The sequence below is a fragment of the Kogia breviceps genome, chromosome 15, assembly GCF_026419965.1.
Source record: "Kogia breviceps isolate mKogBre1 chromosome 15, mKogBre1 haplotype 1, whole genome shotgun sequence".
In the NCBI taxonomy this organism is placed as follows: Eukaryota; Metazoa; Chordata; class Mammalia; order Artiodactyla; family Physeteridae; genus Kogia; species Kogia breviceps.
Genome location: NC_081324.1, coordinates 11,884,679 through 11,956,767, shown reverse-complemented (window position 1 = coordinate 11,956,767; position 72,089 = coordinate 11,884,679). Strand labels below are relative to the sequence as shown.

General features: G+C 42.8%; 1 protein-coding gene across 1 annotated transcript; it reads left to right on the top strand.

Annotated features, from left to right (window-relative positions):
- Nucleotides 1-38,396: 38,396 nt before the first annotated feature.
- Nucleotides 38,397-64,211, top strand: SERPINB5 (serpin family B member 5). Its single transcript, XM_059041305.2, has 7 exons — nt 38,397-38,502; nt 44,580-44,754; nt 47,784-47,921; nt 50,451-50,568; nt 53,508-53,650; nt 58,187-58,354; nt 62,342-64,211. The coding sequence occupies exons 2-7, from the start codon at nt 44,587-44,589 to the stop codon at nt 62,732-62,734; spliced, it is 1,128 nt and encodes a 375-aa protein (XP_058897288.1). The 5' UTR covers nt 38,397-38,502; nt 44,580-44,586; the 3' UTR covers nt 62,735-64,211.
- Nucleotides 64,212-72,089: the final 7,878 nt, after the last annotated feature.

The following is a 72,089-nucleotide window of genomic DNA, read 5'->3' as shown; positions in this document are numbered from 1 at the left end:
TCAAAAATGTCAAAGTCATGAAAAAACAAGGAAAGACTGAGAAACTTGTCACAGACTGCAGGAGACTGACAACTAGATGCAATATGGGATTGTGGACTGGATCCTGGAACAGAACAAGACGGTGGAAAAACTGATAAAATCTGAATGAAGTCTGTATTTTAGCTAATAGTATTATACCAATGCTAATTTCTTAGTTTTGGTAAGTATACCCTGGTTATTTAAGTTGTTACCAGTAGGGGATGTTGGGTGAAGCATACATGGGAATGCTTTGTATCTTTGCAACTCTTTTGTAAATATTATTTTAAAATAAAATGCCTCCTTAAAAAGTCCTGTTCTTTGGGAGCTTAGCTTCTAATGGAATAGAAACTTTTTACCTTTTACATGTGTGAGATAAATAGAAAATATATATTGGTCTCTGCCCCTGGTTCCTGGCACAGAGCTCCTGAACCGTTGGCATTTCCTGGGTTATCGAAATGTCTTTTGTTCTAATGAGGTGACCTTGGGTGGGCTCCTGGCTGAGGACTGATCACCACAAAGTCCAAAAGCCATGATTAGAAACTTGGAATTTTCAGCGCCCCCATCCTCTTGAGAAGGCAGAAGGGCTGAAAATGGAGTTAATGATTGATCATGCCTATGTGATGTGATGAATCCTCCATAAAAATCCCCTAAATATGAGGTTCAGGGAGCTTCCGGGTTGGTGAACGTAGAGGTGCTGGGAGAGTGATGCGCTCCGAGAGGGTATATAGCTCCTCACCACTTCCCAAATATCTTGCCCTATGCATCTCTTCTATCTGGATGTTCAACTGTATCCTTTATACCTTTTATAATAAACCGGTAAGAGCAAGTAAAATGTTTTTCTGAGTTCTGTGAGCTGCTCTAGCAAATCAGTTGAACCTGAGGAGGGGGTCATCGTAACCTCCGATCTATAGCCAGTCGGTCAGAAGCACAGGTAGCATCCAGGTCTTGTGACTGGCATCCGAGGAGAGAGAGAGAGAGAGAGAGAGAGAGAGAGAGAGAGAGAGAGAGAGAGAGAGAGAGAGGGAGGGAGGGAGGGAGGGAGGGAGGGAGAGAGAGAGAGAGAGAGAGAGAGAGAGAGAGAGAGAGAGAGAGAGAGTGTCTTGTGGGACTGAGCCCTTAACTTGTGGGATCTGACACTCTCTCCAGGTAGATAGTGTCAGAATTGAATCAAATTGCAAAACACCCAGCTGGTGTCACAGAGAATTGCTTGGTGTGAGGAAAAGCCTTCAAGTTTTTGGTGACCAGAAGTATCAGAAGTGAAGTACAGCATGTGTAGGTAAAAAAGACAGGCAGGGAAGAAAGACCTAGCAGGGAAGAACTGAGTTTTTCCAGTGCAACATGTTTAAATATGTAAATGTGAAAATGTTATATTCTCTATGGTTTACAAAGTATTTTCACATTTCCTAATTCTGTAAAGTAGATCTTAAGTATCTCATTTTTACAGATGTGGAACCCAAGCCTGAGAGATAGAATTTCCCCAATCCATGCAGCTCTTAAGTGGCAGAGCTGGAGTCTGAACCCAGGGAGCCTGACTTCGGTCCAGTATCAGAAGACGGACGGTGACAAGTGCTAGAACCGAGGCAGGACACACCGTGGTGCCACAGAAGGGAGAACGCTGAATTTGGAAGGAGTGGTTAGGAATTTCTTAGGGAAGGTGTCAGTTAAACTGAATCTTCAAATCTTAAAACTGATTTTGACAGAGGCTAGGCCATTTCAGGCAGAGGAAAAGCATGAATAAAGGCACGGAAGGGTGAAGTATAGGACGTGTTTGAGGGATGGCTGGAAAGTAGAGAGCCAGGGGAGCTGCGGGGAAGGAGGGACCGGAGAGAAAGCTGAAAAGGCACCCGTGGGCACTGCCAGGTGTTCAAGGCTTTGGAGATAAGGAGTCTGGACTTTGTTCTGTAGGGAGTAAGGATTCATTGTAAAGTTCCCCGCCCCCCCCCCCTTTGTCCCTCCTTCCCTCCCTGCCTAACTGTGTTCCTTTTAGAAGAAAGTAGGTAGTAGAGTCCTGACTTGGTCAGATAACAAGTTTCCCCTGCTCTCCAAAAGCAGGGTATTCCTATGAAAGCTTCATAAGCCGACACGGCGTAAAGCAAAGAAACCATCACCTTAGGGCACATCTTACTAACAGACACACAGAATAAATGGAGATAAAGCACAGGGGCTCACAGACACAGTTCAAAGAGATGGCAGCGGCTCGATGCTGAGATGCTGAGTGTAGTTCCGGGGAAGGAGCTTGGCGGTGTTACTCTCCGTGGTGGTAACTCTGTAACTCACTGCGAAACAAACACTGAGCTATATTTTTTCCTGATTTTTCCGTAAAAGCAAAAATCCTCTTCGGATTTCTTTCAGTTAGCAAAAACAGGTACTAACTCAGGTCTTTCGTAAAAGCGAAGTGACGCAAAACAAATTTTCCAAAAGCGGGGGAGACCAGTATTGGTTTTAGGAAGATGAATGTCGCAGTTGTTTTTGTAGGAGGGGCCAGGGGGAGAGAGGAGGCAGGAAGGTCAAGCAGGAGGCTACTGCGACAGTCTTAGCTTTTAGAAAACAGAGTCTGCAGAGCCAAACAGCATATTCCCCATTCCTGCAGCACAGCTGCAATTTGGACTTTAATTAATACATCCTCCTTCCCTCAATTGCTTTCACCAATTCAACCTGTTAAAATCATACCTGGGCTTCCCTGGTGGCGCAGTGGTTGAGAATCCGCCTGCCGATGCAGGGGACGCGGGTTCGTGCCCCGGTCCGGGAGGATCCCACGTGCCGCGGAGCGGCTGCGCCCGTGAGCCATGGCCGCTGCGCCTGCGCGTCCGGAGCCTGTGCTCCGCAAAGGGCGGGGCCACAACAGTGAGAGGCCCGCGTGCCGCAAAAAAAAAAAAAAAAAAAAAAAATCATACCTATTCTTCTAGTGCCTGTTCCAATGTCTCTTGCTCAAGACACCTTCAAAACCTCTCTGAACTCCTAGCACTTTGGGACCTTGATGAATTGTCCTGAGATAATGCAGGCTAAGTGCCTAAGACGGTGCCTGGAGCATAACAGATAATCAGAAATTGTTAGCCTAGCCTGCGTAGTGTTCCTTCTTTCTAGACTGTAAGGTCACCAAGGCCTAAGACTTCATCTTATTCATTTTTATAGCCCCGTCCCCCCACCCCATGCCCTCTCTCCCCACATATACACACAGAGTATGCGCTTAAGGAGCCAAGGTCTGTTAAACAAAATGAAGTCTCCTTGTGAATGATCTTTGGCTGGTAGGTGGCATCTGTGGATTCACCTTTCCACAGGGTCTCGCATCCAGCCCATCCAGGACCAAATCCATCTCAGACCATCTTAAAGGAGATGCATAATCCTGAAGGCCTCACAGCAGGAGTGGGCAACCTGCTTATGTCCACTCAGGAGTCAGGTGTCTGCTTGCTGTGTCACCAGCTCCCTCCCTGCCCTGGCACAGAGCAGTAAGGAAGGCAAAGCACTGACAGGGCTGATCTTGTGAAGGAAGTGATTCATTGGCGATCTCAGGCAGAAAGCCTGTTCTCCATATCAGGCAGCATACCTTTCTGCATGTGCTGGTCACGTGGAGGCCCGGCCCTTCCCCACTTATTGTTGCTCCTTTGATTCATATGACGCTACGGAGAGTCCCAGATTGATAGGTGGGTGTGGGAACGGACTCCGTCAACATCAGTCAGCCCCGTGAGGATGGGCGTGTCACGGATTGAGGCGCCCATTCTTCCTCGTGGATTCTCTTAGGTGAATATGCTCTAAGGCATCAGCTCAGAAGAAAAGGTCCTCGAGGTGCCTACCCCGTAGAAGGTTGCAAGCTACGTCATCATCCCCCAGACTGTGGGTCCTTAGACCACAGAAAATGTACAAATCTACCAAGAGCGGATTTCAAACACTGGCCCCACTCCTGCTCAACCCAAGTCTCTCCCTGAACATTTTCTCCAAGAATGTCTCCTTTGCTCTTGTGCTGGATTCAGTATTCAAGTGATTTTGGCTGATAGTGCGCTACTTGTTGAAGGAAGGTGGAAAATATTTGATCTCTTCTCAAAACTTCCTTTTCGGGGCTTCCCTGGTGGCGCAGTGGTTGGGAATCCGCCTGCCGATGCAGGGGACACGGGTTTGCGCCCCTGTCTGGGAAGATCCCACATGCCGCGGAGCAACTAAGCCCGTGAGCCATGGCCGCTAGGCCTGCGCGTCCAGAGCCTGTGCTCTGCAGCGGGAGAGGCCACAACAGTGAGAGGCCCGCGTACCGCAACAACAAAAAAAAACTTCCTTTTCCCTCTCAGAGTATGAGCTATATTTTTTTCAGCTTTCTCCCTCTCTCAAGTTCCAATTAATTCATCTTTACCAATAGAATAGGAAACAGCATTTTATAGCCTTAGATATACTCTCTGATATATTTACAGATAAAATGACTTGCTTCATAAAAATGCAGTGTAGCAGTGGGTAGGTTGGGGGGGGGAGGGGGAGTGTGTGTGTATGTGTGTGTGTGTGTGTGTGTGTGTGTGTGTGTGTGTGTTATGAGTGAAATAAGAGATGGTTTGTTGACGGTTGCAGCTGTGAATAAGTGCAGAGTGTGAGGGGGTGTTCATTGGACCAATTTCTCTGCTTTTCTGTGTATTTAAAATTCTCCACAAGAAGAGATTTTTTAAAAATTGCATTTCACATTTGTGTCGAACTCCTATTTAAATTCTTTGTCCAATTTTCTACTGTAGTGTGCCTCTTTTCATCTTTCTCTTACAGATTTATTAGTCTTTTGTATATTAAGGAATTTCATCTTTTGTGATATGTGTTGCAAATATTTTCCCATTTTATTCTTTCAGTTATTACCTGTTTTTGGTATGAGAATGTAAGTTTCAATATAGTCACATTTATCATTCTTTTCCTTTTTGCTATGTTTAGAAGAACCTTACTCATTACTAGGTTACCTGAGACCACAGTACACCTGTGTGTTCTTCACGTACTTTCAAGGTTTCATTGTTTCATTGAAATCTTTGACCTCTCTGGAATTTATTTTGGTGTAACAATTAAGCTCAGGGTCTAGTTCTGTTGTTTACTTTTATTTATTCCAAATGGGTGGTTAGTTCCCCCAATGTTATTTACTGAACATTCTTCTTTTCTCTACTCATTTGAATGGCTACCTTTATCATATACCAATTTCTCACAAGGATTTGTTCGTCTGAAATCTTGATTTTTAAAAATGTTCCTTTTCACCACCTATTCTTATGCCAGCAAAACTGTTTTTATGACAGTAGCTTTGTAATACAGTATCTTGTGGAGCTGCCAGCCTGATTCACTCTAAGCAGAGTGGAAAACTATCCAAGGGCTCAGGCTCTGATGCTAGAAGGCTTGGTTCAAATCTTGGCTCCAGCAAGTGTCAGGCAATGACTTAATCTCTCTAAGCTGCTATTTTTGCATCTATAAAATGTGGAAATAATACTACCTGTCTAATGGGGGAATTAAAGGAAACTCGCATATGGCAGAACTGGGCTTGGAACATGGTTGACACCCACTAAATGTTAGCTATCAATAATTTTCTAGAGAGTTACGATTTTCTCATATTTACTTTTCCATGTTAACGTTAGTATCATTTTGTCAAGGTCCACCTAAAAAGAGTATTGATTTTGTAACTGAATTGATAGATTAGTTTAAGGCAGATGGGGATCTTTAAAATATTGAATTTCCTTCAGGTTTCAAAAACAGGTGATGTCTTTTTTGTCTTCTTGTATGCTTCTTGGTAGAGTTTCATTTTTTTTCTTCAGATAGTTTGTGAACATTTCTTTTAGGCTTATTTCTAGGTATTTTATTGTGTTATTGTTGCCATCATAAGTAGTATATTTTCTTCTCATATTTTCTAGCTGGTTATGGTCTATAAGTAGGAAACCATGGGATTACATTTAGGTTAAATTGCCAGACATGTTGTTTCTAATAGATTATCAATATATTCTCTTGGAGTTTCTAGGTAAACAATGACAGCATCTGCAAATAGCCATATCTTTGCACACACGAGTCAAGGCTGCTTCAAGTCTCTGACTCCAGGGAAGGGTCAGACCCTCTTTTAAAGGGCTTTCCTGATTAAGTCAGAACCACCCAGGATAACCTTCCTTTTGATTAACTCCAAGTCAACTTTTTAGGACCTTCATTACATCTGCAAAATCCCTTCACCTTTGCCATATTCTGTTGGTTTGAAGGAAGTCACAGTTTCTGTCTGTATTGAAGGGGAGGGGATTATACAAGGGTATGACTCATTGGGTGTCCCTTAGAGTATGTCCACCACAGTAATATTTTACAAGACATCTCTATAAGGGAGATAGGAAAAATTAATATTTTTAACATAAGAGAAATATGTAAGATTTCATATTATAAATACTATATAAAATTTTTGTTCTGTATCTAATTTATGTTTTACAGGACTTTGATAAGTATTACATTCATTAAAATAGGTAATTAGAAAAATGGAGTGACTGACAGAGAAAGAAAAATACTGTATTTTATCACATATATGGAATCTAAAAAATAGAACAAATGAATGAATATAATAAAACAGAAGCAGACTCATAGATATAGAGAACAAACTAGTAGTTGAGGGGTGGGGGAGGGGCAAGGTGGGGAAGGAGATTAAGAGGTAGAAATTACTATGTATAAAATAAATAAAATACCAGGATACATTGTACAGAACAGGGAATATGGTCAATATTTTTAATAACTTTAAATAGAGTGTAAATCTATAAAATTTTTGAGTCACTGTGTTGTACATCTGAAACTAATATAATACTGTAAATCAACTATATCTCAACTAAAAAAAAGAAAAAATGTGGAGTGACTGAAGACAGAAGCATATAAATAAAGGCTTCATGAAATATCTCTGGCTTGGAAAATTGTATGCAGTAGAGCATTTGGTTTAGAAGAGGAATCACCTCTTTGTACCTTAGAGAGATGCTGACCAATACATATTCTAGCAGCAAAATTGGTTTAGTTATAGAACCTCTTATTGTCCACTGAGAGCTCCTTCTCCAGAATGACTTGTTCCTGTTGTCTTTTGAGCAGGCAAAATCTCCCAAGATTGCTACCACCAAATCAACAGAGATCTGGGGTGAGATTGTGGGGATGGAATCATTTTTAGTTCAAAAATCAACCTCCTTGTACTTCTCATGGACTAGTTTTAGGAGAAGGATTTGGGAGAGTTTAGGTTCCATTTCTAATAACACCCAGCATGGGATAGCGTGATTTCCCAAATAACAACATTAACAACATCAAGTAATGACTGTATAGATTAGCAAAGGAACTTTGCCTGTTGTTATCTAAGCCAAGATTTTCCCAAGAATTACAGTCTAATTTAGTTGTTCATTGTCCCATTTGATTGCTAAATTAAGTCAACTCTACAACAAGATTAAGCAGAAAGAAAGTGAATACACTATAAGAGTAGCAACTATGTGTTTTACAGGAGAGGGCTCAAATATGATGTCTGTTTACTAGTGTTTTTTTTCTTCTGAAAGTAGTGTAATGCTCTCTTCACTCCTTTATAAACTCATTATTATCAACTTTAAGCAAATCTGTTGAGACCTTAAGCTTTGTTTCCATCTTCCTTTTCAAAGTGTGTAGACTTACATCTGCAGACATTTTCAAAGAGATATCACTGTGTCAGTAAAAAAAATTGGTTGTGGTTTTGTGTACGTGTCATGATTTAATTACTAGCTAAACAGTAAGTGACACTGTGGTGAATTTCTGAGTAATGATGAGAGTAATGCTCTGGGTAGAGGGGGGTGTTGAGGCAAGACTGGGGACCCCTGAGTAAAAGGTCAACTGGCCACTGTAAGACAAAATAAGCTGGCACCTTTCTTCTTTGTGATTTATCTGTAATTAAAGACAGATTTGAAAGGGATACATTTCAATGGTGAAATGAAAAACCAAGAATCACCAAACCTAAAAAATGTTTTATTGGCAGCTGCTGTTTCAACGCACCTTGAGGTCAATATTTTAACTAGATAAGCCATTTAATACTCCTGTTTCTATTCTATTTGTAATCGTGTTGGTCTTTGGAATTAAAGCTTGTGGGATGGAATTCTTATTTATATGTGTAAATAAATGTAAACCCTGGGACTTTAAGAGGAAACAATAGAATTGGTGATGTACATACTATGCTTGAACCAATGGTACTTTTCAATCACTCGACCAACTGGTACTGACTGAGCTCCTATTAAGTAGTCAGACCTGAATCTGATGTTTCAATGAATCCAAATGAGAAGTCAAACATGACCCTTTCTCCGCAAAACTTCTAATATAGCTGGAAAATCAGAGCAGTTACAATCAGAAAGCCGTCTTCACGGGGCAAAATGAATACTAAATATAATGTAGACCTTATGAGTGAAAAAGAAGTGGTGAGAAATGTTGACTGCTGTGATCATAGAAAAGGTTGGATCTGAACTCTGCCTAGAGAGGGCACTTTAGAAGCAAGGAAGGAATTTACATTTGTTCATAAAAAAACACTGTGCTACTGAGGAGGCTTGTCCTTTCTCATTATTCAAATTATAATTACAAAATGGAAGTCTTGAAAGCTCAAGTGTTTATTCATAATCTTGGCCAAATTCCACCTTGGAAGAGTAAGCCTAGGTTAAAAACCACAGCCAATTCAATTATTTAATTTCACTGTATTAAAGCTCAAGTTTGTCCAATGATCTCATTACCAAATTATATCCTAAGGTCATGCTGGGAAAATAAGTTATTCTATGCCAGACAAACTACTCCCAAGGGCAACTCCTGGCCAATGATATTTTTGAAGTTGCAAAATGGCTGTGTTTTTCATTGCAAAATTCCATCCTCCACCCCTGGTACTCTTGGAGGGTTCCTAGGCTCACCCAGTCTAATGAAACAAAGCGCTGGGCCAAAGAGTTATTTAAAAGACACTCAGTAACACATGAATGACAACTAGTAGCAATCTGAAAAGCAATTTTGTAATAGACTTTACAATGGGACAACTTAGGTCTATAAAAATTATAGGAGAAAGCAGCAAGTCGTAGCATTAATGACAAGTACCTTCCACATATTGTTATGATCAGGTATTTACCGGTTGTTAAAACACTAATAGTAAGAGATGTCAAGCTAGGGGAAATTACAAATAAAGATGTGAAAAGACTGGAAAGTTCAGCTTTCATTCTTCTCATTTTAGGACCTATTTTTAAAATGGTGGGACTTTGTAGAAGCAAAAAGTTCAGGTTCCCTCTTAAAAGAGAAAGTATATACCCCTATCAAGGCAAGGAATACCCCCAAAGAAAGTGGTTTTATTGTGCCAGTGAGAAATTCCAGAAAAGGGATATTATAAGAGCCCCTAAGGAGTAGATTCAGGTCAGGGGAAATATATACCTTGGAGAGAGATGGAGACATTAACTTATTTAGAAGCTGGCTCTCTTCAAAGACCCCAGAGTGTAAAGTATCATGTAATTGATCCAAGTGGACAATATGTCAATCAACAAATCTAAATTGAGTTGACTATTATGTGAAAGGCATCTAACCCTCCAAGCTCCTTCTAAATTTTCCGAATGAAAAAGGCCAGCATTGTGCATTGATTGTCTAAGTAATGGGTATTATGACACAAATGTGTTTGAGAAATGCCCACAGAGATGTTGTAATTTTACTGTGTAGTGTCTGCACACTGTCGTGCGGTAGAAAGAGCTACCCCTGGGCTTGAAGTCTTGACGTCCTAGGTTCTAATCCTGACTCTCTCACTCAACAGCTTCATGGACTTTCTTAGAGAGTTAAGAGAAGAGTTTGGATGAAACTCGGTGTGATTTAATCAGAAAACCCCAGGTCTATACTCAGCTATGCAACTCCCTTGCTTTTTGACCTTAGGAAAGTCATTATTAGCTTCTGTTGTTTTTAGTTTGCTTGTTTGTGACGAGCATGAGCTAGATCATCTCTAAAATCTCTTATTGCTTTGCACCAACCCTTCAAAGTGTAGCATAATTATATTGCTCAAAATTAACGGTGGATGCTTAGAGATGTATCTTTGCTTTTATGCCAGATTGTTGAGGCACTGTGATATTACATTAAGTATTAGAGATTTTGAGGTGAGACCCAAGGACAGGCACTTAACTGCTCCGAAACCTAGTTTTCTTATCTTTAAAACTGGACTAATAATTCCTACTTTACAAGGTCTCTGCAAAGGTAAGAGATAATGAACTACAATGTCTGGCCCATTGTGGACATTCAATAAGTGGTGGTGTTTTTTATCTTCACCTCCGTGAACCACTTGCTGCCAAAGTGTAGCATTATTCCTGTGGGAAAATAAAATAGACTTCATAACAATCTACTGTTTCTAGGGGAGCTTTGTGGTAGACAGCATAATACTATCTTTTGTAATGGAGATGGTGATCAGATATGAAATTTTAGGAAAACTTACTAATGGACTCCAGTAAGAGTCCATTACTTTACAAAGGTATTGGATGTTACCTCTGTAATACCTTTTACTCAGATCTTACAGTTAATTCTGACACTTAATGCCCATGGTTTCCACCGGTAGTTAGCTCCAGCAGGCCCCAAACTAACTTAAAGGGCTACAACGTGGAGGGGATGAATCTTCTCACCATGGCATCTTTCTTGATCATTCTTTTCAGGCTCCTATTTTTTGCCACCATCGCTGACATGTTGCTTCACCACTGCTCTGTGCTTCTACATTTTAGCCACATCTGGATACTGCTGGATGCTTCCTCTTTCTCGCAGGCAAACACAGAACAGCAGGCAGCTTTCTGCCAACCTCGCCACTTCCCTACATCGTGTTTGGAGCAGTAGTGATCCTTGTAAGGTGCAACATGAGAAACGCTTCACACTTTACACGGTAACGCTCGATTCTGGAATCAACTTTGACTTAATTAACTTATTCCACTTTGGAGCATCTGTCATTCTCTGTTCTTGAACCTGGGACTTCTTGTTGGTTCTCCTAAGTAAGCACTGCACGGTCCCTGTTTCTCAGAGTTTATAATCCATCGCAGTCTGGGGAGATTAGGAGTAGACAGTCCCAAGAGACAAGTGTGAGCTGAGTGTTACAGGCAGCGGATGCTGCAGGCACCAGAAGAGATTGCTCTGGGCTGGGCCGGGCTGCCTGCTGAGATGCATGAACTCTTGAGCTGGCCCTTTGCAGCGGGAGAGGAGAGGCCTGGGCCAGGCGTGGGGGCAGGATGGTGCCCACCACATGGTTTGTGCACAGAAGATTCTTATTACGCAATCAGTTCATAAGCTCATCTCTGCTGTGGACATTCTTCTCAGCCTAACACAGGGAAGAAAAGTGGGTGTCATGTACTGGATACGTGAACTTGGCTGGATGATATGTCCATGTAAAGTCCGATTTCTTCAACGGTTACAGCCAACATCAAGGGTTAGTGGCACAATTCAGATGGAACACGTTACTGGGAGAGAGCAGCGCCTTGGTTTATGTGAGGTACCACCTCTCTCTCTGCTGCACATAAATATACATATGCGACGGGTGGGTTTGGGTCATATTTCTCTCTACAGTGTATTCACTTTATGTAAGAACTTATTCACTAATTAATTCTCCTACTTATGTGAAAAAATCCAAATGTAGTAAATCTGTTGATTTCCTGGCTCTTCGTTATTGCTGGATTATTTCTGTGATGGATTGGAAGGTGTTAAAAAATAATTTTAGGCTTCCCTGGTGGCACAGTGGTGGAGAGTCCGCCTGGCGATGCAGGGGACGCGGGTTCGTGCCCCGGTCCGGGAGGATCTCACGTGCCGCGGAGCGGCTGGGCCCGTGGGCCGTGGCCGCTGGGCCTGCGCGTCCGGAGCCTGTGCTCCGCAACGGGAGAGGCCACAGCAGTGAGAGGCCCACGTACCGCAAAAAAAAAATAATAATAATAATAATAATTTTAAAGAAACCTTGGCAGGTATCTAAGCACAGAAAGCAGGAGACTGTGTCTGGGGCTTCTGGCCATTCAGCTCCCAAGCTCCTCTTTCTCGTTAAGGGGCTCCCAGTGTTTTAGTGTCCTGGTGCTGCTGTAACAAAGTAGCCCAGACTTGGTGGCTTCAAGCAAAAAAAATTCATTCTCTCGCCATTTTGGAGGCTGGAAGTTCCCAGTCGAAGTGTTGGCAGAGGCAGGCTGCCTTTGCAGGCTCCAGGGGAGGATTTTTTCTTGCCTCTCTTAGTTTCTGGTGGTTGCCCGTAACCCTTGGCGTTCCTTGGTTGGTAGACGAATCACTCCAGTCTCTGCCTCTGCTGTCACATCGTGCTCTCTTTTTTAATTTTTATTTTATGTTTATTTATTTACTTATTTGGGGCTGCGTTGAGTCTTCACTGCCGCATGCGGGCTTTCTCTAGTTGTGGCGAGTGGGGGCTGCTCTTCGTTGCGGTGCGTGGGCTTCTCATTGCGGTGGCTTCTCTTGTCGCGGAGCATGGGCTCTAGGTGCGCGGGCTTCAGTAGCTGTGGCACGCGGGCTCAGTAGTTGTGGCGCACGGGCTTAGTTGCTCCGCAGCGTGTGGGATCTTCCCGGACCAGGGATCGAACCCACGTCCCTCGCGTTGGCAGGCGGATTCTTAACCACTGTGCCACCAGGGAAGTCCCACGTCGTGTTCTCTTCGTGTCTGAACCTCTGTGCCCAAATTTTCCTTTTCTTTTAAAGACCAGCCATCTTGGATTTAGGGGCCACCCTAATCCATTAAGCCTTCATCTTAATTTTTTTTTAAATTGAGATATATTGACATATAACATTATACTAGTTTCTGACACACAACATGATGATTTAATATGTGTGTAATATTGTGAAATGATCATCACAGTAAGTAGGAGTAACATTTATCACCACACATAGTTACAACTTTTTTTTTTTTTCTGTGTACCTCATCTTAATTTGATTACATGTGTAAAGCCCCTATTTCCAAACAAGGTCACCTTCATGGGTACTGAAGGTTAGGACTTGAACACACATCTGTTTTGGTAGGACAACATTTAACCAACAGCCTCCAGGTTATCCAGGCCGAAGAGGGGGGCAGGGCCGTGCTCCTCCACGTGCAGGTGGCTGGCAGGTAGGGGCACAGTCTCCCTAGTGGACGGAGCATGTGAACTTACAAACTCAGCTTGGGCTTTCTTGTTTGAGTTTGGCATCCTAAGCAGGTGGCCCAAAGCAGCGAGGTTGGACTCCATAAACAACCAGCTGTGGAGTGAATGGCCCTGTGTGTAGCTATGGCACCCGGGTGGGTGCGTGGGGGAGGTTTCTGGCCTCCTCTGGTTCCTGCTTAATTCCTGAGCTGAATTCTCTGGGCTTCCCTTCAGTTCTGTCATCGTCCTTACATCCTTTCACCTAATTCCCTCTCCTTTGTTTAAACTAGACAAAGTCAGTTTTTCTTGTTTGCAAGCGAGAACTATGAGTAATAGAAATATCAAATTAAAGTAATTTATTATCCAAACATTACCAGAAGGTTCCAAGGGGCAGCAGAATCCGGGGACAATTAGCTTCAGAAGAGTAACTGCCATTAAGAACATTAATTGTGGCGGGACATTAAATATTGACTACCGGGTCACCCTTTTGTTGTAAATATTTTATACAAATGACAAAGGACAAAGCTCCTTTATAAATAATGGAGTTACATCAGGAAATTTCAGAATTTTACTCTTCAGTATCCAGAGGTCTGAAAGGGAAACTCAAATCATTTAAAAAATTGTAATTCTAAGAGTTTATGGAATCAGTTCCCCAACGGCAGGTCCATCTGAAAATTTTAAAGAACTTCTTCCACTCAATATAAATTAATTAATTTTCTTAGTTCAACCAATCTATCTGTTAATCAATTAACAATCTGTTAAAATTTGAGTCTCCAAACTGACTTCCCAGTTTTTCAGTCCTAAGTGTGGTAAGAGGTCCCTCTACTGGCTACTCACAGAAACTACAGCTCTCTACCCATGCGGCCGTAACACAGGAATTCAAACGTGAGCAGTTTACCTTTTATTGTAACGCCCTCGACAATTGTCTGAAGTGGTAGCCTCAGGGCAGGAATAAGAAAAGGCACTGATTAGGAAGCCAGCTGTGAAGGAAATCTTGGCCTACAGCACTCTGAAAAATGAAAATGAAAATGAAAAATGCAAATACTGCAAAAGCCACAAGTGTGAGCCATGTATTTATTTTTAAATTGCTTAGTGGCCACATTAAAAAAAGAAGTAAAGCAAACCAAGTAAAATTCATTTTAATTATGTATTTTTATTTAACCCAATATACCCAGAATGTTATCGCTTCAGCTTGTAATCCATATAAAAAATTAATGAGCTAGCTTGCATTATTTCGTTGCACTTAATTCTTTGAAACCTGGGCTGCACTTTTCACCTGTAGCAAATCCCAGTTTGGACTAGCCACGTTTCAGGTGCTCCATAGCCCCATGGGGCTAATGGTTGTTAATTAGAGCGCACGGGACCAGGGAAACTCCAATAGCAAGGACAGGGACGCAAGAGATAAGATATTAGCTGTTTCATAACTTACAATTCATAGCTCAGGGTGACATCTCACAAGCTGTCCAAAACCTGTTTAGAAAAGGAACGTCAAAGATGAATAAACTGGCTGTCAAGAGCTTAAAGGTTCATGTTTTCTTTGTATCATTGTTGGTGCTACTTGGTACAAAGGGCTCTGCATAGTGGTTTGACATCACGTATCCAGAGCTTCCAAACATTCAGAACTTCTAGACCAGGGTTTACACCTGTGGGAATGGTAGCACGGGAATGTGAGCCCAAGCCGGCTCTGGGTATTAAGTTCCTGCTGGACAGTTGTTATGGCTCTTTGTCTTTCCATCTGGCACATCTCTGTGGGCTCTCAGGATGGCTGCAGCCCTCAGTGGTAGAGCTCTACCCATGACCCGCAGGAATAGCCTAGAGACTGCCCGGCATCACACGCTTGGAGGCTCTCCTTCCCCCTTCTTGCGGGGTCTGAGGCTGGGTGGGCTAGCGAAAAGTAAGATGCATACATAAAATTAAACTGATGAATTCATGTATATAATTTAACTAGTTAAAATAAGTATAGGGCTTCCCTGGTGGTGCAGTGGTTGAGAGTCCGCCTGCCGATGCAGGGGACGCGGGTTCGTGCCCCGGTCCGGGAAGATCCCACATGCGGCGGAGCAGCTGGGCCCGTGAGCCGTGGCCGCTGAGCCTGCGCGTCCGGAGCCTGTGCTGCGCAACGGGAGAGGCCACAGCAGTGAGAGGTCTGCGTACTGCAAAATAAAAAATAAAAAAATAAAATAAGTATATAATTAAACTAATTAAATTTACAATTGATTATGAAAGTCATTGTCCTCAAGGGCATTTTTGGTGGGTCCGGTTAGAAGGAGCCGTGGGTTAACAGTGGAAGAGCATGGCTGTTCCAGGGAAGGTAGTCAGAGATGCCCCGAGATTCCTGGAGGAAGCTGTTCAACACGCCTGATGTTATTAGGGAAAAATGGAAACAACTTATTCAACAAGAGGCAATTACTTAACAATATATCTCCATATAATGGATATTATGCAGCTTTCAAAGGAAGGTTTCAATGAATGCTTTTCCTCTTTATATTTATTTTTCGGTTTTGTCAGCGTTACCCAAGTTTTGTATGGTTTGTTGTGAAACTTCGGCCCCGCCCACCGTTTCCTTCCATTTTCCTCTTCCCACGAGGGAGAACAGGGGAAATTCACCTTCCACTAGAGAAGATTATAAGGGATGTGCTGTCAGTGGGAAAAAGGCAAATTCCAAGTAATTTAATGTATGGAGCTAGAACAGGCATACAAGGAAATGTTTGAAGATACAGGGTAAACTATACACGGAATGTGATGAATTTTCAAAAGTCAGACATTAAAATTGTAACTATTTTGACAACTGGACTTAGCTCTAAATATAGGGAAAAGAAAATACTCTGGCTTCTTATAAGTCAACTCAGCTACATTCAGTAATCTGGAGGGGACATGACGGATTTAAAACTTTCTCACGCTCAGAACAAACTCAGGCACATGCAGGCAGCATCCCGGGCACTCTTCCGTTCCCCAGGATCGATATTAGGCTGAGAAGGCTTTGTCTCCCAGCTGTGTAAGGTCCCCGGAAGAGGGTGACCGCGGCACTTCAGATGCCCTCCTGGGCCTACACACACTCTCGGACTGCTGTTTCCCCTGCAGGGCTGCCACAAGCTGCTAACCCCAGGGAGAACCTCTTTGTGGAGCTTGCTGTATCCCTGGGCCTCCTCCAGGGTTTGAGGTCCCGGCCCTGCCTGATCCTGGATTCTGAAACTTCGAGGGAGGCTTTATCTCCTTCTACCTCCAAACAACCTGCTGCGGGCTAGAGAGCTTGTGGGATTCCCAAGCTGAACGTGACCCGCTTGCTTCCTTTCCTGTCCTCCCTCCTTCTTCCTCCCAAATGAGAGGGTCTTCATTTTACTGGAGGAGGGGTAGGGCCTAAGGGAACTAGGTCTGCTCTATGATTTCTATTTTCGCATCCTTTCTGCCTTACTCCTTTCAACCTCTTTGTTCTCTAGTTCAGGCCATGCTGGGGCTGGTGGGAGGGCCAGAGAGTGTACATGACACATGCACATGAGCGTGGGAGCCACATGCAATGACATCTCACAAATCTCCCCCTCCCCTCCTCTGTGCACCAAAGCATAGGGATTCTGAAGTGGCCCTGCGTGGTAGGGTGGTGGGTCAGGTGGTGACATGGGTCTTAGGGAGCACTAGAGCTAGTCAGGACAGAGAGGCCAGCCTGGGAAGAAATAGGGGCAGAAGTCTGCACCCTCAGCGACGGCAGGTGTCGGAACTGAGTCTAGAGAAGCATCGTGGTAGGACAATTCAGAGTGGAAAGAACTTAACCTACGTTTATGGACCATTTGTCCCATGGTTCTAAAAGTTTATTTCTTCTTCTTCTTTTTCATTTATTTAACTTAGAAAGTGTTGTGGTTTGAAACAGATTGCTTATTATTCCTTGGGCATTAAAACTTACTTTCTTTTAACCCTGAGTAAATGCCTAGACACTTGAAAATGCAATAAATTAAAAGCATGTGGTGGCTTATAGAAATATTCTCTCTCTCTCTCTCTCTCTCACACACACACACACACACACACACACACACACACACACGTGCACACCCCCCCAGTACGTCTGAGCGGGTCAAGTTGAGGGGATGTCTCTCCAAAATGAGCTGTCTGACTGAGGTGGCGATGATGTCACTCATTGGCAGTGAACTCATGGGGGCCGTCAAGAGAAACGAGTCCCCAGGGAAACACGCTGCTCTGCTTCTAGTTCCTTGAGATGTAAATGTCTCCAAAAATGAATACGTCTATGCATTCTCTCTTATCACCACATAAAAATGTATCCCTGAGGTAGAGTGAATGTCCTGATGGATCTGTGTACTCAGCAATCCTTCCTCAAAGGTGCAGTTCAGGACCCTCATTCCTGGGGTGACTGGGGACCCGAAATGTGATATTGTTAACAAATGTATCCCCCAATTCCTTCCCCGCCTTTCTTCAAAGTGTGAGTTCATTGTGTTGAGCCAAGATTCAATAAAGAGAGGCTGGCCCCACACCCTGATGAAACGTTCTTTTTGAATGTGTAACAGAAATGCAATCATTTCTAGAAACTGGAAGCTGGGGATTCTCTTGTAGGGGCTTTGCTGGGGCGAACCTCCCTGGGAGCTGTGCCTAGTCCTTGGGCAGAAAAGCCACCCAATCGCACTCGCATCCCAAAGCCAAATATCCTGTCTTATCAGGAAATGAATGAAGCCGCCTAGACTTTTTATGGGAGCAAAAGAGGGGGTGGATTTGACCAAGGGGAGAGAGAGGAAGGAAGACTTGGAGAAAGAGAGGAGCAGATCCTCACTGGTTTAGAATTATCCAGAAAAAATTGAGTTTGGATAGGGAAAATTCTGAATTATGGAATACTTGAAACATACCTTAATGTTTTGAAACACTGTACATAACAAACTGAAATACCTTGTGGTTAGTCGTCAACTAAATGAACAATGGACTTTTGGGAGTCCTACATCATATATTAATACATGCTAAGTATAAAAAAGTTATTTTGAACTTTTAAGCATATATAATCACAGTACCATATCTACATGAGAATAAGTTTCAAATTAGTGAAGTCAAAATCAATGGAGCTATTTGGCTTATCACTAGTACTAAAGTGATTATTGCCTGATAATCAAAATGAGAACTGCTCTAAGGTCTTTGAAAAGACATTTGAGGGGTGTTCCCCTTTCCAATGGAACAATTTGAATTCAAAGGTCTGTAAGGATATACCCTATTAGTGACAGACTCAGATATCAGGAGTGCCGACTCATATGATAAGGGTAATTTTAGTGTTTGAAGAAATTACCAAACTGCTCTCCAGAGTGGCTGTACCGTTTTCCATTCCCGTTAGCCGTGTATGAGAGATCTACTTTTTTCCCCATCCTCATCAGCATTGGATGTTGTCACTATTTTTTTCTTTTAGTTGTTTCTAATATGTGTGCAGTTCCACTAAATCTTTTATCATGCAACAAAAACATTATCCCACTGAAAATAAAGTTTGTGGGATCTGTGGAGAATGGGGAAACTTGACAAGTTCAGGGAAAAAAATCCATAGGAATGTAACGTGATAAATGTCAGTCTGTAAGTGTGAAATGCAAGCATTTCAACAGAAGCCCATTGCTTCCAAGGGGAGCGCTTCCCTGAGATTTTCTTCTTCCTTCAGTGAATCTGGCACATCGTACATTTCGCTTTTGAATCTCTTTAGTCTCCCGGACTGTGTAAATGGTCCTCGGTCCTTCTTCATTTTCGTGACCTTGACACTTTTGAAGATGACAAGCCAGTTATTTGGTGGAATGTCTCTTAGCTTGGCAGATTGTATCTTTCTGGGAATTGGTCTCTTTCATCTAGGTTATCAAATTTGTGGCTAGAGAGTCTCTTGGCCTCAGTAAACCCATGTGCAAAATGGGGAGGCAAATTGCTGCCTGCTTGGTTCATGAAGAGGGAGGATTGTGGATTAAGAGCATGGCCTTCTCACAGCAAAAGTGTTACATACATACAGGTCTCATTATCATTAGTAGCAACACTACGTGTTTTCTTATCTTTCATTGACTTAACATGAAGATTAAAATTTGCTTCTCCCTTGTCTCAAGGAGTCCTGAGCTTAATAAGTCTTCACATGAAAGGTACGATGCATGTGGTGAATTGCAAATACTGGGATGCAAGACAGTCAGATCCAGGCATCCTTCCCCACTGTCGAGCTGCCTGCACTTGGACAGCTGCTTGATTTCTTTGGATCTCAATTTCCTCATCTGTAAAGTAAGGAAAAATAAGATTTTGTCTACTTGAAGGTGGTGGCTGGTCCAGTCTATCTGTTTTTTTTCCTCTTCTATTTATATTTAATTACTGAAATCTATTTAAAATCACATGTTATGCAAAACAACATATTAATTGAGAAATATCGCATTTTTCCAAACACATTTTGGAAAGGATTTTATTCCAATTCCTGCACAGATCTTTACACCGACATCCTCTTCATCACTAGAGCCACTTCCCGAGTCACACAGACTGTCTGAAATGCAGGGTCTGTCTGAATTATTTTGAAGCCGTAGCTGGACTCCAAGCCCAAGGTCCTGTTCACATGACTGAGAGCCTTTTTCATCTGCTTTATACATATGGTAGCTGTGACCTCCACAATGTGACCACCTATTTTATTGCTTACTTTCGAAATTTAATTTTCATTTTTATCAAAGTAACATACAGGCATAGTGTAAAAAGTCAAATTGTATTCACATACTCACTAAAGGAAGTTCTTCCTACCCAGAAGCAACTACTTTCAACTCTTTTTGCCTCCATTGTCACGTGGCTGACATCCTGGGATATCTTCGCACCATCTTCCCTCTGTACATGTTACATCTGCAAAGATGTGATTTCCCAATAAGTTCACATTTAATTACTGGGGGTTAGAACTTCAACATACCTTTTTTGTGGACACAATTCAACCTTCAAGACTGAATGCCTTCCTTTTATAATAGATGAGAATTTTATATCTCTTATGTCCTCACCTTATTTCCCTGTCCACATCTTCCCAATATATCACGATTCCTGGTTAAATCTACACTTGTTGCTTTCATTATTAAAACTATATGAATATTGTTCATAACTGAAGCAAGTATATACGCTATAATTATATTTCTTGTAACTCATTTTGTTTTTCTTAGAGTTTATTGACTCTTTTTAAATTTTCTTGGTTTTTTTTGAATGTCTGGTTGCTTTCCTACACCCCCCAATGGCCCTGGCCCTGCAAAATGCTTCCAATTAAAATTTTCACTGTAGTCAGAACTGTTCAATTATCAGTAAGTTCATGTACCAGTTGTTGAAATCTTTCTGGGCTTTTGCTCTGTGGTTCTAGTAATTCCCTAGGTCTACTCTCAGTATTTGGGGAGATGTATCAGACAATATTTTGTTAACTGAAAGCGTGCCTTGTAAATGCCTAGTTCACCCCCATGGGTAGCTTGTAAAAACTGAACCAGCATTTCCTGAAGGTAATACATAGACTGTTGACCACAGGAGAACAATTACTCCTTGTGTTTTCTTCTGCTGAACGCTGGCTGAGGGTGTTCGGAGGGTAATGACTTCTGCTTCTGGGGGGGGAGAGGGAAAGGAAGGAGCCTATTGGGCCAGGCACTGTAGAAAGAAGACTTCTCCGGTGAGCTAGACCTTAAAGATGAGTAGGTGTTCACTGGTGAGGAAGGAGAAATGAAATTTTCCTGGGGTACTGAAGGAAATGGCACAAAAGCAGGAAAATAAATGTTTTATTTGGGGAATGGGGCATTCCCCTTGACAAGAAGAGGGGCTCCAGGTCAACTTGCTGAAAACCAATTCACTGCAGGATTAGTTCACTAAAGGAATTAATAATTATTCTTGAATAAATTCAATGAATAGATAGATGTATGTATGATATATATGTATGTATATATGAATGTATATGTATGTACATGTATATGTGTGTGTGTATACATGTAGATGTAATTCTAATGGCTATGTTGGTGAATATATTCTTTTTGAATAAATATATTACTTTTGTGTCTTTTCCCTCCTTGAGCTGGAGAGGTGGAAGAAGTTCAAAAGAGATGGAAGGTGGGGAACCCCAACATATTATTAACTCACATTCCTTCCCAACTGAATAGGCAGCTCTGTCTCCCACCTAATCTTTCATGTTGAAATGTGATAGTTAAATTGGTTTAGGAAAGTCTTCATCTTGAATACAGATTTTGGATCAAGTATCATTCAGTTGGTCCTTTCTATCTGAATGATGGAAGTGGTGAAAATCTACATAAGTGATCCCCAAACCTCAGAACACTTGAAAAGATACAACAGAAAATCATCTTTTCTAGGGGTTAGGCTCAGAGAACTGCTTTTTCAACCAGATTTGGAAAACACTGGCTACACCCCAACCCTTCCGGTCTTGAATTTCAGTATACATTCTAGTTAACTGGGGAAGTTGTTAAAGGTGGAGATTTGGGGGCCCCTCCCACAAATTCTGACTCAGTAGGCACAGGGTGGAGCCACGCCCTGGAATCCTCATTTTACAATCAACCCTGGTGATTCTGTCAAAACTGACCCCTAGCGTACAATTTGAGAAGTGATTCTCAACCCTGGTTGCTATTTAGAATTGCCTGGGAACTTCTAATAAATACTGATGCCAGGGCCCCACTTCTGGATCAATTACATCAGATTTTCCGGGGGTAGAGCTAGGAAATTGTCTTTGTTAAGCGCTCCCAGTTAACTCTAACATGTAGCTTGAAAGAGGAGGATCCCAGCTAAACAAGGAATGTCTAGGGAGAGGTTCTCGGTTGACTGCATACACAGAGAGCTTGGTATTGATTTACAATTTAAGATGTTTATTTACATCTCACTGCTATTCTGAGTTCCCATTTAATAGACGAAAAACACCAAGGCTCAGAAAAGTTGTATAATGAGTCTGAGGACACATATCTTATGAGTGTTGGAACCAGCACTGGATTCTGCGGCCAAAGATCTCTCCTAATACACCTTGCTGCTTCCTTCCACTGAGAATGCTATGGAAAAATGAGAACGAGTTTGTTTAATTCGATTTTGGAATTAAAATTAACTGATGACCAAAATGTCTTTGTATAAGGCATATATAACGTCTTATAAGATTAAGTGGGTCACGTGCATGTAATGTGATGAATGCTTAACCAATAGGACACACCCCTAGTCAATTGCTGACTTATAGGCAACTTGACCATGTGAAGGAGAGTGAGGTCTGTTCCCCACCAGACATACCAGTGACTTTTGCTGGAGACCCCCTTCCATGAAAGCGAGTCACTTCCTCCCAGGCAGGGGCTGCCTGGAACAATGACCACTTGCTCTCTCCAGTCCGTAGTTGTTTTGAATCTCAGTGGAACATTAATTCATGCATGAAAATGGAGGGAGAATACTTAATCCCTTGTCCGGTCCTTTGCAGTGTTTCACATCTGCTCTGACACAACCTTTACGGAGGGGTGTGACCATAGCCGTAATCCTGTCCTCTGCCTCACCTGCGATGTCACTGTCTGCCAGACTAATGGGGCTTGGCCTTGTCTTGGGGCAGATTCATGCTTACTCTCCAAGAGCTCCCAGTAGCCTGGGGCTTTTTGGACACCGCCATGAACTGCCCCACCCATTGCTCCCTTAAGTCACCTATTAGGGGAAGGACTCTCTATGTATGGGGTACTCCTTTCTTTTTTGCGGTACGCAGGCCTCTCACTGCTGTGGCCTCTCCCGTTGCAGAGCACAGGCTCCGGACGCATAGGCTCGGCGGCCATGGCTCACGGGCCCAGCCCCTTCGTGGCACGTGGGATCCTCCCGGACCGGGGCACAAACCTGTGTCCCCTGCATCGGCAGGCGGACTCTCAACCACAGCGCCACCAGGGAAGCCCTAGGGTACTCCTTTCAATTAAATATAGGACTCGTATATCTTCTGCACTCACATAAGTTTTGATTAGGTGCATTTATTTTTCTTAGTGGATCACAACACAAAAACTTTGATTTTGAATGTAGACTTTGAGTTTGAAAGAGGGACTAGGGTTCTTCCAAGAGCTAGGGATATTCTAGGTTTTCGATTTTTGAATAGTGCTCCAAATAACTAGAACGTTACTAAGAAGTGCTATTTTTGTATGACGTGTAATTGCAACCCAGACCACCCCCAATGCCTGTATGTCCAGTGTAAAGTTCTCTGTCCTCATTCCCATGGTCTGAAGTGACAACTTCAACCTGAGGGCTGAACGGCTCATCCTGCTGCCCACAGGCTCCCCCATTCCATCTTCTAGTGATTGTGTCTCAGCATTACCTTGTCTCATTTCTTATCTTCTCTCCAGAGCCTCTGAAACAGCCCCCGATTCTATCAGGGAGTGTCCAGCAAAGCATGATTTCCTCTAGCCTTCAGTTGGCTTAATACTGTTATTCATGTGTCACTCGGACTTTCCCTATAGGATTCTTTTTAAAAAATAATAGCTTTATTGAGATATAATTCACATACTATAAAATTCACTCCTTTAGGGCTTCTCTGGTGGCGCAGTGGTTGAGAATCCGCCTGCCGATGCAGGGGACGCGGGTTCGTGCCCCGGTCCGGGAAGATCCCACGTGCCGCGGAGCGGCTGGGCCCGTGAGCCATGGCCGCTGAGCCTGCGCGTCCGGAGCCTGTGCTCCGCGGCGGGAGAGTCCACAACAGTGAGAGGCCCGCGTACCACAAAAAAAAAAAAAAAAAAATTCACTCCTTTAAATTGTACAATTCAGTGTGTGATTTTTTTCAGGATATTCACAGAGTTGTGCTACCATCACCGCTACCTAATTTTAGACATTGTCATCTCCCCTAAAAGAAACCCTGTACCCCTCCACAGTCACTCCCCATTTCACTCTAACCTCCCTTCTCCTCTTCCTAGGCAACTATTGATCGACTTTCTGTCTCTATAGATTCGCTTATTCTGGGCAGCTGGTATACAGAGAATCATACAATCTACAGTCCTTTGTGATCGACTTCTTTCATTTAGCTGGTTTTCAAGGGTCATCCACGCTGTGGCACGTGTCGGTCCTCTGCCTCGTGGCTTTCCTTTCACGGCTGAATAATACTCCATTGTATGAATGTAACACATCTTATCCCTCCTTTCATCAGGGGATACACATTTGGGTTGTTTTCACTTTTGGTGTTTATGATTAATGCTGCTTTGGAAGTTCATGGGTGAGTTTCTGTGCACATTTTGGAGGGGGTATATACCCAGGGCTTCATTGCTGGGTCATGCCTTTAACAATTTGAGTAACTGTCAGACTGTTTTCCAAAGCAGCTATGTCATTTAGCATTCCAACTAGAAATGTTTCTGCATCTTCAACACATTGATTTTTCTTCTTTTTGATTATTAGCCATCTTAGTGGGTGTGAAGTAGTATCTTGTGGCTTTTTGTTTGCATTTCCCTAGTCACTAATGAGGTTGAGCATCTTTTCATGTGTTTATTGGCCATTAGTATAACTTCTCTGGAGATATATATATTTTTAAAGTCTTAGCCCATTTTTTAAAATTGGGTAGTTTGTCTTTTTATTGTTGAGAGACAAATATTCTTTATACAGTAAGTCTCGTACATATGAACCTTCAAGATGCAAACTTTCAAAGATGCGAACGTGCATTTGCATGTACAGTCGTGTAAGTTAGTTCATGTGTCTGGTGTACATTGTCACGTGTGTGCATCCTCTCTAAGTGGTTGTGCTTTTGTGTACTTTACTGAACAGTACTGTAGAGAGTACAGTAGTACAGTATCTCTATTTCAAGCTAGATCTGCAAGAGGACGACTTCATTGAACTCCTTGCTGTGCAACACGAGGAGCTTACGAATGAGGACCTGATGGAACTGGAGGCCCAGAGAAAGGACGAAGAGAGGCAAGAGTAAGAAGAAGTAACTGAAGAACCGAAGAGATTCTCGATGCAGGAAATGCAAGGGGATTTTCTTTATATGAGGAGGCACTGTTAGTTTTTGAGGCAAAGGACCCAAACGTAGAATGGTACACAAAGGTTGCAGCAGTTGTTCAGAACACAATCCAGTGCTACCATGTCATCTATGACGAGAAAAAAAGAGCTACTACCCAGACATCACTGGATAGTTTTTTCAAGAGGGTAGATAGAATGGAATCCAGCAAGGAGCTGGAACATGTGCCGTCAATGTCAGGCATGAGTGAAATTGCAGCTTCCTCCGTCTCCTATTGCTGACGATCCTTCAGCTCTACCATCTGCCACCTCCTTTCCCTTCTCCTGTCAGTAACTCTTCCTGCCTGTTCACTCGATGCAGCCCCTGTGTGCCAGCTGTTGTGCTGTACTACTGTACTTTTCAAGGTACTCTACTGTAAGATTAAAAATGTTTTCTTTATTTTTTGTGTTTGTTTTTTAGGTATTATTTGTGTGAAAAGTATTATAATCCTATTACAGTACAGCACTATATAGCTGATTGTGTTAGTTGGGTACCTAGGCTAAATCTGTTGGACTTATGAGCAAATTGGATTTATGAATGCACTCTTGGAACGGAACTCATTTGTATGTAGGGGACTTACTGTATATTCTGGATACAAATCCCTTATCTGGTTTGCAAATATTTAGTCCCATTCTGTGGAGGAATTTTTTGTTCTGTCTTTTCCACTTTCTTGATGGTGTCCTTTCTAGCACAAAATTGTGACGAAGTCCAATTTATTTATTTTTCTTTTGTTGCTTGTACTTTTGATGTTACAGCTAAGAAACTGCTGCTTAATCCAAGGTCACAAAGATTTACTCTTATGTTTTCTACTAAGAGTTTTACAACATTTGCTCTAATATTTAGGTCAATGAACCTAATCTTGAGTTAATTTTTGTATGTGGTGTGCAGTAGGGAGTCCAACTTCATTCTTTTGCATGTGGAAGTATACCTCTCCCAGCACCATTTGTTTAAAAGACTATTCTTTACCCCACTGAATTGTCTTAGTACCTGTATTAGTCAGCTTAGACTACCCTATCAAAATAACATAGACTGGGTGATTTAAACAACAGAAATGTGTATTGCGCAGTTCTGGAGGCTGAGAAGTTCAAAATCAAGGTGCTGCTCCATTTGATGAATTTGTGAAACAAATTTTGGAATGTACTTCCAAAATGTAACGGTGGAACAGGCATAGGGTAGACATTCCCATTCCAAAAGGGAGAAATAGGAAAGAAGACAGGGCGATGGGTCCCAAGCTAGTCCAAAATCTAGCAAGGCAAATTCCATAAGATTTTAAGGCTTATAAACAATAGAAGTTTGTTCCTCACAGTTCCAGAGGCTGGAAGTCCAGGATCAAGGTGCCTACAGACGTGGTATCAGTGAGAGGAACTGCTTTCTGGTTCATAGGTGGCTGTCTTTTCACTGTGTCCTCACACGGTAGAAGGGGCTGGGGAGCTCTGTGGGACGTCTTTTGTATGAGCGCTAATCCCATTCATGAGGGCTCCACACTCATGACCTGAGCAACTCCCAAGGGCACCACCTCCCAATACGATCACATTGGGCGTTATGTTTCAACATATTATTGTTTGGAAAGGGAGGCATAAATATTCAGTCCATAGCAGCTAGTTAACTCAAGTGCTTCTCTGTGTGGCATGCAATTCCGACTATATATCTGTATATATACATAATATATATAATGTTTATATATCTATGCAATGTTTTTCTTCACCATTCTAAAATTTTCTTTCACACTTGAACATTTTCTAGTACTATGAATTACTAAACATTTTGGCTCTAGGTAAGATTACCCAAAGGCACTACACAACTTAGGTGAAAATCACAGCTTATACACATTGGATTTTAGTTATTGACAAATGTGTCATAGATTAGAAAAGATACTGAGAATCTATGGGTAATAACTGTGGCTGCCTACACCTTTCCTTACACACATTTATAATACAATGATTTATGACATCAATAGCTTTTTCATAGCTGTTAAACATTTTAAACTATAGCCTTTTAAAGATGAGACCTAGATTTTGTTTCCTCTACGTGTTCAACCTCATATATAATCACTTGTCTCAGAGAATGCTAGAAAAAACTTCTTTTCATATGCATAAAGGACTCCTGTAAGTTTGTGTTCTAGCTTTACATGATTTTTTCCATTGTTATAACACATCTAGGTATTATTTTGACTAAAATTGCAATTAATAACTATAACACATAAATTTTTATCTAGAATATCTTCTTGAAAGCTGAAAGTATTGGTTTCTCTTCTTGTCATTTCTGCTATGGGGTCTTAAAAAATTATAAAAACTGTATATGTTAATTGAAATACATTGGAAATATAAGACAATGAAGAGAAAAACAGAAATATCCTATAAAGAGTGGCTACTCTTGACCTTCCTAAAATTATATTGCTTTGTTTACTCTCATCCTTATCATCACAGCCTGGTTCCAGAGCTTCCTTTTAGCACTACAGTGGGGTAAGGAGAGCAGGGAGGGGGGATGGGAGGTTGGAAAAAGGAGCTTGATTCCTTCAGAGCTCGGCTTTGGGTGGGAACGACCGGCCCCTGATTTGCCACACCACGCTCTTGTTCATTGGAAGGGACAGTTCTTCAGACCCTGACCAGTGGACCATCCTGGTTTCTTCTTGCCCAGGTGGGACCTCCTAATTCTTTCTAGGCCAGTTCTGGGGCTCTGCTCATTTGAATATTCGATCTCAGCTTCACAATATCTGATTTGTTGTTCCCAATTTAATTGTTACTGTATAAGTGAAATAAAGTCACTACTAAAATTTTAAATTTCTACCTATTTAAAGTTGCGCAAATAGATTGTTTTTAACCTTTTCCGCCTATGGAATAATTGCAGTAATAATACAAAGACTTCCCTTGTATGTTTCACCAAGTTCTCCAAATGTTACCCTTTTACCATTCTTGCTTCATCATCTCTCTTTCCCACTTGAGAATAATCACAGACATCTTGCCCCATTACCTCTAAACATTTCAACGTGTATTTTCTCAAAGACGTTTTCTTACATATCCATAGTACGACTATCAATGTCAGGGAATTACCATTAATATAATACAGTTACCTAATCCATGGACCTCGTACAAAAATTTTGCATTGTCTCCAAGTCTCAATAATGTCCTATAGAGCTCAAGGAAGAAATATTTCCCACCTCCTCCCTCCCTCCCTTCCTTCCTTCTTTCCTCCCATTCGTCCTTCCACCCTTCCTTCCTTCCTTCCATCTTTCTTTCCTATCTTCCCTCCTTCCTTTCTTCTTTTTTTCCGGTTCAGGATCCAATACAGAATCACACATCCATTCAATGAGCTGGTTGGATTTTTATAAATTACCTTTATTGAGATATAATGTATATAATACAATGTACTCACTTTTAAAAATGTATAGTTCAATACGTTGTGATAAATGCATGCTACCGAGTATCCACGACTACAATAAAGATATGGAACATTTTCATCACCACAAAACGTGGCCTCTTCTCAACAATCTGCTGCTCCTGGTCCCAGGCAACTACTAACTCTGTCATTATAGATTAGATTTCTCTTTTCTATAGTTCTGTGCAAATGAAATTATACAGTATGTCCGTCTAGCTTCTTTGGCTCCGTTTGTTTTCAGATTCATCCATGTTCTTTCATGTCTTCACTGTTCATTTAAAAAATTGCTTAGTAGTATTCCTTTGTATGGCTATTCTAATATTTGTTTATTAATCAGCTGATGAATATTTGGGTTGTTTCCTTTCGGTTTTGTGGTGGCAAATAAAGCTGTTACAAATATTTTTGAACAAGTCTTCGTGTAGACATATGTTTTCATTTCTCTTGAGTGGAATTTCTGGGTCTATGCTAAGTGTATATATATTTTTTATAGGAAACAACCAAATTGCTTTCTAAAGTAATTTTACCTTCCAATCAGCAATGTATGAGAGTTTCATTTCCTCCACATCCTTGCCAACATTGATGTGTCCACTTGTTTTGAGTTTAGCAAGTCTAAGAGTGTATAGTGGTATCTCATGGTTTTAATTTATGTTTCCCTTATCATCAATAATACTGAGCATCAGCTGATTAGATTTTAAAATCTATAAATAATAACAATAACTTTTATCAGACATCAACAATATGCTAAACTATGAACACTTGTATTAATTCATTTCATCCTCACAATAAGTCTATGAGGTAGGTACTATTATCATTCCTATTTCACAGATGAAAACAATGAGACTCAGAGAGGTTAAGCTTTTGGCTCAACTGCTTCTCTTGAATTCTGGTTTTCTCCCCACCACCAAGCCCGTCTCCACCCCTGCCTAGTTCTGATCACTCTGATGCTACGCATCCCTGAAATCTTTCCTGAATTGGAAAAATGATCTGTCTTCAAAATTAACTCATTATAACTAGCAGCTTCCCCTGCTTCTTGTATCCAGAGGCTGTATACTTCTTTCCTTTTCAACTCTTAAATTCTTCCTCTCTCTTTCTTTTTAAACCTTACGTATGGAATATTTCAAATGTATTTAAGAGTAGAGAAAATACTATAATGAACCCTGAATTTATCTGTAAAAATTTGAGGCAGTATCTCTGATTGAGAAAGATTAAAAAAAATTGTAACCCTGATATAATAATCACACCTGAAAAAATTACATCTGTTTTTTAATATCATCAGTATCCAATTGGTCTTCAAATCTCCTCTCATTATCACTATCATTATTTACATTTTGTGTGAAGCACGATCCAAATAATTGTGATTACTTGACAATTTCTTCAAATTAATAGGTTCCGCCTTGAACTTTTTTGTCCTTGCAGTTTAATTGTTGAAGTAAATAAGTCATATGCTCGTAGAGTTTCTTGTAGTCTGGATTTTGCTGATGGAAACTCTGTGGTATAAAGTTCTCTTTTATTTCTTATATTTCCTGAAATTTGCAGTTAAATCTAGATGCTTGATCATATTCAAGTTCTACTGGTTTTGGTTAAACTACTTCACAGGTGATGCTGTGAACTTCCATCCAGAAATACACAATGTCTGATTAAGTCTTTTTTTGTGATGGTATCAACCACTGATCATCATAGCCTAGATGTGTTAGTTTATTGGGAGTTATAAAATGGTGTTCCAGTCTTATAATTTCTTCTTTATTCATTAGCTGGAATACGTCTATAAAGAGAAAACTCTTTACCAACTATTTGGTTATCTGAGATTTGCATAGGAAAGGCAAAATAAATGTTGGGTTCTTTCTCTTTTGCATCTGTGCTCAAAACAGTTGGTTAGGAGAGTGTATACTCTTTAAGAAGAATGCAACTACAGACTGTGTTTGCTCATTTGCCAAGAATTAACCATAACAACCCTTTTAGTACAGTTTCATCTTTGGTTTTCCTGAAGAACATGTCAATGCAAATGGAAAATTCACATCTTCTGCCAGACAATGAGCACAAAGAATAATGTGGTACTTTTCCTCTTCAAAGCATTTCAGGGCTAATTATTTCTCCCATTTCCCCAAGAAGTAGATGTTATTAACTTCATCTTGAAGATAAGACAATGCAGACTTGAAGAAGAGATGAGAGTAACTTGCCCCAAGCTAAGCGGGCGTCACCATGAACGATGAGAATATAATTTGTGTATGGCTTAATTTAAAGTTTCATGCCGAGGAAGAGAGACACCAGGAGAGTCAGAGAAAAGGGGAGCTAGAGACCACTGACTCAATTCTAGCACCATAAGTTGTGCAGTGTGCAGAGATTCGAGGACCGTCTGGGCCATGGGGATTATCAATGAAACATTTGATGATGTAATGTCTGACAGATGGTAAGTGATGAGCAAATATTTGTCAGATGACTAAAAACAAATAATTTGCCACACTTTGTCACTATGGGTATCCATATAGTGTGACAAGGACAGAAAGCTTTCCACTAGATTCCAACTCCTCAATGACTGTACACCGGCAGTTGGAAGATGATAGCTGTTTTTCTCTAAGTCAGAAGTATTTAGTGTATGCTGATTACTTCTTATATAAAGCAAAGTTAGTATTTGCACTAAACTTTGAATATGCTCCGTTCAGGCTGACAGAGCACATGTAATTGTGAGGCTCCATCAAACAAGAGATGATATAATTCTCGGGAAGAGTCTTCTTAACTCTGGGTTGGCACTCAGATTTTTCATGGTAGAGATGTTGAAGTTAAAATAATGCCAGCACTTTGGAGCTGGAACATACAAAATTTGTGTTCTCCACCCAGATTAACTGCCCCAACAGCCTATATAATTGCTTAGACCTTGGATAAGATTGTCTCATTAGCACAAACACTGCTGTCTATGGTGGGAGAGTGAGGGGAAAAGCAACATAAGGTGTTTCTCAAGACGAAGAAACCCAGAAGCCTCTTTCTGACATTAGGTTTGTCTTATTAGTCACCTAAAAACACCTCCTAAACTAAAACCCATCTGATGATCTTTTTTAAAAAAATAAATATTTATTTATTTATTTTTGGCTGTGTTGGGTCTTTGTTGCTGCGCACGAGCTTTCTCTAGTTGCGGTGAGTGGGGGCTACTCTTCATTGCTGTGCGCAGGCTTCTAATTGCAGTGACTTTTGTTGCAGAGCATGGGCTCTAGGCGTGCAGGCTTCAGTAGTTGTGGCACACGGGATCAGTAGTTGTGGCTCGTGGGCTCTAGAGCACAGGCTCAGTAGCTGTGGCGCACGGGCTTAATTGCTCCGCGGCGCGCCGTGTGGAATCTTCCCAGACCAGGGCTCGAACCCGTGTCCCCCACATTAGCAGGCGGATTCCTAACCACTGTGTCACCAGGGAAGCCCCCATCTCATGACCTTTATAATGACTTGGTAATTTATCTCCTCCTTGAAAAGACCTGCTAATACCTTCTGTGGAGTGTAGATTTTTAATTCAGGAATCAAATGCTAGGTTTGATTTATCGGGTAAGAAATCTCAGTTTAATTTGCACCTTGTGTTTCTTCTTTCTATTTAATTCTCAACTCATGTGCCAATAATCCTATTTATTGATTTTTTTTTTTAAAGGAACTGCATTCCTTTTTAGGTTTCTTTTTCCTAACGGAAAGCTAGCCTTGCTGTTATGGCTGCTCAGCTATTAAAGGCATCCTTGTAATCTTTCGGGCACGTAAAGAGGACGGATCTTGCCTTTCTCACACAACCTCCTTCTACTCCAAATCTACTCAAAGACTCGCTCCACTTTCCTCAGGCTTCTCCTTCTCTGGCTGATGGTCTCTTCCTGTGAAGCCATGACTGGTAACAGTAGGTAAAGGCTAGTATGCTCATCAAATCCTGGAATACTAAGAGCTTGAAAAAAATAGTGTGCAAAGCACTGCCTGAGTTCTAAGGGATGTATAGATAAATAAAACGTGGTCCTGCTCTCCATGTGGCTTAGGGTCTAGGGAGGGACCAGGCTCAAATGCACATAAGAAGTGAGTGTGTGTGAAGAGGTACAAGTACAGAACAGGGCACAGTGAAGAAATGTCTGGTCTCAAGTTTTTCATTGAATGGATTTGGAGCTACAACAAGCAAATCACAGAGTCCTCCAGGTGTGGGAACAAGAGGACACTGGATGGAAGGAATCACCCTAAAATCCCATCCTAGGAGGTAGAGACCAGGTTGTAACAGTTCTCATCTGAAGAGCCTGCCATGGGGCCTTACATACTACACAGCGTAGGTTGATTCATACATTTCTTCCTCTTCCCCCAAATTCCTTGGAAGCCTCCTTGAGAATTTCCTCTCATTCCGTGTGAAGCTAGCTGACTTCATGTTCTTGAGACGTGTGAATTCTTACATTCTCTCTCTCATTTAAACGGTCCTGTCATCACATAGGACTAATGCTTATTAGAGGAAGGAGTATTTCTTATATCCCATGTCATATAGCCCACAATCCTCCTGAAATGGGTCCATTTAATCTCAAATTAAACACAAGACTATGGTGTTTAATGCAAGTGTGCTTATTAAGAGCATTACCTGGATCTAAATCTGATTCCACCATCTACTAACGTTGGGACCTGGGGGAAGTTACTCACCAGCCCTGTGCCTCTGTAGTCTTTTCCTTTTCAGTTACAAAATGGAATAAAAATAGAACTTATGTAAAATGGTTATGACAAGGCATGTAGTTGAAGATCTTACTCATATCGCTTTTAAACATGTGCACACAAGACACCGTGGGCTTAGTTTTCTCCAGGTGCAGACAAGGGATTTGGTTATTTATTTATTTATCTATCTATTTATTTTAACAGCTTTACTGAGATATAGTTCACATACTGTACAATTCATCCATTTAAAGCATACGGTTTAGTGACTCTTAGTATATTCACAAAGTTGTGTAACCCTTGTCATGATTAATTTTTGTAACAATGTCATGACCCCAGAAAGAAACCTCATGCCCTTTAGCAGCACTACCTATTTCCCCCAGTCTCCACCCCGAGTCTAGGCAACTACTAATCTATCTTATATCTCTATACCTTTGCCTATTCTGGACGTTTCCTTTTAAAAGCATATTATGTTTCTTTCACATAGTATAGTATTTCCAAAGTTCATCTACGTTGCAGCATGTATCCGTAATTCGTTCTTTTTGGGGCTGAAAAAATTCTATGGTATGGATATACCATATTTTACCCATCTGTTCAATAGTTGATGGACCTTTGAGTGAGACAGGTATTTGGACTTGGTCACAGCCAGGTTTCCTTCAGAGCTGACCATCGCTTCTCCTTGAATGCTTTATTGCATCAGGTAGTGAGGCAGAGATCACAGTGGCGACTGAGTCAGCATGTGGGCTGCTGCTGTGGAAGAGGAGGAAGAAGGAAGAGAAAGAGGGCCAGGTGTGCCCCACCTGTGGTCCCTTCCCGCTGCGGGATCCTGTGCCCCAGACCTTCGGGCTCCGTCTTCCCTGACCTGGCTCATCTTGAAGGGGTAGGGGTTGCTTTCTGGTCTGGGGTGTGACATCAGCTTCTGCTGGGCCACTGAGCAGTCCTAGACCTCATCAAGGGAAACTCTGAAATTACTAACTTCTTAAGAAACACAACTGTTGTTGTTTTTTTAAACCTGTGTATCCCTTTTTTAACAACTAAAACAGAAGGTATCTGTTGTAAAACACAGTAGTAATTGGCTGATGGGAGATTTATTATGCGAAGGCCCACTTGTGGCAGACAGCTTTTGGAAAGTAACTTCTCAAGAAACATAACTTTTGACATATATACTCTAATATGTATAAAATAGAAAACTAATAAGAACCTGCTATATAAAAAAAGAAATAAAATAAAATCCATAAGTTCAAAAAGAATGAAACATAACTTTTTAGTCATAAGAAATGACATATGATGACTGCAGGAAATGTGGAAGATACAGGAAACTATAGAAAGAAAATAAAAATACTCTTTAATTTCATTAGCCAGAAATAACTACTGTTAAAATTATTTTATGCATTTTCTTTGCCTTCTAAGTACACAAGCACGTAATTTCTTAATATAAATCATACAACCTTAAGTGCATTACGGCATGAAACAAAAGTTTACATATACATATTTAATATATATATATTTAACCTACTCTTAGACAACTTAATTTTGTGAGAATTAGTCTTAGGAAACTTTTTTTTAGTTATTTGCTTATTGATGGACATTCAGCTAATTTCTAGTTTTTCTGTTATAAATAATACAAACATGGACATTTCTGTACATTAATCGCTGACCTTATCTGTAATTATTTCCTCAAGAAGATTTCTAAAAGCTGTATTATTGGGTTGCAGGAGATGATTACTAGTAAGGTAACATATTGCTAAATTATTTCCCAGGAGAGTTGACCAATGTACATTCCTACCAGTTGTATTGAAATTCTTATTTCTACTGGATATTTTGGAAAGGTTGCATTTTGATTCTTCTATTTGTTCCTTTTGTCCTATAAGAATTATATAAGAAAAGAAAATGATAACAGAGTGTATATATGCAAATATTTGAACAGCTGAATGAGAAGTCACCAGATCATATAGCTCTGTTACCTAATGAATTAAAACCCAGTCATTAATGAACTAATATGTTTAATTTTCATTTCACTTTTATGTCACATCCAAATGTATTCCATGCTATCCATTTTCAAGAGTTATTGAGCTCTGTTTGGTTAGGTAAAGGCAGGCTTTCACTCTTTGACCTTTACATCCAAAAGGAACATAAAGACAATGAGTCCAACCCCTCCCTTCTTTTTACTGTGAAGGATTCCGAGGTCCAGAGAAGTTAAATATTTAGTCGATGATTAATAGCCAGTGAGCAATGGGGTGCAGCTCAGAATCAACTCCGAGATGCGTTCTCTTTCCCACACTGTCATCTCTCTTTTCTCTACATCCTTCAACCAAATCTAAGTGATGCGAATTTTCTGCTTGGATTTATGCCTTCACACACAGTATTAAGGATTTTAAAGGCAAATTATGCCACCTATGCCGTCTGGTTGCCTGTGGTTTATCTCTGGAGTCCTGATCTTTATTTTTTTTTTCACTTAGTTTTTTTCCCCCTCAAGTTTGCATCTTAGTAAAATTTCATGTAAATTCATGTACATTAGCAGAATTCATGTAAATTATTTTCCAGAAAAGGTTGTTTAATACAAAATTTCTTCTAGATGGAATTTTAGGCTTCTCAAACAGTAGGTGGATGATAAGACAAGAAGTATGAAAACATGTTAAGCTGTTGGATTCTTGAAATGGACATAGTCAGGGTTAAGAATTATAAATCTGGGTTTTGGAAACTTTTTTTCTAACTCAGAAACTCTAAGATGAAGTTGCCATATCTTCCCTGACTCAGTTTCTCCATGTGCGGAAAGGAGATTATAGTCCTCAGTGAGTAGAGGGGAGCCTTTATCGTGCAATTTCTGTAATTTGTTGAAAACGTGTAAGAAGATTCGGTTTATTCCTCTGTTGTACGGGAGAGCTGTCATAGGCGTCGGTGGGAATAACACTGATCAGTGGGAAAAAAAATCCACTTGATGATTTGTAGGTATTTGGGGAGGGTGCTTAAGAACTTGCGGCTGAAATTCATCTTCTTGGAAGAGAAGGGAGAGAGGGAGAAAACAACTCAAAGCGTGCTGTGACAACCGTCCTGAGTCATCCTGGGAGCGGCTGGGTGTACCAAGCCACGTCGCCAGAGTGCTGAGTAATCAAGTTACAATATTTGGACTATTTCAACCTACAGGGAAGGAAAAGCACAAACAAAACAGTCTCCTAGGTTATTAAATATTTGAGCTGAAGGTTACTGTTGTTGAACTAGAGGAAATTATTGCTTGATAAAGTTGTATGATGAATGAATGGCTAATTCATTTTTTGAGCTGTATTTCGTCCCTCCCACACACAAAATCTACTCTTTTAAATACAAAGCCAATAATATGGGTTTTTTTTGTGTGTGTGTGGCACATAAAAGAGAGAGAAGACAATTATAGATTAGCTTTGGAATTATAAAGCAAATGCTTCTTCCTACAAACAGTTATATCATTTCCCACTAAACATTTTTAAAGAAACATTTATTTCCAAGAGTCAGAGTTATGTTCGGGCTTCCTTGGATATTGCTGAATTCCTGTCTCTGGAAGTGTTTCTGCCCAGATTAGACAAGCCCTGAACAGGAGAGTTGTAAAGGGAATTCAGACATCAAAAGAGAGAGTGGACAAAGATTTCTGATTTAAGTGCAAGTCTCTTTAAATCTTTGGGACACAGTAGCAAGCAGGTACCAGGTGTTTGATAAAATATGGCAGTGAATTAAATGTGAATATCCTGCACCAGCCTTTTGGTCATTATGATTATTCCCTGAGCCTGCGCCTGCCTGGAGAACAGGCAAAATGCTGATGATAACTACATGCTATGGGCCAGACACTTTATATGCATTGTCTCTTCATGTGTATATGTGTCTCATTTTACAGATGAGGAAACTGAGGCTACCGAGGATTTCTCAAGCAGTGAGTTGTAGAGTCAGTTTATAAATTTATGATTTGGCCCGTTTAAACCCACGTTTCCACACCACCGCTGGATAGTGTCATTTTCGAGTGGTATCCTGCCCACATCACCCTGTTGTGACCTAACCTCTACTTGCTCCCCTGATGCCTAAAATTCTGCTTTAGTTGTTCAACACATTTAGTTTATGACTTTGATCCTGGTTCATAATAAAACACCCAGGGCATAGAGAGAAGGGAAGCTATTAGTCACTCTTAGTTTAGCAAAACGAGTCAACAAGCATTAAGTCAACAAGCATTTAGTCAACAAGCATTAATTGACTGCACATTTTCTATCAAGACCGTACCAAGTGTTGGCATTACAAAAATGATTGAGGCTTGGTCCTTACCTTCAAGATTCTCGTAGTGAGATAGAGGAGATCGTATAATAAAATAGATTATTATGAGACAATGTGGTAAATGAACAACAGGGAATATTAAATGAGCACAGCAGATAAGTAATTGGCTCAGTTTCAGGTCCTTTTCCGGAGAACAGATTTGGTAGGAAGGGAGGAGTTCACACCGAAAGAAGGAGCTGTACGAAGGCAGGAAAACTCTGTAATATGCAAAGAGCAGACTCCGCAAAGAGATTCCAGGGCAAAATAATCCTTTTTTTTTCAAAGGCTTTTTTTTTTTTTTTTTTTTTTTTGATGTGGACCATTTTTAAAGTCTTTAATTTATTAACAACAAATTTGTTTAGTCTTTATTGAAAATTGCTTCTGTTTTATGTTTCGGTTTTTCGGCCGAGAGGCATGTGGGATCTTAGCTCTCCCACCAGGGATAGAACCTGCACCCCTTGCATTGGAAGGCAAAGTCTTAACCACTGGACCTCCAGGGAAGTCCCTAAAGCTGGGTAATCCTAATCACAATAGGTTATTGGGAACCCCATCAACAATTTCTCCCATCAGTTTGGTATTACATATTCTGCTAAGTCTAATGTATTTAACTTATATATTCTTCACTTTCTTTTGTGATCGCCTTTCTGTTTAACAGGTAGCTAGCTACCTCTTTGGCATCTAGCAGAATGAGCCATGGAGGTGAGGGTGCTTTCTGTGGCACCACCATACTTGAGAAGTATGAATTATTACGACCATCACATATTCCTTCTATTTTATATAATATTTCACCTTCCGGCCCCACGTGGGCTGCTAGGGTTGCCCTTCCGTATGTGTGCGTGTATTCGGCCTAAGGCACGGTCCGCCGACAGCCCCGTCCTGCCTGAGCCTGTCGCAGGCCTTTAGAAGCTGTGCAGACAACAGCAACTTCAGCGCGAACCACTCTTTTCAATCACGGACAAGCTGCCAAGAGGCCTGAGTAAGGGCCAGGGCAGGAGTGGGAGGGACGGAGGGAGGGCAGGCTGGGCGTGGCCAAAGTGGGCGTGGGCCCGGCCGGACGGAGGGAGGGCAGGCTGGGCGTGGCCACAGTGGGCGTGGGCCCGGCCGGACGGAGGGAGGGCAGGCTGGGCGTGGCCACAGTGGGCGTGGGCCCGGCCGGCATTCAAGTGAGCGAGCAGCGTGCTTCTCTGCCCCACAGCAAGGTCCTGCCGCATCCGGTTTTCCTTTTCCCTGGTCGTGCGATCGCTGTGACTTCAGGTAAGCAAAGTGCAGGTAGCAAGGTGGTGATTTCCCTCTTTTTGGCAAGTCTTAAAAGAAAATAGTTCTTTGAGACGGTGAACACAGCGGACAGAATGGCTTATTTTCAAGAGTGGGATGTCAGCTTCCGTACGGCTACCCCCCGCTACATGGGCAGCATTTCCAGGGCCCAGTGCTTTGGGAACCAGGCATGCCGTGTAGGGAGCAAAATCCCTTAAAAGTACAAGGTCCGAGCATGAAGAAGCAGCACGGCCGGGAGGTTTTGGTGTTGGAAGGGCCCAGCAGTGATTCGCCGAGGAGCAAGTATTTCCGAGGACGTTTCCAGCCCTGCCCTGGAACTCAGAATGAGTTTTGCGGTGCTAGTTTCGGAAAGGGTGTGGTGCCCCAAACCTGAAGAAAGTGGAGACGCACAGGAGCGTCGGGCTCACCTTCTCGCGTTGGCGCTGTGGGCTGAGATTCAGACTGCGGGACTGCTGTTCTTTTGGGCCTTTTAAAGCAGCCAGTGGGTGTCCATTTACTTGCAACTGCGTTCTTCCAGGCGGGAAGTATTCTCCCTCCCTATTCCTGGGCTTCAAGATACTTGAAGCAAATTACAGATTTCAAAAATGTGTGTTCTTGGACGACTTTTCGAATAGGTTGGCTCATAGCTTCTTCCTCATAGAAGCTACTGTTTTGATGGCTTGTTTTCAGCGCGTCACACTGAAGAGCAATTTAACAGGCCAGGCTGTTCTGTAGGCTCATAATCAGATGAGGCTCAGATTCCCAGGGGTGAGGGGTCTTATACATCCTTCGACTCACATCTCCGCCACCCCCCATTTTGTGGATGAGGAGGGGAGGCTCACGGAGGAGAAGTGGCGTCCAGAGTCCCCTGGCTTATATGGGACAGGATGAAGTGGAATCCAAGTCTTCAAACTCACGGCTCCTGGACTTTTCCAGGTCACCATGAATTTTCTTAACAGCTTTGTCACCCCTACATTGCTGAAGAGGTTTTGAATAGAATTGGGTGCGTCAAAACCTCAGTCCCCGACAATATATGCAGGTGTTTGATGGGTTCCTGGATGGGTGGAGAGATGGAAGCTTGTCTGAAGAAAGGATTCTCTACGTGAGTCAGTGGGTTTATATCTTTGCTTCTGAGCACCTGAATTCTGCCACTTCAGTCCCTCCGGGTTGTGGGTTCACGTTGAAGGTATGAAGTCTCAGCAATCTTGGTCATCCTGGCGTGGTGAGTCTGGCCCTGTTTTACTGCTTTAGGCAGCGGTGGGATGGCTCAGCGGTCAAGATCAGGCTTCTAACCAGATGGGAGCAGATATGACGGCTCAGAATATCTGAGCAAAGCAGAGGCTCCCCGGCCGCTGGAAATTAAGCAGTTGGCCTTATTACTAAGAGCTACATTGTCCTTTCCCGCTGACAGAGCACTCTTCAAGTACATTTACTCATTTCATCACCTCATTACTCCTCATGCTGTTCTTTCACATGGCAGAAGCTGCAGGATCTCCTATTTTCTTAATCTGCCTCTGACTTTTTTCCTTGTGAGGTTAGAAAGTGAACAGCACAGACTGTGTTTTTAGGCATTCCACTGTAGTTGCTGTACTAGGCAAAGGTATTGCCTAAGGATTGTTTCCACCAAATGGTCTACAGATGAAAAGTTCGGGGAATATTGGCTTGGATGCATTAAAAACGTTAGAAATCTTGATGCAGTGGCCAGCGAGCCCCTGTGAGTCAAGAGAATTGACCTCCCCACGCCTCCACACACCCCAGTGCCCATGTCTGCATTCATCTGGGGACTGCCTGCTGTCTCTGAACTAGCAGTTCTCTCTGGCACACCTTTTTGCATGGCTAACTCCTCCTTATTCTTTAGGATGAACCTGTAGTGCGACTTATTTGACGTCGCTGTCTCTGAGGAGAGCTCACTGAGATTTCTGCTATGGGTGCGCTGTCTCCCCTAAGGGTTGCGTGATAACTTGTGCCCCCATCAAAACACCCATCACACCTACAGCACATATCATGCCACTAGGTGACAGCTTCTCGGAGGCAGGAACCATGCTGCTATGTCCACCTTTGATTTGTTAATGTCTAGATCAGGTGCCTGACACGCGTTATTAGGTTCTCAGTTAATACTTATTAAATGAAAGCAATATACGATTGATAGTTTGCAACACAAAGAGTGGAAAGAGAACATGAGTTTCTGCCAGTTGGAAAATCAGGAAAAAAAAAGTTTTGTGTTGATTTTAAAAAAGAAAACATGTAAGAAAAAAAAAGGAAACATGTAAGGTATCTTGGTATCTCTAAAGGGGTAATCCAGGACACGTGGGATTTTTGGAACTCTAAAGACTCCTGAGAGAACAAATGCCAGCAAAGACACCATTACCAAGAAGGAAGGTGATAGATGTGGTCTGGAACTACCAGGCTGGAACATAGAAGAGTGAGTGCCAGTTCTGGCTTGACCACTCTCACTCCCCGCGTGGGTGGCCTGGGAGAATCACTTCGTCTCTGTGTGCTTCCCTTTCCACATCTGTAAACTGAAGAGATGGGGCCAGACTAAATCCATCCAAGGTCTCGTGCCCCTTTAAAGGTTTATGGCTTTAGGATGCATTGCAAACAATAAAAACAAAACAGGCAACTTTACAATTAAGCTCTTACAACTTCTTGTTTGTTTGTTTGCTGCATTTCTTTGTTGTTTGTTTATTACTACTTAAACTTTCATTTCACGTTTCCCTGATTAAAAGTGGCTTTTAAACATTGAAATCAATGAAAGATGTGGTGTTTTCTAGGTTGATGCTGTAAATTAAATTCTCCTTACTTGTTCTAATCCTTAGAAGGTTTCCCTGAAAATGAAACAAGTTGTCTCTGTAACAATGGAATAATACAATGAAAAGAATCTGCAGCGATTTTAGCACCCTGAACAGGTCATTAGATATGTAAATTTACTACGCAGGAATTGCTAATCTCTACTCTTGTACCTCTAATTTTTATAGCATTTGCTCATGCAAAATGGTCTGCATAGGAACCTGACCCATTTTGCTGGGTGTGTATTGCTAAAGTTGCTGAGATTTGTTTAAATGCTGCATCTCACACCTCAGTGAGGTGGCAATTGGCTGTGGCCAAAATCATCCCTTGAACTGTCTCAGACCAAATCAGCTTTACAGTGTTTTTAAGTCACTTGCCACTAACCACCAAGCCACTGATTAGATTTATCAGGGAATATTTGATTGATTACTTAGTTGGTGATCATTTGCCCCTATAGACACCTCAGATGTTAGGTGTGCCCTGATTTACATTCTCCAACAGGGACTGAGTCTAAGCCTTGAATTGCAACAAAGTGTTAATTATATTGTGTAATTAACTGTACTTAAAGCCACCATGATCTTGTATTCACATAGAGCCATTTAGATGAAATGAATTGCTAAATGTTATCATGAATGAATGAATGATGCTTCAGTGGAACAAAATGGCATTTACTTACACTCTGATCCACTTCTGGGATCCACTTTTAGGTGTCTGCCGTCAAACTCCCTCAGCAGATTACTCCAAGGCCTTAAAAACACAGAAGACATCAAACTTCAAAGTTTGTTATAAATGATGCAAAATTATTCTAATCTCTCCTCCTGGGTGGTTGGAAGTGCAGGCTGGGAGAACTACCTGGGCTCGTTAAAACATAGTTGGTGTGTTTTCATGCTATCATTGGTATGTGGTTAGGCCTTGGGTTGTTGAAGCTTTGAGAAGTTCGCAGGGGTTTGGGTTTAGGTTTCTGTATTTGGTGAAGAAATACCTCATTTAGGCTTTTTCTATTTGGTAGAGGAATAGCTCCTATTGAATTTTAGTCATATATGAACTCAGCAATGTCAGTGTTGAACTTGCTGCTGGGGAAAGCCAGACTTCTCGTCCTGAAACTCTGTTTGGGATTCCCCAAACGTTTTAGGAAGTTTCTTTTCATTTCCCTGCGGTGGACACACGCTTCTGTTTCTGTCTAATTACCCTCTGCCTTCCTCATGCTGGTCTGCTTCCCTTGAGAGTTCGCTCTCATCTCATGGCCCCCAGCTCTCCCCAGATGAGACAGCAGGAGGTAGTAGCCCTTAAAGGAATGTAAGATGCCTGCCCTGACTTCAGATTACCTTATTGTAGGCACGTAACGAGAACACTGAGTTCACTTAGCTGTACTTTTTGGACAAAGGAGGAAGCAGTCACTGGAGATGACCACTGAGCGTGAACGGGTCAACAAAACTTTTTTTTTTTTTTTTTTTTTTGGTAATGAGCTTGTTTTTACAGATTCCAAGATATAGTATAATCTTTTTGCTTCCATCCTACACACAAGCCACATGTCCCATAAAAGAGAGAATTCCAAAGAACTATTTGAAGACCAAGGGCCCCCTCCTTGATCTTATTCTCACGTCTTTGCATTTTGAATTTCTGTTCAGGTATGAGGTGCAAAATTGAGATCCTATTCATGCATTTGACTTTAACACATCCTTGAGTCCCGATTGAGGGAAGCCCTCTGTCTTGAGTGGTGATGCTTTGTCTGCCAGTGGGGGGCACATCCTGCCCGGCGACCTGCAGTGTCATGTCTTCTGGGGGTGATGAGAACGAGAGTTCTCAGGCAAGACCAGAGGCTCGCTGCTGCTGTTTCCACTTTACCCGGCTCCGTATTTTTATTTTATTTTATTTTTATTTTTATTATTATTTTTTTTGCGGTACGCGGGCCTCTCACGGCTGTGGCCTCTCCCGTTGCGGAGCACAGGCTCCGGACGCGCAGGCGCAGTGGCCACGGCTCACGGGCCCAGCCGCTCCGCGGCATGTGGGATCTTCCCGGACCGGGGCACGAACCCGTGTCCCCTGCATCGGCAGGCGGATTCTCAACCACTGCGCCACCAGGGGAGCCCTGGCTCCGTATTTTTAGATGAAGCTGCCCTCTCTTTTCTTTAACTCCCATGTTACTTGTTTCGCTGTTCACATGGCATGGCATTCTGCTTATTTGTATACATATCTGCCCAAAGAGATGGAAAACTCGGAGAAAGGGAGGGGGTGCTCGGGGGGATCCTTATACTTTTCGTAGTGTCTTCCACATAGTAGGTAATGCACTAACAACAAAAACAATAATAGCCATTGTTGATTAAATATCGCTACGTGCCGGGTGCCCTACTAAGGCATTACTTACTTTATTAATCCCGTAGGGCTGCTGTAACAAAGTACCACAAATTGGGTGGCTTAAAACAGTGGAGACATACTCCCACAGTTCTGGAGGCCAGAATTCTGAAATTAAGGTGCCGTCAGGGCCTTGCTCCCTCGGCAAACCCTAGGGGAGAATCTGTTCCGTGCCTTTCTCTTGCTTCGGGTGTTGCCTGTGAACCTTGGTGTGCTTGGCTTGTGGAAGCATTGCTCCAAGAATCTCTGCCTCTGTCGCCATATGGTGTCCTCCCTTGTGTCTTCACATCATCTTCCCTCCGCACGTCTGTCTTTGTGTCTTTTCCGCTGTTCTTAAACGGGCACCAGTCTTACTGGGTTAGGGCCACCCTGATGACCTCTACCTGATTCAAGCTGCAAAGATCCTATTTTCAAATAAGGTCACATTCACGGGTGCCCAGAGGTGGGGCTTCAGCCTACCTTTTGGGCGGTGGTGGTGGGGACACAATGCAGCCCATATCACTTACTAAATATTAACTTGAATCACACAAAACTGCTGTGATTTGACTATTTTTGATCTACAAAAAATTCAATTTTGTATGCTTTAATCTAAATCCTAATTGAAACAATATGGATAAATAAAACCAACTCAGTGCTGTCCATTGTTCTGACCACGTGCAGAGGCCATCGTAGCCAAGTGGGCTCGAATTTGGAGATTCCGGACAGAGCTGTACACACAGAGGACCTCACGTGTTGGCTGTTCAGATCTTAGGACATTTGTGCAGGAGTTTCTTTACCACTGGCTTTTAAATTTTCATTTACTGAAAGTTCCTTCCTTCCTCTCTTCTACCCAAGACCATGACTTGGTTTGACTAGGATTCTTGTTGCGTTGGCCAAATGCAGTTGAGAACACTTTAAAGATGATTTAGAAATAACCTCACTCTTGTTCTTTGTTCTAGGCCCACAATGGATGCCCTGCGACTGGCAAATTCGGCTTTTGCAGTTGACCTGTTCAAACAACTGTGTGAAAAGGAGCCAGCGGGCAACGTCCTCTTCTCTCCAATCTGTCTCTCCACCTCTCTGTCACTGCTTCAAGTGGGTGCCAAAGGTGACACAGCAAACGAAATTGGACAGGTAAGCCTCATGCCTTGTTTCTGCTTTGAGTGGAAGCAGAGTTATAAGAACACACAGGTGGGGGCTTCCCTGGTGGCTCAGTGGTTGAGAATCCGCCTGCCGATGCAGGAGACACGGGTTCGTGCCCTGGTCCGGGAGGATCCCACATGCCGCGGAGCAACTAAGCCCGTGAGCCATGGCCGCTGAGCCTGCGCGTCCGGAGCCTGTGCTCCGCAACGGGAGAGGCCACAACAGTGAGAGGCCCGCATACCGCAAAAAAAAAAAAAAAAAAAAAAAACCACACAGGTGGTGCCTGGGGATAAAGGAATGAGGCTTTGTGATCAGAATTGCTCAGGAATGAGAGGTTTGCCATTTCCAGCACTCTTTTAATCTATTTTTAAATGTGAAAGCTCATTTATGTGTCCCGCAACCCATCTTTAGAACAGGTACTACGTTGTTGTGGAGAACGTGGCGATCTGCTAGGCGATCACAAGTTTGCCACTAACAAGTGGCCTTTGGCAAGTCACCTGACATCTTTCTACCCGTTATATTGTAAGCATCAATCAAGGTGATGTTTGTTAAATGTTCCACTGCAAATATCCTGACCAGAAAGAGTGTAAATCTACACCCCCGTCTTATGCACGAAATTTATTTACAGAATCATCCTTTATATTAAAATGCAGCCTGAACTATATTCTGCTCTATAATATATTCTACCCTATTCTATATCCCTATTGGATAGATAGAATATATCCATGTTTATTTCAATACAGAAATAATGTTTGAAATTATCTACCTTTAAGTAACATAGATAAATAAGAAGATGGATTGTGCTTGCTTATGTTTTAGAATACTCCCTGGGATTTGAATATCCCAGTTGAGAAGAATGGACTAAGATGATGTTTTACACACACACACACACACACGCACACACACGCACGCACACAGGAGTATGTATACATGTGTGTACACATATAAATAAAAAATTTTTAAGAATTTCTTTTTGGCTATGGCTGAGTATCTTTGTAAAGTTCTTAGACCTTCAAATGAGATGATTTTCTATACTGTTACATTTTAAGTCCTTATTTACTTTTATTATTTAAAAAATTGAGGTATAATTAACATGTAACATTATATTAGTTTCAGGGGTACAGTCTAATGATCAATATTTGTATATTTTGCAAAATGACCACCACAATAAGTCAACTTAATGTCTGTCACCATACACAGTTACAAAAAAAATCTTTTTTTTTAATGATGAGAGCTTTTAAGATCCACTCTCTTAGCAACTTTCAAATATACAGGATTATTAATTATAGTCACTATGCTGTACATTATATCCCCATGACTTATTTTATAACTGGAAGTTTGTACCTTTTGACCTCCTTCCCATTTCGAGCAGCTCAGCCTCTTACCCCCTACCCCCCAATCCTCTCCATTTACCTTTAGATAATAAGTGAAAACCCTTCTAACTGCATTCCATTATTATTCTTCCATGGATCATTCTAGTTCAACAGAATCTCTCTTTTCACGAGCTCATAAGCATTGAAAAAGGGAACATCTTTTACCTATAAATCCCCCGAAAATATGACCCGCAAAATGTTATTTGTGTCAGGATGGCAAATTTACGCTTGAAACTGAGTGGAACTTGAAAAGGAAACTTCCTTTGTGGGAAGAGAAGCTGTACCTTTTCATCCGTCCTCCTCTTTCAACTCCACCCCACAATCCCTACCTCATCTCTCATTCCTCATTTCTCATCTCCCATTAGAGAAGAGATAGAAAAGAGGACTTCCTGGGAGTGGGTCTGTTCCTCAGGAATAATAATAAAGGTCTTTTCAGTACATGCAATTGTCTCCCCAGTGGTTACTTGGGTTCTTTAATTCTCCGGTCTGTTTGCCTGTCATTAGGCCTGAGGGTTATGTACAGCCTCGGACCGGCCAGTTTGACCCTGCAGCACGGAGGCCGTGTGACTCGTTGGTGCAATGTGCCCATTTAGTGGTCACCTGAGGTGTGGCCTCAGGGCAGGGTTCTTATGAGTTAGGAGTGAGGAGAAAATCACCTTATCCTGACATCATGTTTTGGGAGCCATGGAGCAGAGGAGATGCGGAGCTATTTTTGAAACAAAAGAAAAGTTAGGAAAAAAATAAAAGGATTGAGGTCTTCCAGAAGATAGCATCCTAGTTTTAAGGGGCTTAGAATATTACTATAAGAATACTTGTTAACATTTTGAATCCATATGCTACTTTAGGTGTCTTAACATATAATATCTGTAATCCTCATAGCACGTCAGAAGAGTAGGTGTTCTCAGTTCATTTTACAGAGGGGAAAGTACAGTTCTGAAGAGTTGGGCCAGATGACATTTCTAGTAGGTACAGGGTGGGATGCAAAGCCTCCCTAACTGTAGCCCATCGATGGCATGGCAGCTGCGTACCATAAGTGACATATCAGCCCATTTGGCACTTGTTAGAGCAACTAAAGAGACTGGATAGGCTCTGGCTAAGGACACCTCTATCCTGGAATCTGATACCTGCCTGATGATTGTCTCTCGGTATTAATTTCTCTCTTCTTCTCTCAAAATTGGATAGAAATTATAACCCAGCTTCCTTCCGTCTTTTCCAAGTTTGGAAAAGAGCATGGAGGCATCACTTTGAAGAAAGGGCGAAATTTCCTTCTAGTTAAATCAAGAGAAGTGTATCTGTATGGCAGTGTTTCTCAGCTGGGGACAATTTGCCCTTCCCCTCCCTCACCCCTCTCCCGGACATTGGACAATGTCTGGATACATTTTTGTTGTCACAAATGGAAGAAGGAGTGCTACTGACACCTAGTAGGTCCGTGATGCCCAGGATAGCACCTGCCCCCGCCGGTCCCCGGACATAGAAGTATCCAGTCTGAACTGTCAACAGTGCTGAGGTTGAGAAGCCTTGCTTCTGGGAACAACAGAGCCAGGAGATACCTCAGGACCAACCCCGAGGAGGTAGACCATGACCACGTGTCCACCGCCGTGGTAAGAGGCAGTGCTTGACAGGTAATGGATTTTTTTCTCTTCACAGGTCCTTCATTTTGAAAATGTCAAAGACGTGCCCTTTGGATTTCAGACAGTAACATTGGATGTCAACAAACTTAGTTCCTTTTATTCCCTGAAACTAATCAAACGGCTCTACGTAGACAAATCTCTGAATCTTTCCACGGTAAGCGGTTCAAATCAATTAGCAAGACTCAACAGTTTTATCAGGGGTGACACGTTCTCATGGTTAGACCAACAACTTCTTGTCAGTGAAAATCATTCCTAGGACACATTTACGATTTATTTAAAATAAATTAGTCCTAATGGAGAGGTTGAATCTAGAGGGAATCAATCGCAGTCACATATTTTAACTTAAAATATAAGAAGCTGTGAGTTTCCTTTTCCCTCTAAAACACCCACAGATTCCACCCTTCCTCTTAGCTTCCTCACTGAGAGAAATGGAGAATGGGATTATTACTCTCTAATAAATGTGTCTCTATAGATGCAAGACAGCTCATGATTTAAACATCTTTGTTCTTAAACAGCAGGGCATAGAGCCTGGGACAACATTTTAAGTTCTTTACCTTATTTGTTCAGGCACACAAAGTTCTCCTGATGTTTCTCAAAATCAGTGAGAAAAATCATAACTGTATGAATTAAAAGTTTTCATTGGTCATAAACTGGTCTTGTTTGTTTTATGAGGCTGTTCAGGTGGGGATCTATACAAGGTAGAGGTGGTAATTTCAGCTATTTCTTGAAGGAATCATATAAAGAACACATATATATTCTTAAATCTGATCCAGAGTATATCATAATACTTAAAAAAATATGTATTTGAAACACACACAGCCAACATCCTCGGCTGCATAGTGTTTATTCTCTACTGTAGTTATGTCGCCTTGATTCAGTTTGTGTTTGGATGGTCAGAATTTCAAGCTTTCCAAATCTAAAAGGTAGACCACCAGTTAAATATTTTGCCATAGTTTTACTACTTTCGGCAGTAGGTATTTGTTTTTCTGGTGGGGATCTTTTGAGGACATAGGTCATTAGATGTTGTTGTGAGTTTATTCTTACTGCTTAAAGACACATATACACAGGCTTTCTTCCAACAACCCCCCGGGGAATTAAAGAAATACCGAGATGTGGGTTGGGGCCTGGGCGTGGAAAGAATTTTAAAACTCCCTAGGTGGTCCTTGGTGATGCTTAACACATTTTGTTGCTGGCAGTGAAGACAGTGGAGGCCCTTCATCTTGCTGAGTCTCTGGAATGTTCTTAGCTCTGTCAGTAAATGGTAACACTCAGTCCCAAGGTTGGGTTGCAATGAACAGAATCAAATTGGGCAAGGCTGTAGTTGTTCTGAAAAAAATCCAAGGAGTCCTGTGCTTAGGAAGTGAAGTGACATGACATTTAATCAAGCTGTGTTTAGTTTGGTTGACCTTCCACTCAACATTTTGAATTATTTCAAACCGGGAGTTGCAAGGAATTTTTTAAAAGGCTGTTTCCATTGTTCCTGTTGGTTGTATATCATCTATAATTTTACTAGTAACAGTACAAACAAGTGTGGTTTGAGGAGGGCCACCCGTATCAGAACTACCTGGGTGTTAGAAGTGCAAATTCCTGGCGTTGGTTCACTAGAATCAAGATCACCAGGGATGGGATTTAGGGTTTTCCTTTTTTTTTTTTTTAATGCCTTTTCTTTTTAAAAAATTTTATTTATTTAATTTATTTCTTTTGGCTGCGTTGGGTCTTCGTTGCTGCGCACGGGCTTTCTCTAGTTGCGGCGAGCGGGGGCTACTCTTTGTTGTGGTGCACCGGCTTCTTATTGAGGTGGCTTCTCGTTGTGGAGCGCGGGCTCTAGGCATGAGGGCTTCAGCAGTTGTGGCACGCGGGCTCAGGAGTTGTGGCTCGCCGGCTCTTGAGCGCAAGCTCAGTAGTTGTGGTGCACAGGCTTATTTGCTCCGAGGCATGTGGGATCTTCCCGGACCGGGGCTCGAAGCCGTGTCCCCCGCATTGGCAGGCAGATTCTTAACCACTGTGCCACCAGGGAAGTCCCGGGTTTTGCATTTTTAACAAGCATTATAATTAGAAGAACTGCTCTGTTCCTTACAGCACTGTGTTTCAAACTTTAACATGCAGATGAATCACCTGGGAATCTTGTTAAAAATTCAGATTCTGATTCTGGGGTGGGGCCTGAGATTCTGCATTTTAACAAGGCCCCAGGTGATGCTGCAGGTCTTGGTTCTTGGACCACACTTTGAGTAGCAAGCATCTTTAGAATATTTATTTATTTCAGTGTGGATAAGATTTTTCTTCTCATAGAGTTCTCTTTTCTGTACATTTCTTCCATTCTAAGACATACATATATAAATTTACATTTTATCTGTATGTACATTTTAATGTTTCTAAAATTGGAATTCATATTATAATTGTTGTGTGCATGTAGCATAATGTTTCTTTTCTCCCCCAAAACTGATGCTAAATTGATGGAGGCATTTAATAATTGATATTGTCTTAGAATTGAACAAATGAAACAATACAAAGAAAATTCATTGATTTTTACATAAGGTTTCAATTTATATAGTGTTACAGATTTTGAAGGAGTATCCATAGTAGTAGACATTTGAAAGTCCTTGTGCTAGAATTGTGTACCAACATAATGGTTTAACTACAGACTTTAAGGACTTCGTGATTTTTCGAACTGGATGTTTTTCAGGAGTTCATCAGCTCTACCAAGAGACCCTATGCAAATGAAATGGTGACTGTTGATTTCAAAGATAAATTGGAGGAAACAAAAGGTCAGATCAACAACGCAGTTAAGGAACTCACAGATGGCAAGTATCCTTGACTTATTCTGCTATAAATCACTAAGTAAACAGACCATATCGTCTCATGAATCTGCTACGCATAAGATTGAACGTCTGGAGGGTTCTTTGAATGTTTTCGGTATACAAGCTAACTTCTTGTCCATCGAGCCAATTCACCCACTTGGATTTCTGGGCATTTCCTGCATCATATCATCAGTTGGCAGAAGTTCTGAGTACTTCAGGTTTAGTCTGCTAAAACGGGCTGCCACATGCCCTTCTGGAGGCTTGGATGTACCTCCAACAAAGTACAGCTCTGGGCCAGTTCCAAGGCTGGTTTTTCAATCTGGAAATGAAGGGCTTGGCCTATAACTTGATGAGCCCTGAGGCCACTTTTGGCTCAAAAATTCTACACGTTTGTCAAGGAAAAAAAGACAAAAGGTCTTAGATAATCAAATACACATGTAGAAAAAAACAGAACGAAACAAACCATGGTGGAAGCTTGTCTCGGGTCTCACAACTCTCCTTACCCTTGGCCCTCTGACAGCCCCGGGGCCCGGGGTCTCTTCTGCAGCTTGCACCTGGTCCTGCCTTTTGCTCAGCACTTCCCTCAGGCCTCTCCCTTTCCTGTCTCCTCCCTCCATTAAAATTCTCTGTGAGTTGTGCTCCTTGCTAGAAAGGAATTGGAGCTAAGATGAGCTTGGGTGCAAATCAGTGTTCACGTCCCCCTTCCCTGGGGACATATTTGTACAGTATTTGTATAGGGAGGCAGCTATTGGGACACAGCACCTCACTGTGAAAGAGCTAACTGGGTTTTTCAGGTGCCACTGCAGTCACCGAAGTCTGGGGAGAGACATACTTCTGCGGCAGGAGAGACACTCCCTGTGAGAATGCCAGGGCGGCCCTCTTGCCGCACTGACTCAGGAATGCCGGGGGCCCCCGCTATAACTGCAGGGTGGGGCATGGAAAGAACATGGTCTGGGAGGTCATTCAAGACCTACATTCAAATCCAGATACTGCCACTTATTAACTGAGGTATTTGGATATGGAGCCTCAGTTTACTGAACTGTAAAATGGGGCACATATTCCTTGATTTAACCTGTACCTGGTCGTTGTGAGGATTAAATTAGATCATATATGCTAACAAATAATATATGATAGCCAAAATAATATATGGTAGCCATAGATACATATGCACACACAAATGTGTACATAGATATATATTTATTAATGAAATGAATTTTCTTTGGCTTCATATGTAAAGAAAACTCTGGTCTAACTAATACCAGGTTAGGCACAATTTTAGACTTTTTTTTTTAGGTTTATTTTTATTTTAACACCTTTATTGGAGTATAACTGTTTTACAATAGTGTTAGTTTTTCCTTTACAACAAAGTGAATCAGTTATACATATACATATGTTCCCATATCTCCTCCCTCCTGCGTCTCCCTCTCTCCCACCCTCCCTATTCCACCTCTCTAGGCGGCCACAAAAGGCACAATTTTAAAATGTATACATGAAAGGCAGCTCCCATTTAAATTGCTGTGTGACGGTTTTGCTTTTTTTTTTTTTGGCCACCCACACGGCATTCAGGATCTTATTTCCCTGACCAGGGTTCAAACCTGTGCCCCCTGCAGTGGAAGCTCGGAGTCTTAACCACTGGACTGCCAGGAAAAGCCCCCCAGTTTTGCTTTTCAAATGGTTAACGAATTGCATTTTCTCTCCAAGGGACTCTGTTTAAAAATCTTCATAAATTTGAGTTTTTTACCGGAGAACGTAGTTTAGTGAAAAGGCTTCTGAATTTGAAACCAGAAGCTCGAGGTTGAAGTTAACCAGCACTTACTAGCTCCCCACTTCTTCAGTGGTGCTATTACATATTTGACCCATCATACAGCACTGGCAGGACAGGTTACATCGTTTGTGGGTCCCAGTGCAAAAATGAAAACACAGGGCCCTTTATATTAAAAGCTGCATTAAGAATTTTAAGATGGCGACCGCAGAGCATGAAACCAGGACAGGACCCTTCACACCTAGTCACAGGCGCAGGAATGGGCCCGAGCAGAGATTAGGTAAATGAAATATCCTTAGCAAAAAAGTCAATGCTAGTCAAAGGCGAGGACTTCATTTTATTAAGGCTTTATCACCACCTGTTTTGGCTGTTGGGGGTTTGAGCACTACGGTAATTACAATTGTTATGGAGCTTGAGGTGGTCCTTACAGCTGACCAGGATGCAAACAAAACAGTGTGACTTGGGGAGGGGGCGGTGAGCTGCGGGGTAAAGCGGAGAGCGCTGACCTGGCTTCAGATGTGCTTGGCAGCCCAGTGAACCAGAAAAGCCACCTGGCCTCTCTGAACCTCAGCGTCCTCAGCTATGAGATGCGGATAATGACCCGTTGCCCTACAGGATCATCACGAGGGAAGTGAGATAAGACGCGTGACAGTTCCGAGCACAGGGCCCGGTGGAAAGTAAGCTTTCTTGCATTTTCCTTCCCGAGCACAGGCTCTGGAGTCACAAAGACCTGGCTTTGAATCCTGAATTCCCCCTTCCTTGCTCATGCATCATCTTGGGCGAGGCACTTAACGTGGAGTCTCACCCTCCTCATCTATAAAGTGGGGGGCGATGCAAGATACCGTGCACGTACGCGTCTAGCACATCGTCTCGGACAGAATGGGCCTTCCACAGTGGTAGCTTGTGCTTTTCTTCTTGCTCCTCTTCCGTCGTTTTCCCCCTCCCTTCTCCCCCTGACTCTCTCCCCACCCCCCAGGTCTCTTTGGAAAGTCCGGTTGAGGCAAGATGCAAGGAGGAAAAAGGGGTCTTTCTTAAATGAGTTGGTCTGGGCCACCAGGCCGTGCGTGGCGCGGCTCTAGCCAGGGTTAAACGCCCAGTCGGTGGATTTGCATGGGGACATCAGAGGTGGCTTGCAAGCACAGCCCCGTGCAACTCTGTGATTTCCTGACATTGCCTGCAGGCCGCTTTGAGAACGTTTTAGCTGACAACAGTGTAACAGACCAGACCAAAATCCTCGTGGTTAATGCTGCCTACTTTGTTGGAAAGTGGATGAAGAAATTTCCTGAATCAGAAACCAAAGAATGCCCTTTCAGAATCAATAAGGTATGTGGGCTGCGTGTTGCAGTCAAAGCATTCCAATTATAGATCTGAAAAATTAGAGCAACACAAGGGACCCTAGGACTTCACTCCAATGAGGAAAATTAAGGCACAGGAGGTAATGTGCTTTTCCTGAGACAACAGCCGGGAGGGGTGGGGGCTGTTTAAGTGTAGAAAAAGAACCATAAGCCAGAGACTCTCTTTTTCCAGAGTGTCCTCAGGGTCTGATCTGAGTGAGAGTTTATAGAGCTTCTAACACAGTGGGTAAAGCTAAATCACCAACCACAAAATAACTACAGATGTTTGGGACCATTAGTAAGAAAGGAAAAGGAAAGAAACAAACCAAATCCCAGCATTAGAGGCCTTTGGATCATCACGAAACATTGACCATTTGGGAATCTTGTTCCAGATTAATGAGCTCCTCTGTGATCTCATTTCTCACCTGTTAACAGTGAAGTAAATGGTTCTGATATTTTCATTTAAAAGATGCTTTGAGGTACTCACTGGCTGTGAAGGAAAAAGCATAGCTTACTCGTCTGCAGTGCTGGGACTCATTATGGTGAAGAATGACGATAGCTACCTGTATCGCAGGGAAGTCTCATGAATACTACTGAGCGAATAATGAAGCCATATCCCATGCCAAAAATAATTCATATAAATAGGTAAAGTGCCTCCTCTATAAATGAAACCAAAGAACTGCGACTGGAAAACTGACCCATTTCGTTAGAGGCCCTAGGAAACCCCAGGAATCTATAGGATGGTGTGATTTGGTCTCATTTGATGAGACCTGGCTTGTGTTAAGAATGCAGACTCAGAACTGTGCGTCAGTCAGTCAGCACAATCTCGGAAGGAAGCTCATTTACCCTGTAACTCTTGTGCATCAATTCTAATTTTCAGGTCTCTCTCAGCACCTAGAGTACTTAGCATTAATCACTTTTGTTTTTGCCAAGTATTATCATTGTACTTTCTTAGTGCTAGAACCCAGGAAGGAAAGACCTTCAAGATACAGTCTATACCTGAATTAACTGGACTGGTTTCCATGACTTTTTGTGTGTACCCACAGCATTTGTATTCATAGCCCATGCCCTCCCCTCCCAGATCCCCTGCCCCAGCTGTGTTTTCCACACGGAAATCTAATTATTTATTTACTTATCTAGATCTCTTACTAGTGCATGGACTTTTAAGGGCAGGGATAATGTTTTGCCCACCTCAGTTTCTATAATTCCTGGCCCAGTCCCTGACACATTAGTAGGTGCTCAGCAAATGTTTGTTGAATGAATGACCGATCTGTAAGGATCAGTTTGATTAAACAGCCAATAGCAAACAAAACCTTTTTGGCTTTTGAGACCACCATGGGTTCCTGTGCAAGATCCATGGGCCGTTTTCACTGGGAGAGGACAATAATCGCTGAGTGTGCTCCTTACCTACTAAAAACCTCCGTGGTCCTAGGGAGGGAGCCCGGTCCCCATCTACTAGCTGCTCCTCCATTTGGCTTCCCAGATTACAGTGGTCTTCTCATTGCTGCCAGCCAGGACCAAGACTGACCCTGCACTCAGGGCTCTGTCTCAGACACCAGGCACCAAACAATTACTTCTTTAGACTCTGTATTTTTCACATATGGGTCCCTGAGTTTTAAACACGGCTTTTTGACTTTCTTAGTGTTGCCTTTCATTTGGAGCTAAAGTTAAACATGACTGTACTTAGCCTCTGCTGTGAGCGGGGACCAAGTGTTGGCCCCAGTGACGCTCTCACGGAGTGTCCCCTCCAGAGTGGTTAGGATTGGCTCTCCTCCCTGGGAAGGGCTGGCAAAGGGGCCTTGAGAATGTTTAAGTGAAACCTGAAACGTGGTGCTTCTCATACCGGCTGCAGGGCCAGCCCAGAACATCATCAGAACCAGGTAACAGTGAGTGAGTTCACCATGGACTTTTGAGCCGACCACCCTCAGATCTGTGGCTTTTACATTTAAGAAAATGTTAATGGGTGTCTTTTATAAAGGGAGGAGGAATGTGTGCAATTCCTTTATTCTTGTTAAATCATAAAGCTAGGTCATGTCATGTCCTGGAGACTCAGACTCTAGGAAGAGAATTAATAAGAATTTTACATGCCATTGATCTCTCAGCGGTTCACCAAACAAAAAAATAAAACAGGATTCAAGGTTGCCTGGGGATATACCCTGCTTTTGAATGCAGGCGCTATTACTTTTCCTTTGTTTCCTTTGAATTGCTTTTGTCAGCTCCTGAACTTTTGGGGTGATGTTACTAAATCTTTTCTCATGTCCTTTGGTGTCTCTTTTAAGGGTTAGACTAAATTGATGAAGTTATATTATTAAAAGTTTAGTACAGGGCTTCCCTGGTGGCTCAGTGGTTAAGAATCCACCTGCTAATGCAGGGGACATGGGTTCGAGCCCTGGTCCGGGAAGATCCCACATGCCACGGAGCAACTAAGCCCATGCGCCACAACTACTGAGCCTGCACTCTAGAGCCCGTGAGCCACAACTACTGAGCCCACGTGCCACAACTACTGAAGCCCGCGTGCCTAGAGCCCATGCTCGTCAACAAGAGAAGCCACGGCAGTGAGAAGCCCACACACCACAACAAGGAGTAGACCCCACTCGCCACAACTAGAAAAAGTCCACAAGCAGCAATGAAGACCCAATGTGGCCAAAAATAAAATACCTATCCTGACAAAGGTGGACACACACACTCACGTGTGTGCACCGCCCCCCCCCCCGCCACACACACACACGCACACACACACACACACACACACACACACACACAGTATTGGATATTTTCTGGGATGGTCGTTACTTAGTCCTGTTTTCAGAAGATACATCTTAATTTATGTTTTAGAAAATGGGATTATTGTATGCATAGTCAGTGCTGATAAATGAAATAGATGACCGTTTTTGGTGGTCACAGCTTCTGTGAATTCAGAAACTATTAGTAATCTAACCTGATGGAGATTTTTAGACAAATCTATACCTCTTTGAGGGAAATATGTGGAAGAATTACCAGTTCATTTCAAAAGTAGTATGTTTATTTTAAAACCATAATTTTGTTTCTGGTTACACACAGAGTCAAAGTCTTCAATTATTTATCAACCAAATATTTAGTGAGCAATTACTATGTGCTGGGACATACCAAGATAATAAGACATGGTTTCTGCTTTGACTGTAGTCTAGTTGGGGTGGGGGTGTCACATACATACATTTTCTAACATTGTGACAAGTGTTACAATAGAGGTATGTACAAAAAATAAAATAAGTAAAGTCTAGCTTTGCTTGAAAATATTGTTGGGTAAGGTTCAGTTTACCGTTTGAAGATCCCAGATAAAACCTTTACTGTAATATTATTCCTGCAGACCTGATATGATGTTTGAAATTTTCCCCCAGAGAGGTTTGGTTAACAGGCAAATATCCCATGGGAGGTATAAACCAAGACAATAAATTGCACTAAATTACTCTCAGTCTTTTACTCCTTAGTATGAATTAATTTTTCTTCAGTAAATGAGTCACCTCTGTAGCAGAGATACAAGGTCAGATATTAATGGGGACACAGAGGAGAAGAAAAGTCCTGGGATGCTGCCTGGAGAGAAAGGCCTGAGTGATAAGAGCTGGAAGAGACTTGGAGATAATTTTGTTTGTTATCATTCTTAATTTTTAAAATCATAAAATATTGCAAGCATACAGAAAATTATAGAGAATAGTATAACAAACACCAATGTACCAACAACCACCTTTGTAAAATCTTTATATTTTGCCTTATTTCAGATATTTTAAAGAAAAAATATAGCAAGAATTGCACTGTCCTGTGTAGCCCCACCACCCCTCCACCTCCCTGCTTCCTCTCCAGAGGGAAACATCATTCTGAAATTTCCAATCCCCTCATTCCACTGACAAGGAAACTGAGGCCCAGACAGGTTAAGTGACTTGCTGAAGGTCACAGCGTATGTTTATATCACATTTGAGACTAAAAACCAAGGTTCTTATCTCTAATCAGATCAGAGCAGGAAGAGGGGACCGAGGGAGGGGTGACTAAAACCGAAGGCAGACGGAGAACAAAACAAGCATGGTTTTGTTCTGCTATATGTTAACTTTTCCATATTAGGCATTGTATAAGGAAAAGCTACATAAATGGACATGTGGGTTTGCACTGGAATTTACTTTCAAGTGAGCTCTACCAGGAACGGTTTAAAGAGCTTGTAATTACAGGCATCCATAAAGGCTAAATTAAAGTTTGCCTGTATTTCCAGTCAGCCTGTCTTATTTTTAATGTTTTATATATGCAAATACAGTATTATATTATGGCTAGTTCCTGTAATTATAAAGCACATGAATGACTTTTCAAAGGAAATCAAAAACTCTTGACAGGACAGTCTCTGATGGTGTGGATTACCTGCCTGCCTCTTTAAGCCATAATGACGTGAAACTATAACAGGAACGAATTTATGAGTATGTGTGTGTCTAGTTGTGTGTCTATAGAGGGGTGTGGGGGTGCGTGTGAGAAAAACAAGCAGAGCAAATGTCTTCTCCTTTTTTAGACGGACACCAAACCAGTGCAAATGATGAACCTGGAGGCCACGTTCTGTATGGGCCACGTCGACGGTATCGACTGTAAGCTCATAGAGCTTCCCTTTCAAAACAAGCACCTCAGCATGCTCATCCTCCTACCCAAGGATGTGGAGCTCGGGTCCACGGGCCTGGAACAGGTGAGGAGGGAGGCGGGCGTCCAGCGCGCAGGCGCAGCGGAGCCGAGGCGATGCTTGGGCGGTGCTTGTGGGGCCGCGGCAGCCTTGCCTTAACTTGATTCACTTGCTCATTGGTCTCTAAGGATTTCATGGTTCTTTGGGGGCCTTTCTCCTCAATGTTAGAACAGCTAACGTTTATTTGGTACTTATAACGTGCCAGGAGCTGTAAGTTCCCCATGCGCACTGGCTCATCTAATTCTCACCGCAGGCCCAGGAGTTAGAAACTATAATATTACCCTACTCACGTTTACCCACGAGGGGCTGGAGGCACAGAGGGTGGGTAACTGGTCCAGGGTCACGAACTCGTGGGTGGTATATAGAATTGGAAGGTGAGCCCAGGAAGGTGGAATCTGTGTTCTTTTTTTGTTTTGTTTTTATTTTTATTTTATTTTTGCGGTACGCGGGCCTCTCACTGCTGTGGCCTCTCCCATTGCGGAGCACAGGCTCCGGACGCGCAGGCGCAGCGGCCACGGCTCAGGGGCCCAGGCGCTCCGCGGCACGTGGGATCCTCCCGGACCGGGGCACGAACCCGCGTCCCCTGCATCGGCAGGCGGGCTCTCAACCACTGCGCCACCAGGGAAGCCCGGAATCTGTGTTCTTAACTCCAGGCAAAAGCCCCTGTGGGTAGCACCTTGCGTTAGTGTGGTGGGTGTGTTACAATTGACACATTCGCTCAAGCCCACAGTCGGCTTTGGGGCTTGTGCTTTGTGTTGCATGTTCTATGGGTTTTTGAAAAGTCCTTTTAGTGCACACACGTATACAAGGTTTTATTATGCTTTTATACAGGTAGAGACACAAGGTTTAACTGACAGTAGAGGTTTCACACCTGCCTGGGAATGACTTTCTAGCTTCCCCTCTGCTCTGTCAGCCCCCTGCAGCCCCAAGACCCGTTGTTCTCCCTCAGCCCCGCCCTCCGGGCTTCCTGGCTCCCCTCCACCTGGGCCCCCCCGCCCTCCACCAGGAAGAAGGAGGGGTTCTTTGACCAACCCAGGATTCACCTGCTTTATCTTCCGTCACACCTCAGTTACTCCCTGACTTTCCAGGGGACAGTCTAACTTGGTCGCCATCCTACCTGCTACTTTGATTCTATGTTTTATCCATCACTTTATTAACTGAATCATGATTCCCATTTCATTCTTCTGTTCGCTCCTCTCTCTCTTTTTTACTGCACTTCACGCCTTAGTCTCATTTTTTTCTTGCAGCCATTATTCAGCTGTCTCACACTTTACTTTCTTAAAATACCCTCACGCCATTTTTTTGGTTATTGTTGTTGTTAGAGTACAGAACGAAAGAAGATGATCTTTTGAGTCTCAGAAGGTATATTCCAGGATACACATGGTCTTAGTTTGCTAGGGCTGCCATCACAAAGTATCACAAAGTGGGTGGCTTAAACGACAGAAATTTAATGCCTCACAGTTTTGGAAGCTAAAAGTCCAAGATCAAGGTATCTGCGGGTTGGTTTCTTCGGAGGGCTGTGAGGGAGAATCTGTCCATCCCGGCTTCTGGAGATTTGCCGGCAATCTTTGGCTTTCCTTGGTTGTAGACACATCACTTCAATCTCTGCCTTCGTCTTCCAAGGCATTCTCCCTGTGTGAGCGTGTGTCTGTATCTGTGTCCGGAATTTCCTTTCTTAGAAAAAGGACACCAGTCATATTGGGTTAGGGCCTAATGATCTCACCTTGATTAATTACACCTACAAGGACGCTATTTCCAAATGAAGTCATAGTCCAAGGCACTGTGGGTTAGGACTTCAATACATGGATTTTGGCCGGGAGCAGTGGCGGACACAATTGGACCCATACAATGGAGGAAAAAGTTTATTTTTTCTTCTTAATGACTTTTGATTTATGGATGAATTTTCTCCTGTCTTCTCACTCTCAGGTAGTAAATGGCCAAGAGACTAGACTTTTTGGCTCAAAAATTCTAGTTACCTATGACAATCTTTTGGTCTTAATAATTTGTCTTAAATAAAGCAGTATCCATGAAAAAATACTTAGCTTAGCGAGAGAATCCAGTGGTTCCTTCTCCCATTGAAAAAACTTGTGGCCAGCTTGTGACCTTGTCATCTCCCTGAGTTTTATAGGTTTCACGTGAGTAACTTCAGTGCAGGGTCGCCTCAGGTAGTTATAGTCAAGGTAGTATCATTCTCTGTTGTACGTGTATTTCTCCTCTAGCCAGTGGGGAAACTGGAAGGGCAAGGAGCAATTAAGATTTGCTCAGTGAAGAATTTTATGACTAAATCATTTTATGTGTCATTGCATATCTCTCATTTTAAAAATAGCCAACTGAAATAGATGCATTCATCACCTATGATCTTAAAGGATGATCCTAGACAGTTCAAATTCTCATTTTAAAAAGAGTAACTTTAGCTTTAATTTGAGTTATGAAACTTGATACCATGTCTAGGGCACGAGTATTCTAGACTTCCTAGCAGAGAAATCAAAATAAGCATTCAATAAATATTATGCATAAAAACTTTTCTAGTTTTATATTTGTTTCACTATTATCCATGCAACATCATAATCCATGCGTTCATTTCTATAGAGCTACTCTATAGTTAAAAGAGGGCTTCCCTGGTGGCGCAGTGGTCGAGAGTCCGCCTGCCGATGCAGGGGACACGGGTTCGTGCCCCGGTCCGGGAAGATCCCACATGCCGCGGAGCGGCCGGGCCCGTGAGCCGTGGCCGCTGAGCCTGCGCGTCCGGAGCCTGTGCTCCGCAACGGGAGAGGCCACAACAGTGAGAGGCCCGCGTATGGCAAAAAAAAAAAAATATATAGTTAAAAGAAATGTCCTCATAAATTTCAGAACAAAGGGACCATTGTTGTGGAGTAAGTGGAGGAGAACAAAACTAGGTAGCTGGGTAGACCATTTTTATTTTTAATTAATTTTTATTGGAGTAGAGTTGATTTACAATGTTTTGTTCATTTCTGCTGTACAACAAAGGGAATCAGTTATACATATAGATATACCCACTCTTTTTTAGATTCTTTTCCCATATAGGTCATTACAGAGTTTCGAGTAGACTTCCCTGTGCTATGGAGTAGGTTCTTATTAGTTATCTATTATATATATAGTAGTGTGTGTATATGTCAATCCCTATCTCCCAGTTTATCCCTCCCCCTGATTCCCTGCTTTCCCCCTTGGCAACCGTAAGTTTGTTTTCTACATCTGTGACTCTATTTCTGTTTTTTAAATAAGTTCATTTGTACCATTTTTTTTAGATTCCACATATAAGTGATACCATATGATATTTATCTTTCTCTGTCTGACTTATTTTACTCAGTATGTCAATCTCCACGTCCATCCATGTTGCTGCAAGTGGCATTATTTCATTCTTTTTTATGGCTGAGTAATATTCTGTTGTATATATGTACCACAACTTCTTTATCCATTTTTCTATTGATGGACATTTAGGTTACCTCCATGTCCTGGTTATTGTAAATAGTGCTGCTATGAACATTGGTGTGGATGAATCTTTATTGAATTATGTTTTTCTCTGGATATATGCCTAGGAGTGGGATTGTTGGGTCATATGGTAGCTCTATGTGGGTGGACCATTTTTTGTGTGTGTGTGTGTGATACGTGGGCCTCTCACCATTGTGGCCTCTCCCGTTGCGGGGCACAGGCTCCGGACGCACAGGCCCAGCGGCCATGGCTCACAGGCTTATCTGCTCCGTGGCATGTGGGATCCTCCCGGACCGGGGCACGAACCCGCGTCCCCTGCATCGGCAGGCGGACTCACAACCAGTGTGCCACCGGGGAAGCCCGGTGGACCATTTTTAAGAGAACCTAGTCACGCACCAAAACTGCAGGGCTGATTCCATCTCTGATGAACCATCTGTACTGCTTCCAAATAGGGCTCCCAGTGACATTCTATGTTTTTAATCAAGGAGGATCTTTTACAATTGGAAATAAAATAAACAATTTCCTCTCCTTTTTGTCCTTCAGGTAGAAAAACAACTCAACTCGGAGACGCTGTTGCAGTGGACCAATCCCAGTGCCATGGCCAATGCTAAAGTCAAAGTCTCCATTCCAAAATTTAAGGTGGAAAAGATGATTGATTCCAAGGCTAGTCTGGAAAATTTAGGGCTGAAAAACATCTTTAATGAGAATACATCTGATTTCTCTGGAATGTCAGAGACCAAGGGAGTGGCCCTCTCAAATGTCATTCACAGAGTGTGCTTAGAAATAACTGAAGAAGGTGGGGATTCCATAGAGGTGCCAGGATCACGAATCCTGCAACACAAGGATGAATTCAATGCCGACCACCCCTTTATTTACATCATCCGGCACAACAGAACTCGAAACATCATTTTCTTTGGCAAGTTCTGTTCTCCTTAAGTGGCAGAGCCCAGGCTAAGTCCCACCCGACTTCTCTGTAAACTCTGCAACCGAGAATCATTTTCTAAATACAATAAATTGTTAATATTGCTGGATCAGGAAGCTGCTGGTATTCACACTAATAGGCCCTTTTTCCAATTTGTTTTTGTTGTTGTTGTTCTTTCCCTCCCACCCCCTTAAAAGACAATACTTTCAATGAAAAGGAATCACCTTAGAGAAAAGATATGTATTATCATTTGTCAAACTATCTAGGGTTTTTGGCAGGAATACAGTCTTTCACAAAGAAAATTCCTATAAGGAGGATCTGGAGGATTTTATTACCAAAGCCTAGCCTTCCATCACCGGGATACAGAATGTTCCAGATATTTGCTTTTCCCTGAAAGACTGAAGAAACTGGTACATGGGCTTTGCAAAACTTTCCTGGAGCCAGTGAAACTTGGACATACGTTCAGGCTACTGTATGTCCACAGCTCCTTACATTAAACCCTGCGGGACAAATATTTCCTTCAAATTCTGATTTTTGGAGATTTTAGAAAGATAATCTGTTGCACATACTGTATGTTATGGATCTCCATTGATAGAGGCTGGAGCAGCAGCCTATAAATCAACATCTTAATATTTCTGCCACAAAATGTAGACTTATCCGCCCAAAATGAAGACTCCAGATAGCCCATAAGTATCCGGTTTTGCTGCCAAATCAGTGTGCCTCCCACTTATGAAAAAACTTTGTTTTCAGAACTTTTTGAAATTTTGGAGTGCTGCACCTGTAGTAACCAAAGGGCAGCACCTCAAGGGGTCGCTCAGAATTAAGAATTCACTTTCACTGTTGATAGAACCCCTACCTGGTGGTTGGGTTGGTGGGAGACCACCGGCAGGGAATGCTAACCGGCTCACAGGCTGGTGGATGTCTGACCACCAGGGCTTAAATGCACGGGGACTTTCACAGCAGACAATAAAAGAATTTTATGAGTGTTGAAGGGACTTGTCTCTCTGTGTGCTGTGATCGTGGGAACCGGGGAGGAACTTCACGCTGCTGGGATACGTGACTAAAGCTATTGATATGCTCACACTGCTGTGACTTGCGTTTTTCCGAAGCCTATGGGTTTAGTTACTGTAGACAGCTGGTTGGGAACCTACAACAATTGCAGTTTTTAAGGACGTGTCTGAGAAGTTATTTATGTCACCAGTTCATGTGCTAATTCACTACAGAAACAGGGCGGCATGGAAGATTTGGATCTGGTGACGGCCCTCCCCTCTGGCTCCTCTGGCTTTGTTGTAAATAGGTTCAACTTTCTTCTTACTCCGAAGGTTCAATATCGAATTTCTTTTATGCTGTTGACAATTAAATATTATTGAATTACATGACTTGCTTTTTTCCATGAAGTTAGGTTCACCATTCTGAAATAGAACCAAGCCCTCCATTGACAAAATGCTTTGGGGACGGGGGTTGATGTCGAATAAAAAGGAATAAGGATAATGACTGCCCCTATTTCCTGGTCTTCCTTTCTGCCCACCGGCTCTTGCTTCCTCCTTGCAGCCCCTTTCATCCTGGGGAGGGAAGGACCAGGCAAGTGGTAGAAAGACTCCCGATGACATAAAAGTGTATGGTGAAAGCAGAGGCCTCGCAGGAGGCCATGGAACTTTTCTCCAGCCTTTCCCACTTTGGGACCTACCTCGAAATGTAATTTTATCAAGTTAAGCTGTATATGCCTAAAATGTTTTCTTTTCTTAAGTACTTTTTTTGTGTGTGTGTGTCAATGTCATGTACATTTGTTTTAAATCAGTTATGGTATCTGTGAACCTAATATTCAACGCAGCCCTTTTCCTGTCTCTGCCGAGCGCTCAGATAGAATGATTCCCCCACTGCAATAAATGTTGAGTACAAAAAGTGACAAATGCCTCCACCTTCTAAAAAGAAAAGACCATCTGTGTGGGATTTCCGGGGGTGGCCAAAGCCAGCTTTTACCACTGCCGGCTTGGTATCCCCCTTCTCGAGGCTGTGAAATAGGTGTGGAATATGACTGTGCAAAAGCCCCCTTCTCGAGGCTGTGAAATAGGTGTGGAATATGACTGTGCAAAAGCTTAGCGAGCGTTTCGAGGAGAGGAGAGGTGAGTGCCTCTTTAAACCAAGTGAGTGTTCAGGGAACTTAACGTGTCTCCGGGAATTTGGAGAGCACTGAAATTTGGACTTAACTCTTGCCTGGGATAGTCTCAGCCCGTGGTTTTCAACCAGGAGCAATTCTGCCCCCTAGAGGTTATTCGGCAATGTCCGAGAACATTTTTGTTGTCCCAGCTAGAGGGAGGGGTGCCACTGGTATCTAGTGGAGAGACCCGGGAATGCTGCTAAACACCCTACAATGCCCAGAACAGGGCCCCGTAGCCAATGGTACTCGCACGAGCCCATAGCACCGAGGTTCAGAAACCTGGCACTCGACCTAAAGCACAGATGCTGGCTGGAGGATCCCTGAGTCAGGGCAAGGGCAAAGGTCTCCAGGGGGAGTGGAGCCTGCTTGCTGTCAGCGGCAGTGAGATGTGGAGGTAGCCAGGCTTCATTATTTCGAGGCTTTGCTCAGACGGTGGGCCCAGGGAAGGTGTGGGGTCTCTAGGAGCCCAGAAGAGAGAGAGAGAGAGAGTTACTATCGGACACGTCTCCTGCGAGATCCTGGATTACGTCTTCACCTGTCAAGTTAGGTCCTTACTTCCGTACCTCTCCCTCCTTCCCTTGCCCCCACCAGCCAGGTGCTGTAGAGAGAATCAGAAGAGCCAGGTAGGTAAGTGATGGTCAAGCCCCCCTCTGCTTCCTTTCCTCTGCGGTTAGTGCCCCCAAACCAGACTCCAGCTGTGACGGATGGAGAAGCTTTTAATCAAAAGACAGATTGGAGTTCTGATGTAGAAGAATTCTGGTGGCTTTTACACTTCTGAAATTGTGTGTATTAATGCAAGAAAGTGACTGGAGAAGTGTTAGTCTAGGGCCTTTAGTTTAGGGGGTTTGGTCTAGGGGATGGTGAGGCAGAGCCAGCAGACTGCGCTTGAAGGCATTGGAAAGAAAGAATTCAGCTGCACTTTCCTAGCACCTGCCTGGTCTAGTTCACCATTAAGCCAGCTGTAGCTGTATTATCTCATTCAATCATCAAAACAAACAGCTGAGGAGGAAAACCGCAATCCCATCTCATAAACGAGGACACTGAGAGACACAGACTAGATATATAATCGGCTCAAGGTCACACAGCTAATGGAAGCCAATGGCTGGATTTGAACTCATGCAGACGGGGGCCAGAACGAGGGGGCCTAACATCTGCACTCAATGCCGCCATCTTCCAGCCGTACCAACCCTTGACAAACGGCCACCGCATGCACCCAGAAGAACTCCTCTCTCCTCTATACCGTCTCCGTTTTGGAGTTTCCAAATATTTCTCTTATCTCGGCAGTCCTTTTCTTGTCAACCAAAGCATCCCTAGATGTAAGCGGCCCAATTAGGCCCATTTTTTATGGGCCATGTGTTGTATGTGAAGATGCTTTATGGATGTTACTTCAGTTGCTTATTCTCACAATAACCTTAGAGATAGGGGCTATGCCCGTCTGTTTCACCAGGAAAGGTGGGATCAAAGGAAGTGGGTAAAGCCCCTCCAAACTGATAAATATCAGGGTTGGGCTGAGCTCTGTCTGATCCTCAGCCCAGGCTTCTTCCACTGTGACTCAAGGCCTTTGGACCATGATGGGGGAAGGCTCTCTCTGGATGGCTTTACTGTGATTGATGCATCACATGGGACCTCTGGCCGCCCAGTGTTGACAAAGCCATCAGTCTGTCCTTCTCCTTCAGGAAAACCAAACCAACACTCTAGGCCGCCCCCGTGCAATTCCCCGCTAGGAGCCCAGGAGCAACAGGACCTCCCTCCCGTCCTGGGGGAGTGCTCAGGGTACCTGGCTTTGGCTGGCAGGTTAGCATATTTCTGCCTGAGGCAGCTGCACCCAGATAGCATCGAGAAGGAGGTGGGATTTTAGACTGGGGCCTGGAGCCTCAGGCCAGACGTGGAAAGACCGAGCAGAGGCAGGGATCTCACAAAGGAGACGCGTGTGCCCATTGGCCATGGAAGAAAAAATGAGGAGATTCGTGGGAGGGCTCAGCGTGCTTGTGGAACCTGAGGGGAAAGGCAGGAGCCCGCATTGAGACTGCGACGGTGCCGGGGCATTGGCGTCCAGACGGCCTGCTGACAGCAGTGCCCAGCAGGGCTGTGGTGTGGACACCAGAGCTGCCTTGTTATGGGTGTATATGAAAATAGCGCACCTGTGTATTTACACACGCACATAGACACACGCGTCCCTGGGGAGGGCATTACTGAGCCATAGGTTATGCAAGTATTCAGCTTTGGGAGATACTGCCGGACAGTTTTCCAACGTGTTCTACCACTGCCTCTCTATCTTTCTTTATTATTATTGTTACATCATGACTGTTAGTGATTCGTTTTTCCAACTATGACTCTTAACAACCCCACTGGCATTCTTGGAGTAGTTATGAGCGGGGCACTGTGCTAAATGTGACATAGATTATAACTCAGCTTCCACGACAATCCTGTGAGGATCTGTTTTAGGTGAAAGGAACCGAGGATCAGAGACATGAGGAAACTTGCAGAGCACAGGAGGCTGGTAAGTTGTGTTGTTAGGATTTAAACCTCAGCTCTCTGACTCCGGAGCCCATGTTTATAATCTCTATGCATCTGGTCACATTAAAAAATTTTCACTTGGTATCATATGATACCACTTATATGTGGAATCTAAAAATATAACACAGATGAACTTATTTACAAAACAGAGATAGATTCACGGACATAGGAAACAAACTTACGGTTACCAAAGGGGAGGGTGGGGAGAGAGATAAATTAGGAGTTTGGGAGTAACATCTACACACCACTATATATAAAATAGATAACCAACAAGAAAAGCACAGAAAACTAGACTCAATATCTTGTATTGGCCTAATAATGGAAACTAATCTGAAAAAGAATATATATATGTGCGTACACACACACACACACACACACACACACACACACACACACATATATGGCACTGAATCACTTTGCTGTACCCCTGAAACTAACACAACATTGTAAATCAACTATACTTCAATAACAATTAAAAACTTTTTTCACTTGGTGAATTAAACCATTACCTTGGGCAGATTTTCTTCTGTTTACATTAAAATGAAGTATTATGTTAAATATAAGACAAATGAATGTAGATAAGGAGAAACCTTAGCTACATATTTACATAATAAGCAAGGCTTCTAGGAATGTTTCCTTTTCAAGCGTTCCTGATTAGCTAATACATTTTTTGAAAATTCTGAGCTTTTTCCTTAGGGGTCGTACTCAGTCAACTGCATGCCATTTGCTATTTAACACCAGATTTGTAAGCCTTCTCTTTTTAAGTTTTTGCTCTTAGACCTGAAACTGCTTCTACAACATTCTTGCCCTCAATCCCACCCCGTATGGTGGGAAGATTTAAGAGATGGGTATTCCCCTGTTCAATGGCTTCTGCCCGGTCATCATCAAACACCCCAACAATAAAAGCTGCTCCAGCCTGTGAGGGGATCAAAGTGTTTTCACTAACAGTGAGTGACTATTTCTGACCCCCAGGTCCTGCCACAAAGAGTGTAGATGGCGTTATTCTCCTCTAGAGATGGGATAGATCCCTATGTTCCGCTGGAACTTCTCCTCGCCTTCCAGAAGCCTGGCCAGACCCATGTAGCTCAGGCCAGACCCTAAGCTCATGGACTGAGCCCTCCCTGACTCTACCACAGGCTCTCTTGTGCCTCCCACAAATGATAAATAGCAATACAGGCTTTGGATCGATGGGAAAAAAGCATCTGCTTGGGCAGGTCACCCACGGGATTGAGTTGCCCTGGCTGTCTCTTAGACCTAACAAAGGCTTCTTTGCTGTCTTAAAAAAAAATCGCTCAGTATTTCTGAAAGTGAGCCTGGAAGAACAGGCGTTCTGTGGCGATGAGAAGCTGCTATGAAAATCGGAGGCCATGGTTAAAAAGTCTTGACAAGTTTGGGTTGAACAGAGTTAAACAGGGTCTGCAGTCCTTTCTCAGATTTTGAGAAGTCAGTCAATGTGCTTTGTGGCTCTCCGGGGGAGGGCGTGAAGCCTGGTTTCTTAAATTTATAGGACCTCTGAACCTGCGGGCCAGTCCGCACCTTGGAGGCATTTTGTTTTGTGGAGGAAGTTCTGGGAAAGGTAAATTGAGGAGAAAACCTCGGTTTGTCGAGTTGCCCTGTGGGTGGGAAGCCTGGATCTCGGCTCCAAGCCACTCGTCCTTTCAAGGGCTGAGGTTCCACTGGAATATGAGGAAGGGGGTTTATCTCAATGATCCCTGAGATTCCTCTTCCTTCCAGTAGCCCACCGGCCGAGACAGATCTTGTCTACCTGAGCCAGTCCTCACCCTTCCGTGCACACGGAACCAACTGCTGCCTCCATTGCCAAAAGCCTGGGCGGGGGTCTGACTGAGCTGACTCTCCTCTTGACATTGGAACCAAGGTCGGCCTCCCCACAGTGAAGAGCATGATAGCTGTGGCCCCCCACTATGGCAGGAAGAAGGAAACCCCTGAGGCAGAGACTCTCCTTGCCAGTTCTAGGACCTCCGTCAGTTGTGAAAAGACTCCCCTTCCAGCAGTCCCAGAAAGGAGTTTATTAAGGGAGGTGGCAAGGGTCAAGGCAATAAAGCAGGCTTTCTGACTGTGTAGTTGTTTTTTTCTGTCTAGTTATAAGCACAGACCTGGCTCTTTTCCTGCAGGCTATCCAGTCTTTTACTCTTTATTTGGGTTCCCCCTACATGAGTCCCATTGCACACTGTTCTGTAGGCTAGTCACTGCACAAGGACATCCTACAGGGAGGGTGAGAAAGGGCTGAAATCAGGCTGGCATTCCAATCATAGAGCAGTGCGCAGGGGGTGGGGCTGTGTGGGTCTGAGGAAGGGTCACTTTTTTTTTTGCGGTACGCGGGCCTCTCACTGCTGTGGCCTCTCGCGTTGCGGAGCACAGGCTCCGGACGCGCAGGCTCAGCGGCCACGGCTCACGGGCCCGGCTTCTCCGCGGCACGTGGGATCTTCCCGGACCGGGGCAAGAACCCGTGTCCCCTGCATCGGCAGGTGGATTCTCAACCACTGCGCCACCAGGGAAGCCCCAACACATGTTATTTTAAAATAACATTTTATTTTTGAAAATAGTTTTTGTACAGAAATCTTGCAAAGCCCACCAATAAAATAAAATCAGTTTGTCAAGTAAAGATTTCATATATGTATATGTATATGTGTGTCTGTATTTCAATTAGTTTTGGTGTCCTTTTCACTTTCAAAAGTGTCTGGTTTGGAAGATTAACTATATGGTCACACTTTCTATAAAAGACAGTATGAAAAAAATTGTCTGCTCTGAAAGTGTCAACAAAGACAGAAAAGATATGGGAAATCCATGTAATGTGATGGAATAGTCAAAATACTGTCAAGAAAAAGCTTTCTAATGCCCAGTTCTTCATCTCCGTGTTGGCCTTGGGTGAGGTGTTTTTCATTTTTGCTGAGCGAGGCTGTTTTTGGTTGTTATCTCAAACCTGGCCCCCTGGAAAGGGTTTGTTTCCATGTCTGGATTGATGCCAAGGCTGAGGTAAAGGAACAGCCCTATGAAGTAGAGTTGAGGATAGGAATTCACTGGAGGAAAATTCTGGAAACAGAGGTGTCTGAGAATTCATATACGCCTTGGGAAGGCATTGGACATTTCGCAGGGCAGGGAACCCCGGTTTGATCCAAAACTTGTGCAGGTCTTAAGGAGCTGAGAGACCCCAGGACTCCTTGGTCCCGGTGAGTCCGGGTCCGAGTGTTTTCTGTCATCTGCAAACCCTTTGGAGGCAGTTCAGTGTAAAGAGGCTACTGGCTTGGGATCTGACAAGCCACGTACTAGTCCTGGCTCTCTCACTGGAGAGCAGGCGTAAATTTTGGGGAAATCAAACTTAGCCCTTGTGGCCTCTGTTTCCTCTGTACAATATTGTTTCTAAAGTTCCTTCCAGCTCCAACAGACAAGAAAATCGGTCTTCTCTCGTCTGTTCCTCTTATCTTCCACTAGATGGCGCTGTTTGTCGCACTCTAACGGTGCCTGCTCAGGATCTCAAACTTAGCAGTTGTAGTAGCTTTTAAGACACGTCCACTCAGGCAGTGCCTTAGACCTGCTGCCCCTGCTTTTCTGCGCACGTTCTTGAAGTGCTTGCTTCCCCTTGCCTCGAAGACACAAAACTCTGCAACTTTCCCTCTGCCTGCCACTTAAATGTTAAAAATCCTTAGAGTTTCATTCTGGGGCCCCATTTTTTTTTTTTTTTCCTGTTTTGTTTTTGATACAGTTCCCTGGCTTCAGTTGCTAGGTCTCCCTGCTCGGTTCCAGCCGCATATCCAACTGCCCCGTGGACACCTACAGGTGACACAGACACACCAAGTTAAGGACCCACGCTGAATTCACCTTCTCTTTTCCTGTTCTCTTTCTTCGTATATGGCCACACCACCCACCCAGCGGTCCAAACTGGCCTCATATCATTTTCCACAAGAGTTTCCCGCCTTCACCTCACACAACCGATCGCTGCATTCTGATATGTCTCAAATGCACCTACTTCTCTGCTGCTACTATCCTGACCCAAACTCCATGTCTCTCCTCTGAATAATAAACAGACTCTTAAATCACCTCCTGTTTTTCTTTTCCTCCATTAGTTCATATTGCAGTCCTATATAGATATTACATATGTGATATATACATACCTATCACATATACATCTATGTATACATATATATTCTTGTATGAAGAGATATTTGTAAAGAAATGTATGTAAATATTTTGTTCATTTACAGTTGTCTACTTCTCACCCCAGTGTAAGGGTCACGAGGACAGACCTCTTGTCCATTTTGCTTTGGGCCATGTCTACAACAGTGCCTGCCACAGAGCAAGTGCTCAATGAGTAATTGTTCCAGAGACAAATTCACTGCCACCAATAATCATGGCCAGAAGAATGCTGTATGTTGGCTGTCTTAGATGTTGGTTGTATATGATACTTAGAGGGCTGGAGGTGCTCCGAGAGACAGCATCAAATAATGATTTCCACCCTCCTCATTTTGTTAATAAATATGAATTCTGTTCTCTTTCATGGCAAAGGACCCACCACACCTGGGGGCTAATCTTATGTGTGGGTGAGTTAGGCACTTATATAATCTCAGTAGTCATCCAGCCAGGTAGGGCCCTCAAACTGAGGTTAGCTGAGGACACTCAGAGCTTCTCTCGTTTCCCATCCCTTTCGGGCACTGTGCCTTGGATTCCAATAATTCCTC

What these genes read in the sequence shown, in the direction of transcription:
- SERPINB5 (XM_059041305.2), top strand. Translation starts at nt 44,587, where the DNA reads ATGGATGCCCTGCGACTGGCAAATTCGGCTTTTGCAGTTGACCTGTTC. An exon ending in CAGCAAACGAAATTGGACAG is followed by an intron (nt 44,755 to 47,783) that starts GTAAGCCTCATG and finishes TTCTCTTCACAG; the next exon opens with GTCCTTCATTTTGAAAATGT. An exon ending in AGTTAAGGAACTCACAGATG is followed by an intron (nt 50,569 to 53,507) that starts GCAAGTATCCTT and finishes CATTGCCTGCAG; the next exon opens with GCCGCTTTGAGAACGTTTTA.